This window comes from Triticum aestivum, chromosome 5D (assembly GCF_018294505.1).
Source record: "Triticum aestivum cultivar Chinese Spring chromosome 5D, IWGSC CS RefSeq v2.1, whole genome shotgun sequence".
NCBI classification, from domain to species: domain Eukaryota; kingdom Viridiplantae; phylum Streptophyta; class Magnoliopsida; order Poales; family Poaceae; genus Triticum; species Triticum aestivum.
The window spans coordinates 170,517,818-170,589,906 of record NC_057808.1 but is presented as its reverse complement, the minus strand read 5'-3'; the positions used below and the strand labels follow the sequence as shown (position 1 = coordinate 170,589,906).

Below are 72,089 nucleotides of genomic sequence, written 5' to 3'. Positions count from 1 at the left end.
ATATGATATGGCCATCATCATCTTGTGCCTTTGATCTCCATCTTCAAAGCACCGTTATGATCACCATCGTCACCGGCTTGACACCTTGATCTCCATTGAAGCATCGTTGTCGTCTCGCCAACTATTGCTTCTACGACTATCGCTACCGCTTAGTGATAAAGTAAAGCAATTACATGGCGATTGCATTTCATACAATAAAGCAACAACCATATGGCTCCTGCCAGTTGCCGATAACTTTGTTACAAAACATGATCATCTCATCCAATAAAATTTAGCATCATGTCTTGACCATATCACATCACAACATGCCCTGCAAAAACAAGTTAGACGTCCTCTACTTTGTTGTTGCAAGTTTTACGTGGCCGCTACGGGCTGAGCAAGAACCGTTCTTACCTACGCATCAAAACCACAACGATTTTTCGTCAAGTGTGTTGTTTTAACCTTCAACAAGGACCGGGCGTAGTCACGCTCGATTCAACTAAAGTTGGAGAAACAGACACCCACTAGCCACCTGTGTGCGAAGCACGTCGGTAGAACCAGTCTCGCGTAAGCGTACGCGTAATGTTGGTCTGAGCCGCTTCATCCAACAATACCGCCGAATCAAAGTATGACATGCTGGTAAGTAGTATGACTATTATCGCCCACAACTCTTTGTGTTCTACTCGTGCATATAACATCTACGCATAGACCTGGCTCGGATGCCACTGTTGGGGAACGCAGTAATTTCAAAAAAATCCTACGCACACGCAAGATCTATCATGGTGATGCATACAACAAGAGGGGAGAGTGTAGTCCACGTACCCTCGTAGACCGTAAGCGGAAGCGTTATGACAACGCGGTTGATGTAGTCGTACGTCTTCACGATCCGACCAATCCTAGTACCGAAAGTAAGGCACCTCCATGATCTGCACACGTTCAGCTCGGTAACGTCCCACGAACTCTCGATCCAACTGAGTGTCGAGGGAGAGCTTCGTCAGCACGACGGCGTAATGACGGTGATGATGAAGTTACTGGCGCAGGGCTTCGCCTAAGCACTACGACAATATGACCGAGGTGGATTATGGTGGAGGGGGGCACCGCACACGGCTAAGACAGTTGTCTGTTGTGTGTTCTAGGATGCCCCCTGCCCCCGTATATAAAGGAGCAAAGGGGGGAGGCCGGCCGGCCCTGGGGCGCACCAAGGAGGGGAGGAATCCTCCTCCTAGTAGGAGTAGGATTCCTCCTTTCCTGGTCCTACTAGGAGGGGGAAGGAAGGAGTGGGAGAGGGGAAGGAAAGGGGGGCGCCACCCCCCTCCTAGTCCAATTCGGACTCAAGGAGGAGGGGGCGCGCGGACTGCCCTGGCAGCCCCCCTCTCTCTCCACTAAGGCCCATCTAGGCCCACTAGTTCCCCGGGGGGTTCCGGTAACCCTCCGGCACTCCGGTTTTCTCCGAAATCACCTGGAACACTTCCGGTGTCCGAATATAGCCATCCAATATATCAATATTTATGTCTCGACCATTTCGAGACTCCTCGTCATGTCCATGATCATATCCGGGACTTTGAACTATCTTCGGTACATCAAAACACATAAACTCATAATACCGATCGTCACCGAACGTTAAGCGTGCGGACCCTACGGGTTCGAGAACTATGTAGACATGACCGAGACACATCTCAGGTCAATAACCAATAGCGGAACCTGGCTTCTCATATTGGCTCCTACATATTCTACGAAGATCTTTATCGGTCAAACCGCATAACAACATACATTGTTCCCTTTGTCATCGGTATGTTACTTGCCCGAGATTCGATCGTCGGTATCATCATACCTAGTTCAATCTCGTTACCGGCAAGTCTCTTTACTCGTTTCGTAATGCATCATCCCGTAACTAACTCATTAGTCACATTGCTTGCAAGGCTTATAGTGATGAGCATTACCGAGAGGGCCCAGAGATACCTTTCCGATACACGGAGTGATAAATCCTAATCTCAATCTATGCCAACTCAACAAACACCATCGGAGACACCTGTAGAGCATATTTACAATCACCCAGTTACGTTGTGATGTTTGACAGCACACTAAGTGTTCATCTGGTATTCGGGAGTTGCATAATCTCATAGTCATAGGAACATGTATAAGTTATGAAGAAAGCATTAGCAATAAACTAAATGATCATAGTGCTAAGCTAACGGATGGGTCAAGTCAATCACATCATTCTCTAACAATGTGGTCCCGTTCATCAAATGACAACTCTTGTCCATGGCTAGGAAACTTAACCATCTTTGATTAACGAGCTAGTCAAGTAGAGGCATACTAGTGACACTCTGTTTGTCTATGTATTTACACATGTACTAAGTTTTCGATTAATACAATTCTAGCATGAATAATAAACATTTATCATGATGTAAGGAAATATATAAATAACAACTTTATTATTGCATCTAGGGCATATTTCCTTCAAATAGAGGTTGGGCAAGCATACTTATCTGAGAAGACAAGTATTTTAACTCGTCGAGAAATGGGACAAAAGAAGGGCAATATGATTGGAACCATGATTGCAGAAGACCAAATCCCAGATATAAGATGAACTTATACCCAGGGGCCAATTAATTTTAAGAGAAGCTTCCATGATAAGATCTACATCGTGTCCATGGGCATGAGCGTAAAGTTCAAGGTCGACTCCCACTTCTCCAATGCATAACCTTTCATTCACTTCTCATTTACGAAGAAGCTGTAGTGTTGAAATTTTATCTGGCAAAATACGAGAAGAGTATGACTCGTGAAAACTTTCGAGTTCACACATATTAAGGAAGGCATAGGTTCAACCCATCGGGGCATCTTAGGAACATATACCACAAACTTCGGAGTAAATAATACAATCTCGAAAGTAGAGTATGGTTATCAAAGCAGAGGATACAAATTACCAAAGGCATTATATACCCATGGAAAAGGCTCACAAGGTTATTGAATATGAAGGACACTGTCGGATAATAATCCAACAAGGGGTTTGTGGTCTACAACGGAGTTGTTGCGGGTATCGGTACTCTATCAGAGGAAGAAGGAACGAAAGGGCATCGGATTATAGAAACAACTGACTAATTCAAAGATCAAGTGCAAAGGAATTATCATTTCCAAATCAAGGGATCAGAAGCCAACGATCTGATTAAGAGTGGATAAGTTGAATAGACTTAGGGGTACAATCGATGGCAATTTGATGGGTCGATAACCAGCTCATGTTCAAAATGACATCTGAGATGGAAAGATAATTTAAAAGGATCAACCGATCATTGCGTGCATTCGCACTCATGTTGAATCAATAGGATCAAAATTAAGGTGTCAAAGGAGACTAATGAATATTGCCAGCCATATGGGAAGCATCCATAATGCAAGCAGACAAGTATTTGCAGAGCAATAAGCTGCTAAGGATTTTCGAAGGATCGAATAGTATTTCGAAGACTTTTGTGAAACACCTGAACAGCTGGGGGTGAGCGGATACCCGGTGAGTGTGAGAAATTATCCGTAGTGGTATTCATGTGGCAAACAACTACAAGGCAGTAGGCACAAAGTATTCTCGTAACAATAGAGAGAATTTTGGGGTATCTTGTAATAACAAGATCAACGAGGATGATTGTATGAATGGCAAGTGTGCGTGGTTATACATAGAGGTTTATCGATGGAAGGGAATTGCAAAAGCGATGGCATAAATTCTCGAGAGAACAACATAGAGTATCTTCCGAATCTTCTGGTGCAGCAGGCGATCATATGTAACAAGGGGTTCTCCGGGTGGATGTGATCACGAGACCCTAATGTTAGAGTTAGTAATTTCATTTAAACCCGAATAGAAGAGAGATCAGAGTCCCAGAGTATAGATGAGGAGTAAAACATCCTAATACCACCCAATGGCGACGTGGGCCCGTAAGACACACAGCCATGTTAGTAAAAGTTTTGTAATGACTAGACTCGACTTCGGACAAGGAGTTTCGAAGGGGGATTCCTACAGGCAGTCAGCTCTGATACCAACTTGTGACGCCCCCGATTCAATCATACACTAATCATACACGCAAACGTGTACGATCAAGATCATGGACTCACGGGAAGATATCACAACACAACTCTAAAATAAAATAAGTCATACAAGCCAGAGGGCTCGAATACAAGTGCTCGAGCATAGACGAGTCAGCGGAAACAACAATATCTGAGTACAGACATAAGTTAAACAAGTTTGCCTTAAGAAGGCTAGCACAAACTAGGATACAGATCGAAAGAGGCGCAGGCCTCCTGCCTGGGATCCTCCTAAACTACTCTCGGTTGTCGTCGGCCTGAACGTAGTAGTAGGCACCCTCGGTGTAGTAGGGGTCGTCGTTGACGATGGCGTCTGGCTCCTGGGCTCCAGCATCTGGTTGCGACAACCGAGAAGAATGGAAAGGGGGAAAGAGGGAGAAAAGCAACCGTGAGTACTCATCCAAAGTACTCGCAAGCAAGGATCTACACTACATATGCATGTGTATCTGTGTAAAGGGGCAATATCGGTGGACTGAACTGCAGAATGCCAGAATAAGAGGGGGATAGCTAGTCCTGTCAAAGACTACGCTTCTGGCAGCCTCCATCTTGTAGCATGTAGAAGAGAGTAGATGGTAAGTTCACCAAGTATCATCACATAGCATAATCCTACCCGGCGATCCTCTCCTTGTCGCCCTGTTAGAGAGCGATCACCGGGTTGTATCTGGCACTTGAAAGGGTGTGTTTTATTAAGTATCCGATTCTAGTTGTCATAAGGTCAAGGTACAACTCCGGGTCGTCCTGTTACCGAGGATCACGGCTATTCGAATAGATAAACTTCCCTGCAGGGGTGCACCACATTTCCCAACACGCTCGATCCCTCTGGCCGGACACACTTTCCTAGGTCATGCCCGGCCTCGGAAGATCAACACGTCGCAGCCCCACCTAGGCACAACACAGAGGTCAGCACGGCGGTCTAAATCCTATGTGCGCAGGGGTCTGGGCCCATCGTCCATTGCACACCTGCATGTTGCGTGGGCGGCCGGTGAGCAGACCTAGCAACCTCCATTACAAAGGAAGTTGTGTTACGCGGTCCAACCCGGCGCGTGCCGCTCAGTCGCTGATGTCAAGAAGGCTTTGGCTGATACCATGACGTCGAGTGCCCATAACTGTTCCCGCGTAGTTGGTTAGTGCATATAGGCCAGTGGCCAGACTCAGATCAAATACCAAGATCTCATTAAGCGTGTTAATTGAGGTAACCGCGGACGCCGACTAGGGCCAGGCCCACCTCTCTCCTAGGGGGTCTCAACCTGCCCTGTCGCTCCGCCACAAAGTAACAGTCAGGGGACGTCGGGAACTCGGGCCCACCACTACCTGGATGGAGCCACCCGTCCTTTCAGCCCCATATCTGGATCACTTGCGGGTACTCTACAAGCCGACCCGACTTTAGTCACCATCTATATAGCATGTATGTAAGTATATATATATACCCGTGATCACCTCCCGAGTGATCACGACCCGATAGTATGGCATGGCAGACGGACAAGAATGTAGGGCCATTGATGGAATACTATCATCCTATACTAAGCATTTAGGATAGCAAGTAAAGGTATCAACAATTGTAGCAACAATGACAGGCTATGCAGCAGAATAGGATTAACCGAAAGCAGTAACATGCTACACTGCTCTAATGCAAGCAATAGAGAGAAGGAATAGGCGATATCGGGTTGATCAAGGGGGGGCTTGCCTGGTTGCTCTGGCAAGAAGGAGGGGTCGTCAACACCGTAGTCGATCGGGGCAGCAGCGGCGTCGGTCTCGTAGTCTACCGGAGAGAAGAGGGGGAAGAAACAATGAATACAATGCAAACAAATGCATATCGATGCATGACATGACAAGTAACGGTGCCAGGTGTGCCCTACCGTAGTAGGAGGTGATACCGGCGAAGGGGGGAAACATCCGCGAAAGTATCCCCGGTGTTTCGCGTTTTCGGGCAGATGAACCGGAGGGGGAAAGTTGTGTGTTCGCTATACTAGGGATGTGTGGCGGGCGAACGGGCTATGTATTCGGATTCATCTCATCGTTCTGAGCAACTTTCATGTACAAAGTTTTTCCATCCGAGCTACGGTTTATTTTATATTAATTTAAAAAGGATTTTATCTTTTTCTAGAATTAACAGAATTAATTTAATTAGAAAAGGTAATTATGACGTCAGCATGATGTCAGCATGACGTCAGCTGTCAACGTTGCCCGTTGACCTGGTCAACCTGACAAGTGGGTCCCACTGTCATTGACTGTTTAGGTAATTAACAGTAGTTCATTAGGTTAATTAAACATAATTAATTAAGTTATTTAATTTAGTTAACTAATTAATTAATTAATTAAATTTTAATTTCATTATTGTTTCTTTTGTTTTCCTTTTTCGTTTTAATAAAAGGGGCGTGGGGCCCGTCAGGCAGTGGCCCAAAGGGGTTAGCGGGCATGCGGGCGTTGGGCACGGAGCGCGGGCGCCGCCCGAATGCAGGGGCGGGGCGGGGCGCCGAAGTGCGGGCGGCCGACGTCGGCGACGGCCGGTGACGACGGAAGGAGGCGGGGCCGGGGGGGCACTAGGCGAGGTCGTGGCCTGTGGGGGCGCCGGCGCGCGGCAGCAGAGGCCGGTGCGGTGCGGCCTGGTGCGAGGCACCGCGGCGCGAGGCGGGGACCGACGAGGTGCGCGTGCGGCGAGGCAGCAGGCAACGAAACGGGGCGGCGGCAGCGCGAGCGGAGGGCAGGAAACAGCAGCGGCGGCGGTTGCGGGCCGCGGCGAGCAAGAGTGGGGAGCGCGGCTGGCGGCGCTCACAGCCGTAGGGAGGCGCAGGCGCGACCGGCGAGCGGGGCAGCTGCAGCAGCATCTGTAGTTGCAGGCTAGGGTAGGCGGGGGAAGTGGCCACAGGCTGCTGGGCACGACACGGTCGCAGCCGTGGGCGCAGGAGGGCAGACGCATCCGCGACGACCGAACGGGGGCATGGCATCGTAGTGCGTGCGGGACGACGGGGACGAGGACAGTCGAGAGAGAGGGGAGGTGGAGGCCGGGGCTCACGGCAATTCGTAGGGGACTAGCAGCGGGCCCGGGGAGGAGGACGGGGACGACGAGGTCGGGGTCGGGTCGGCGACGGAGATGAGGACGACGGGGCGGCGTCGCGGCGTCGGGGAGGCGGGCGCAGTCCGGTGGGGAGGAAGGGGACGCGACGATGGCGGGGCAGCGTCAGGCGGCTTCGGGTCCTCGTGCTGCGACGGTGGTCGACGACGGCGGGTGGCGATGGTGACGGCGAATGGGGCCGGGATCGCTCCCCTTCCCGATCCAGATCGGGATCGAGAGGACGGGGAGAGGCGTGCGAGTGGGGGTGGGTGTTGGGTGTCGGTTAGGATTTGGGCAGGGGGTGTATAAGGGAGTGAGGTGGGTCGGCCTGGTGGCCAGCTCGGCCGGTTGGCCTAGTGGGGGGGCTTTTCCTTTTATGTTAATTTTTGTTTGTTCTTTTCCTTTTTCTTATTTTTCTTTTCTATTTTAATTTTATTTCCCAAATTGTTTTAATTTTGTAAAATATTCAATTAGCACCTAAAATAGTAACATTAATTATAGCACTGCCACAATAACTTTGGCACCTAGCTAAAATAGTTTAGTATTTTATAAAATATAATAGGGGTATAATTAATTATTTTTGCTGCTGTTTAATCACCTTAGGGTATTTAATTATTTTATAAAGATTTTGTTTCTCCACCAATATTATCCATGATTTATTTGTCACATTAACAACATATTAGTTTTGACTTTTGAAAACTTTAATTGTTTACTTGATTTTGAATTTGAATTTTGAATCGTTTTTGAACTAACACGAGATTAGCAACAGTAATCGAGGTGACATGGCATCATTAGCAGAGGTTCACTGTAGCTTAAATATCCGGGCGTCACATAGGAGTAGCAAGCACATGCATATTATATCTATCAAAATCATCATGTGTAATGATAAAACGCAACCCATCAATATAATCCTTAATAAGCGCAAACTTCTCTGATATAGTGTAGTTGGAAGAATTCAAAGAGATAATAGGATTATCGTGTGTGGGTGCAATAGCAACAATTTCATGTTTAACATAAGTAACAATAGCAAGTTCATCTCCATAAGCATAATTCGTATTGTCATGATGGCCACAAGCATAGCAAGCATCAATTTCATCAAAAAGGGATATTTCAAACGAATCCAAGGGATCATAGCAATTATCATAGCATTCATCCTTCGGTAAGCATGAAGGGAGGTTAAACAATGTATGAGTTGAAGAGTTACTCTCATTTGAAGGTGGGCACGGGTAGCTAATCCGCTCTTCCTCCTTTTGTTCTTCGCTCTCCTTGTCATCTCTTTCATCTAATGAGCTCACAGTGTCATCAATTTCTTCTTCCATAGATTCCTGCAAAATATTAATCTCTTCTTGGACAGCGGAGACTTTCTCAATAAACTCATTTATCGGCATTATATTCATAATTCTCATAGCAATATTTAAGTATAGCATAATTTTCAGGTCTGTAAACAGCATCATCATAATCTTCACACTTTTCAAACAAAGATTTAATTTCATAAGCACCCTTAAAAGCAACAAATTCTTCTATTTGTTCCGCATCATAGTAATCATATATACCATTAGCATAAGAAGCCAAGGTTTCATTATCATTAAATTCACATGAAAAGGGAAGGTGTGGAGCCTTCATCCTAGAGAAACAACTATAATCATATCTCAAGCATAAACTCCAAGCATACCATTGAAACATTTCAATTTGATCCCATAAGAGTTTCCCTTTTTGAGTCAAGCGATAATACCTAAAGTATTCACGTTGATCCAACATGTTTCCCATTATCAAGTTGAATGGGGTTTTCTCAGGATTATCAAAGTAGCATTTGATATTTTCCAGATAACGAGCATCGAGGGTTTTAGGAGGTTCCCCATCTCCATGAGTAGCAAGTACACCTAATTATTTTGGTATTTCGTATTCCACATTCATAACTAAAGATGGAGAATAACTTAGAATAGAAAATAAAATATACATAGTGATAAAGCAAGCAAGCACGGCGAGAATTTTCACCCCACGCTATTGCTCCCCCGCAACGACGCAAGAAAAAGGTCTTGATAACCCACAAGTATAGGGGATCAATTGTAGCCTTTCCCGATAAGTAAGAGTGTCAAACCCAACGAGGAGCTAAAGGTAGAACAAATATTCACTCAAGTTCTATCGACCACCGATACAACTCTACGCACAGTTAACGTTTGCTTTACCTAGAACAAGTATAACACTAGAAGTACTTTGTAGGTGTAGGATAAGTTTGCAAGATAATAAAGAGCATGTAAATAAAATCTAGGGGTTTTTTAGATAAAGAAACAATTAAGTTAGTTTAAGTAGAGAGCTTTTTGTCACACAAGAAAGTTATTTGTCCCCAGGCAATCGATAACTAGACCGGTAATCATCATTGCAACTCTATACGAGGGAGAGGCATGAGCTAACATACTTACTCTACTTGGATGATATGCACTTATAATTGGAACTCTAGCAAGCAACCGCAACTACAAAAGATTATTAAGGTAAAACCCAACCATAGCATTAAGTATCAAGTCCTCCTTACTCCCATACGCAACAACCCACTTACTCGGGTATGTGCTTCTGTCACTCACGCTACCCACCATAAGCGAATCATGAACATATTGCAACACCCTACAACGGGGATCCCTCACGCTTGCGCGACACGTAGAGCACCATAGGACAGCACCAATAATAAAACATACAACTCAAACCAATCATGATCATCAATCAACCCATAGGACAAAACGGATCTACTCAAACATCATAGGATTGAAGGAAATATGCCCTAGAGGCAATAATAAAGTTATTATTTATTTCCTTATTTCATGATAAATGTTTATTATTCATGCTCGAATTGTATTAACCGGAAACATAATACTTGTGTGAATACATAGACAAACAGAGTGTCACTAGTATGCCTCTACTTGACTAGCTCGTTGATCAAAGATGGTTATGTTTCCTAGCCATAGACATGAGTTGTCATTTGATTAACGGGATCACATCATTAGGAGAATGATGTGATTGACTTGACCCATTCCGTTAGCTTAGCACTCGATCGTTTAGTATGTTGCTATTGCTTTCTTCATGAATTATACATGTTCCTACGACTATGAGATTATGCAACTCACCTTTACCGGAGGAACACTTTGCGTGCTACCAAACGTCACAACGTAACTGAGTGATTATAAAGGTCCTCTACAGGTGTCTCCAAAGGTACTTGTTGGGTTGGCGTATTTCGAGATTAGGATTTGTCACTCCGATTGTCGGAGAGGTATCTCTGGGCCCACTCGGTAATGCACATCACTTAAGCCTTGCAAGCATTGCAACTAATGAGTTAGTTGCGAGATGATGTATTACGGAACGAGTAAAGATACTTGCCGGTAACGAGATTGAACTAGGTATTGAGATACTGACGATCGAATCTCAGGCAAGTAACATACCGATGACAAAGGGAACAACGTATGTTGTTATGCGGTTTGACCGATAAAGATCTTCGTAGAATATGTGGGAGCCAATATGAGCATCCAGGTTCCGCTATTGGTTATTGACCGGAGACGTGTCTCGGTCATGTCTACATAGTTCTCGAACCCGTAGGGTCCGCACGCTTAAAGTTTCGATGACAGTTATATTATGAGTTTATATGTTTTGTTGTACCAAAGGTAGTTCGGAGTCCCGGATGTGATCACGGAAATGACGAGGAGTCTCGAAATGGTTGAGACATGAAGATTGATATATTGGACGACTATATTCGGACACCAGAATGGTTCTGGGGGTTATCGGATATATACCGGAGTACCGGGGGTTACCGGAACCCCCCGAGGGTTTAATGGGCCTACATGGGCCTTAGTGGAGAAGAGGAGGGGCGGCCAGGTCAGGCCGCGCGCCCCCTCCCCCTTTAGTCCGAATTGGATAAGGAGGGGGCGGCGCCCCCCTTTCCTTCCTCTCTCCCCCTCCTTCCCCCTTCTCCTAATCCAACAAGGAAGGGAGGGAGTCCTACTCCCGGTGGGAGTAGGACTCCTCCTGGCGCGCCTCCTCCTGGCCGGCCGCCTCTCCCCCCTTGCTCCTTTATATACGGGGGCAGGGGGGCACCCCATAGACACAACAATTGATCATTGATCTTTTAGCCGTGTGCGGTGCCCCTCTCCACCATAGTCCACCTCGATAATATCATAGCGGTGCTTAGGCGAAGCCCTGAGTCGGTAGAACATCATCATTGTCACCACGCCGTCGTGTTGACGAAACTCTCCCTCAACACTCGGCTGGATCGAAGTTCGAGGGACGTCATCGAGCTGAACGTGTGCTGAACTCGGAGGTGTTGTACGTTCAGTACTTGATCGATCGGATCATGAAGACGTACGACTACATCAACCGCGTTGTGCTAATGCTTCCGCTTTCGGTCTACGATGGTACATGGACACACTCTCCCCTCTCGTTGCTATGCATCACCATGATCCTGTGTGTGCGTAGGAAATTTTTTGAAAGTACTACGTTCCCCAACAGTGGTATCAGAGCCTGGTTTTATGCGTAGATGTTATATGCACGAGTAGAACACAAGTGAGTTGTGGGCGATACAAGTCATACTGCTTACCAGCATGTCATACTTTGGTTCGGCGGTATTATTGGATGAAGCGGCTCGGACCGACATTACGCGTATGCTTACGCGAGACTGGTTCTACCGACGTGCTTTGCACACACTCCAACTTTAGTTGAACCGAGTGTGGCTACGCCCGGTCCTTGAGAAGGTTAAAACAGCACTAACTTGACGAACTATCGTTGTGGTTTTGATGCGTAGGTAAGAACGGTTCTTGCCCAGCCCGTAGCAGCCACGTAAAACTTGCAACAACAAAGTAGAGGACGTCTAACTTGTTTTTGCAGGGCATGTTGTGATTTGATATGGTCAAGGCATGATGCTAAATTTTATTGTATGAGATGATCATGTTTTGTAACCGAGTTATCGACAACTGGCAGGAGCCATATGGTTGTCGCTTTATTGTATGCAATGCAAACGCCCTGGAATGCTTTACTTTATCACTAAGCAGTAGCGATAGTCGTAGAAGCATAAGATGGCGAGACGACAACGATGCTACGATGGAGATCAAGGTGTCGCGCAGGTGACGATGGTGATCATGACGGTGCTTTGGAGATGGAGATCACAAGCACAAGATGACGATGGCCATATCATATCACTTATATTGATTGCATGTGATGTTTATCTTTTATGCATCTTATCTTGCTTTGATTGACGGTAGCATTATAAGATGATCTCTCACTAAATTATCAAGGTATAAGTGTTCTCCCTGAGTATGCACCCTGTTGTGAAAGTTCTTCGTGCTGAGACACCACGTGACGATCGGGTGTGATAGGCTCTACGTTCAAATACAACGGGTGCAAAACAATTGCACACGCGGAATACTCAGGTTAAACTTGACGAGCCTAGCATATAACAGATATGACCTCGGAACACTGAGACCGAAAGGTCGAGCGTGAATCATATAGTAGATATGATCAACATAGTGATGTTCACCATTGAAACTACTCCATCTCACGTGATGATCGGACATGGTTTAGTTGATATGGATCACGTGATCACTTAGAAGATTAGAGGGATGTCTATCTAAATGGGAGTTCTTAAGTAATATGATTAATTGAGCTTAAATTTATCATGAGGTTAGTCCTGGTAGTATTAGCATATCTATGTTGTAGATCAATAGCTCGCGTTTTGCTCCCCTGTTTTATTTTGATATGTTCCTAGAGAAAACTAAGTTGAAAGATGTTAGTAGCAATGATGCGGACTTGGTCCGTGATCTGAGGATTAACCTCATTGCTGCACAGAAGTATTATGTCCTTGATGCACCGCTAGGTGACAGACCTATTGCAGGAGGAGATGCAGACGTTATGAACGTTTGACAAAAGCTCGGTATGATGACTACTTGATAGTTTAGTGCACCATGCCTTACGGCTTAGAACCGGGACTTCAAAAATGTTTTGAACGCCACAGAGCATATAAGATGTTCTAAGAGTTGAAATTGGTATTTCATACTCATGCCCGTGTCGAGAGGTATGAGACCTCTGACAGTACTTTGCCTACAAGATGGAGGAGAATTGCTCAGCTAGTGAGCATGTGCTCAGAATGTCTGAGTACTACAATCACTTGAATCAAGTGGGAGTTAATCTTCCAGATAAGATAGTGATTGACAGAGTTCTCTAGTCACTATCACCAAGTTACTAGAACTTCGTGATGAACTATAATATGCAAGGGATAACGGAAATGATTCCCAAGCTCTTCGTGATGCTGAAATCGACGAAGGTAGAAATCAAGAAAAACATCAAGTGTTGATGGTTGACAAGACCACTAGTTTCAAGAAAAGGGCAAAGGGAAGAAGGGGAACTTCAAGAAGAACGGCAAGCGAGTTGCTGCTCAAGTGAAGAAGCCCAAGTCTGGACCTAAGCCTGAGACTGAGTGCTTCTACTGCAAAGGAACTGGTCACTGGAAGCGGAACTGCCCCAAGTATTTGGCGGATAAGAAGGATGGCAAAGTGAACAAAGGTATATTTGATATACATGTTATTGATGTGTACTTTACTAGTGTTTATAGCAACCCCTCAGTATTTGATACTAGTTCAGTTGCTAAGATTAGTAACTCGAAACGGGAGTTGCAGAATAAACAGAGACTAGTTAAGGGTGAAGTGACGATGTGTGTTGGAAGTGGTTCCAAGATTGATATGATCATCATCGCAGACTCCCTATACTTTCGGGATTAGTATTGAACCTAAATAAGTGTTATTTGGTGTTTGCGTTGAGCATGAATATGATTTGATCATGTTTATTGCAATACGGTTATTCATTTAAGTTAGAGAACAATTGTTGTTCTGTTTACATGAATAAAAACCTTCTATGGTCATACACACCAACGAAAATGGTTTGTTGGATCTCGATCGTAGTGATACACATATTCATAATATTGAAGCCAAAAGATGCAAAGTTAATAATGATAGTGCAACTTATTTGTGGCACTGCCGTTTAGGTCATATTGGTGTAAAGCGCATGAAGAAACTCCATGCTGATGGGATTTTGGAATCACTTGATTATGAATCACTTGATGCTTGCGGACCATGCCTTATGGGCAAGATGACTAAAACTCCGTTCTCCGGAACAATGGAGCAAGCAACTGGCTTATTGGAAATAATACATACTGATGTATGCGATCCGATGAGTGTTGAGGCTCGCGGCGGGTATCGTTATTTTCTGACCTTCACAGATGATTTGAGCAGATATGGGTATATCTACTTGATGAAACATAAGTCTGAAACATTTGAAAAGTTCAAAGAATTTCAGAGTGAAGTGAAAATCATCGTGACAAGAAAATAAAGTTTCTACGATCTGATCGTGGAGACAAATATTTGAGTTACGAATTTGGTCTTCAATTAAAACAATGTGGAATAGTTTCACAAATTCGTGCCACCTGGAACACCACAGCATAATGGTGTGTCCGAACGTCATAACCGTACTTTATTGGATATAGTGCAATCTATGATGTCTCTTACCGATTTACCACTATCGTTCTGGGGTTATGCATTAGAGACAGCTGCATTCACATTAAATAGGGCACTGTCTAATCCGTTGAGACGACACCGTATGAACTATGGTTTGGCAAGAAACCTAAGCTGTCGTTTCTTAAAGTTTGGGGTTGCGATGCTTATGTGAAAAAGTTTCATCCTGATAAGCTCAAACCCAAATCGGAAAAGTGCGTCTTCATAGGATACCCAAAAGTTACTGTTGGGTACACCTTCTATCACAGATCCGAAGGCAAGATATTCGTTGCTAAGAATGGATCCTTTCTAGAGAAGGAGTTTCTCTCGAAAGAAGTGAGTGGGAGGAAAGTAGAACTTGATGAGGTAACTGTACCTGCTCCCTTATTGGAAAGTAGTTCATCACAGAAATCTGTTCCTGTGACTCCTACACCAATTAGTGAGGAAGCTAATGATGATGATCATGTAACTTCAGATCAAGTTACTACCGAACCTCGTAGGTCAACCAGAGTGAGATCCGCACCAGAGTGGTACGGTAATCCTGTTCTGGAGGTCATGTTACTAGACCATGACGAACCTACGAACTATGAGGAAGCGATGGTGAGCCCAGATTCCGCAAAATGGCTTGAGGCCATGAAATCTGAGATGGGATCCATGTATGAGAACAAAGTATGGACTTTGATTGACTTGCCCAAATGATCGGCGAGCCATTGAGATTAAATGGATCTTCAAGAGGAAGACGGACGCTGATAGTAGTGTTACTATCTACAAAGCTAGAATTGTCGCAAAAGGTTTTCGACAAGTTCAAGGTGTTGACTACGATGAGAGTTTCTCACTCGTATCTATGCTTAAGTCTGTCCGAATCATGTTAGCAATTGCCGCATTTTATGAAATCTGGCAAATGGATAAACAAAACTGCATTCCTTAATGGATTTATTAAAGAAGAGTTGTATATGATGCAACCAGAAGGTTTTGTCGATCCTAAAGGTGTTAACAAAATGTGCAAGCTCCAGCGATCCATCTATGGACTGGTGCAAGCATCTCGGAGTTGGAATATACGCTTTGATGAGTTGATCAAAGCATATAGTTTTATACAGACTTGCGGTGAAGCCTGTATTTACAAGAAAGTGAGTGGGAGCACTACAACATTTCTGATAAGTATATGTGAATGACATATTGTTGATCGGAAATAATGTAGAATTATTCTGCAAAGCATAAAGGAGTGTTTGAAAGGAGTTTTTCAAAGAAAGACCTCGGTGAAGCTGCTTACATATTGAGCATCAAGATCTATAGAGATAGATCAAAACGCTTGATAAGTTTTTTCAATGAGTACATACCTTGACAAGATTTTGAAGTAGTTCAAAATGGAACAGTCAAAGAAAGAGTTCTTGCCTGTGTTACAAGGTGTGAAATTGAGTAAGACTCAAAGCCCGACCACGGCAGAAGATAGAAAGAGAATGAAAGTCATTCCCTATGCCTCAGCCATAGGTTCTATAAAGTATGCCATGCTATGTACCAGATCTATTGTATACCCTACACTGATTTTGGCAAGGGAGTACAATAGTGATCTAGGAGTAGATCACTGGACAGCGGTCAAAATTATCCTTAGTGGAATAAGGATATGTTTCTCGATTATGGAGGTGACAAAAGGTTCGTCGTAAAAGGGTTACGTCGATACAAGTTTTGGCACTGATCCAGATGACTCTAAGTCTTCATCTGGATACATATTGAAAGTGGGAGCAATTAGCTAAAGTAGCTCCGTGCAGAGCATTGTAGACATAGAAATTTGCAAAATACATACGGATCTGAATATGGCAGACCCGTTGACTAAACTTCTCTCACAAGCAAAACATGATCACACCTTAGTACTCTTTGGGTGTTAATCACATAGCGATGTGAACTAGATTATTGACTCTAGTAAACCCTTTGGGTGTTGGTCACATGACGATGTGAACTATGGGTGTTAATCACATGGTGATGTGAACTATTGATGTTAAATCACATGGCGATGTGATCTAGATTATTGACTCTAGTGCAAGTGGGAGACTGAAGGAAATATGCCCTAGAGGCAATAATAAAGTTATTATTTATTTCCTTATTTCATGATAAATGTTTATTATTCATGCTAGAATTGTATTAACCGGAAACATAATACTTGTGTGAATACATAGACAAACAGAGTGTCACTAGTATGCCTCTACTTGACTAGCTCGTTGATCAAAGATGGTTATGTTTCCTAGCCATAGACATGAGTTGTCATTTGATTAACGGGATCACATCATTAGGAGAATGATGTGATTGACTTGACCCATTCCGTTAGCTTAGCACTCGATCGTTTAGTATGTTGCTATTGCTTTCTTCATGACTTATACATGTTCCTATGACTATGAGATTATGCAACTCCCGTTTACCGGAGGAACACTTTGTGTGCTACCAAACGTCACAACGTAACTGGGTGATTATAAAGGTGCTCTACAGGTGTCTCCAAAGGTACTTGTTGGGTTGGCGTATTTCGAGATTAGGACTTGTCACTCCGATTGTCGGAGAGGTATCTCTGGGCCCACTCGGTAATGCACATCACTTAAGCCTTGCAAGCATTGCAACTAATGAGTTAGTTGCGGGATGATGTATTACGGAACGAGTAAAGAGACTTGCCAGTAATGAGATTGAACTAGGTATTGAGATACCGACGATCAAATCTTGGGCAAGTAACATACTGATGACAAAGGGAACAACGTATGTTGTTATGCGGTTTGACCGATAAAGATCTTCGTAGAATATGTGGGAGCCAATATGAGCATCCAGGTTCCGCTATTGGTTATTTACCGGAGACGTGTCTCAGTCATGTCTACATAGTTCTCGAACCCGTAGGGTCCGCACGCTTAAAGTTTCGATGACAGTTATATTATGAGTTTATATGTTTTGATGTACCGAAGGTAGTTCGGAGTCCCGGATGTGATCATGGACATGACGAGGAGTCTCGAAATGGTCGAGACATGAAGATTGATATATTGGACGACTATATTCGGACACCAGAATGGTTCCGGGGGTTATCGGATATATACCGGAGTACCGGGGGTTACCGGAACCCCCCCCCCCCCCCGGGGGGGGGGGGTTAATGGGCCTACATGGGCCTTAGTGGAGAAGAGGAGGGGCGGCCATGGCAGGCCACGCGCCTCCTCCTCCTCTAGTCCGAATTGGACAAGGAGGGGGGCGGCGCCCCCCTTTCCTTCCTCTCTCCCTCCTCCTTCCCCCCTTCTCCTAATCCAACAAGGAAGGGAGGGAGTCCTACTCCCAGTGGGAATAGGACTCATCCTGGCGCGCCTCCTCCTGGCCGGCCGCCTCTCCCCCCTTGCTCCTTTATATACGGGGGCAGGGGGCACCCCATAGACACAACAATTGATCATTGATCTTTTAGCCGTGTGCGGTGCCCTTCTCCACCATAGTCCACCTCGATAATATCGTAGCGGTGCTTAGGCGAAGCCCTGAGTCGGTAGAACATCATCATCGTCACCACGCCGTCGTGCTGACAAAACTCTCCCTCAACACTCGGCTGGATCGGAGTTCGAGGGACGTCATCGAGCTGAACGTGTGCTGAACTCGGAGGTGCCGTACGTTCGGTACTTATTCGGTCGGATCGTGAAGACGTACGACTACATCAACCGCGTTGTGCTAACGCTTCCGCTTTCGGTCTACGAGGGTACGTGGACACACTCTCCCCTCTCGTTGCTATGCATCACCATGATCCTGTGTGTGCGTAGGAAATTTTTTGAAATTACTACGTTACCCAACAAGGATAGCCTCATATCATTGGATAATAATATATAGCGTTGAGCACCATGTTTAAGTAGAGATTATAGCAGGTAAAAGAGAGGTTACACCACTGCATATAGGGGGAGAGAGTTGGTGATGCGGGGGCAAAGTTGTTGGTGTAGATCGTCGTCACGATGATGGCTCCAGTGGTGTTCCGGCGCCACCGGGAGAGAGGGGGAGAGAGCCCCCCTCCTGCTTCTTCTTCTTCTTACTTGACCTCCCCCCTAAATGGGAGGAGGGTTTCCCCTCTGGTCCATGGCCTCCATGGCGACGGAGGGGCGGGAGCCCCTCCGAGATTGGATCTCTCTCCCTGTTTCTCTTCTGTTCCATGTTCATGTTTTCTCGCCTTTCACCCTTTCTTAAATTCCCGGAGATCCGTAACTCTGATTGGGCTGAAATTTTAACACGATTTTTATCCGGATATAAGCTTCCTTGCGGCCGATGGACACCTCGAACCGACCTACGGGGTGGCCACAAGCTTGCCAGGCGCGCCCAGGGTAGGGGCCACGCGCCTTGAGCTTGTGGGCCCCTCGGGCATCGTTTCGCGTTGATTCTGCTTCCCCAAAATCACATATATTCCAAAATAATTCTCCGTAAATTTTTATCGCGTTTGGACTTCGTTTGGCATGGATATTCTGTGAAACAAAAAACATGCAACAAACAGGGACTGGCACTGGGCACTGGATCAATATGTTAGTCCCAAAAATGATATAAAATGTTGCCAAAAGTATATGAAATTTGTAGAATATTGGCATGAAACAATCAAAAATTACAGATACGACGGAGACGTATCACGCCTTGCCGGTTGTGTCACAGCTCTGAGTAGGTTTATTTCAAGGTCTGCTGAGCGCGCCCTGCCTTTCTTCAAGATATTGAAAAAGGAGGGTCCAGTAAAATGAACTCCGAAAGTGGAGGCTGCGCTGCATGACCTGAAAAAGTACATGTCTTCTGCGTCAACTCTAGTTGCGCCTAAACCACAAGAACCATTGCTGCTATACTTGGCGACGACAAATCAAGTGGTCAGTGCTACACTTGTTGCGTAGAGGGAAGCCAACGATGAGGAAACAACAGCGGCAGAGCCATCCTTTGACAAAATAGCATCTTCCCCGGCAAGGCTAGATATCGGGAAGGAAAAGGTGGTGCAAGGGAAGATAACTGAGGGGCAAGTTACATCGAAGAAGAGAATGGTGCAGCGGCCAGTATACTTTGTTAGGTCTCTACTGCATGGGGACTAGGTCAAGGTATTCAGGCGTGCGAAACTTGCTTTTTGGCCTACTCATGGCCTCGAGAAGTTCCGCCATTATTTTCAAGCACATGAGATCATGGTGGTTACTCGCTTTCCATTGCAGCGTATCCTAAGGAATCCAGAGGCAACCAGCAAAATAGTAGAGTGGGCATTGGAAGTGTCAAGCTTTGCGCTCAAGTTTGAAAGTACATCAACTATTCAGAGTAGAGCATTGGCTGAACTCATCTCAGTATGGACGCCAACACCAGACGACGTGATCCTGGAATCAGCCCTCCCCGGCAGGGAAACCCAAGGGAATTGGATCATGTACTTTGACGGTGCTTTCTCACTGCAAGGCGCTGGTGTCGGGGTGCTACTTGTCGCACCCATCGGAGAGCACCTCAAGTACGTGGTTCAAATGCATTTCCCCCGTGAGGAAGCTACCAACAATACTGCTGAGTGTGAGGGGTTGTTTGCCGCCTCAGAATTGCGGTAGAGTTGGGGATCAAAACGTTGATCGTCCGCGAGGATTCGCAACTTATGGTAAAGCAAGTAAACAAAGATTACCAGAGCTCGTTGATGGAAGCGTACGTGAATGAAGTGAGGAAATTAGAAGAACACTTTGATGGCCTGCAAACAGAGCACGTCCCTCGTGCAGAAAACAACATTGCTGACCAGTTGTCAAAGTGTGTTTCCCAAAAGCTACCTGTGGAACCAGGGACTTTTGCACTCCACTTAACTTGACCCACGGTTACCCCATCAACGAGAGCCAAAAAGAGGAGGAAGATAAGTACCGGCAACTACTTTCCAGCAGAGCTCCCAGAAGCCGCTGGCAAAGCAGCTACCGGGAATGTTGATACGCCTGCCAGTGAGCAGCGGTCTCAAGCAAAATCCCAGATTCTTGCCAATGAGACCAGCGCTCCCGTGGCCGAAGAGATGCCTTCAGTCCTCGTCGTCGAGCCCCAAGCTCCGACATGGGCACAACAGATAGTCCAGTTTCTCCAAACAGGAGAACTTCCCGAAGAGCAAGAGCAAGCAGAGAAAGTAGCCCGTCAATAGGGTCCCAACCACCATTATATAGGCCCTAAGGGCAGAATAGTAGAGTGGGCATTGGAGAGGCAACCCGCAGAATAGTTGAGCAGCCAGTAGTCGCGGAAACCAAAACCCCCCATGGATTTGGGCTGGGTAATTTGTTCCCAAGCTTTCCAATAGGTCTTGCGCTTGCCCTTCTCCGAGCCCCACAAATAATTTCTAACCATCCTCGTAAGATCATCAAGTGTCCATATCAATCAACAATAATTCTTGCCAAATGAAAAGTTCCAACGGTTCACTCACTAATCCTAGTATTGGTTACATGCGCGCACATCTCAGTGTAATCCAACAATATCTACGCAGGGTCTGGTTTTTGTGCTAGTGACAAGTTGAGTTAGTTCCAATGGTGTAGCTGCTAAAGGAGCAGACTTGAGTTCGACGATGTAGCGATCAATTCTTTGATCCCGATAATAGTTTTTTTTTAGTTGTTGATCCCGATCACGAGAAAAGTGGATCGAGAAAACTGATCGCAATTGATGACGAGAAAACCAAAAACCGATAGGGCCTAAAAAATCAGGGATTGACATACAAGAAAAGCGGACCACACATGCGGATCTGGAGATCGGCAATGCAGTGGTAGTTTTGTCAAAATACTTTGGTGTGCCAGTTAACTTTCTCGTAATACTTAATACTATATGTGTATCTCCAACGTTATACATCAAACTGTCCGCAAATGTCCGGACCATATGGTCCGGGCGCTTTTCCCTCAACATCGTGCCTTAAATGTTCACGGATCGGTCCGCATGCCCAAATTCCCGCAAACTGAAAGCAAAGCTAGGGGAGATTTGTGGACGTCCGAGCCTCTACCACCGCCTCTGACACGTACGGACCACACAAAACCATCCCTCTTGGTCCGCTCCAGCTATCACATCGCATTCATGTTGTTCCAAAGCGGACTAACCGGTCACTGGCGCATGCCAGCTGAACAACGCGACATTCACACTGGTGCGGCTATTGAGGTGCCTGCTCCGGCCCGCCGCTCGCACCACGTGCGCTCGCTCTCCGTGTCGCGTTAATAATCGAGCACATAGCGGACGTGGTCGGACGGGGCAACGGGATGGCTTCCAACCGCATTCACCGTCCGTCCAAACTATTTGGCATGCACATCGGCGCGGAAAATGAGAAGTCGTCCCTGGCCTGCCCGGCGCATTCAAGTCGACACTTTGCCTGTCGGGGCGCCCGCTATTTTCGCCGGCCACGGCACAAACCCGCAACACCTTTGAGCCCCATCACCCTCCATCCGACCTCCATCGGCGCAACACCTCTTCCCTTCAATCTTCAGACCAATGGTCGGGACCAACCATGGGTGGTGGAAGATCCTCTCGCCGCGGCGTTGCCATGAAGTCATGAAGGTGGACATGGAGAACATGGAGGAGCAGCAGGCACCTACGTCGGCTGCAGAGTTCACCCTGCAGTAGGCAGAGGCGCACTACAATGACATCATGATGAAGGCGTAGTCGGAGGAGCAGGCGGCGACGCCGGCCTCTACGTTCCAGATGCTGCAGGAGGAGTGTTGAGGATATAACTCCGAGGTATGACCCGCCCAGGAGGGGCCGGGTCACACCATTGGCGACTTAAGGTGAGAAGGCCTAGGAAGTCTGAAGTTCCAAGACCCGGAGGTGACTCAAGGCCTGAAGGTGTGAACCGCCATATGTTGACTTGCTTTGTAAGGCAAGTTTAGTTAGAAACCGAGCCGGTCACGTTTGTGTGAGCCGATCGGGGCTCTGTAAGCCGCCGGGCATCAACCTGTATATAAAGGGGTGACCCGGCGACGGGTTAAGGCAAGAGACAACCAATCGAGAGCTAGGTCAAGCAAATTCGCTCCCTTGTACTCGAAACTCAAGCAATACAACTAGAACCAGAAAGTAGGCTTTTACCTCGTTGAGGGGGCCGAACCTGGAAAACTCCTTGTGTTCTTTTTCCCGTTCAACCCCTTTAAGCTAACATAGTTGCGATGGCTTCACACCTAAGTCCTTTCTCTTTTTTTTTGAAAGGAACACGATGCATTCCATTAAGTACAAGGGCTCGACAAGTCGCCAGCAACAGCATCATTTACAAGGTCTGGATACTGGCCGAGCCAAATCTCGCATTTGCCCACTTCTAATTTAGCACCATACGCAGCTAAACAATGTGCAACTAAATTACAAGTCCGAGGACAAGATACAACAGTTACATCACTGAAACCCACTCTCAGTTGAAACTTAATATCTTTGAAGATAGCTCCTAATGCAAAAAGGTCGTAGTCTTCATTGCTCACCGCTATCTTCAGTTGCACGGAGTCAGTTTCCACAATCACTCGGTGGCAACCCATCTGGATGGCTGTGTTAACAGCATGCAACATTGCCAACGCCTCCGAATGAAGGGCATCCGAGACTTGCTCCAAATTCCCTGCTCCAGCTGCTATTACCGTACCAAAATTGTTCCTGATAACAAAGCCCCAACCTCCAGAATTTGATTCCTTCAGGAAGGCACCATCAGTGTTGATTTTCAAGATTTCCGGTGGAGGTCTGGACCATCTTTCCTTCTGCTGATGTTCATGTATTCTCCCTTCACTCTTTACCTTCGAAAACTGCATACAAAGATAGTCAATAGAATGACAGATTTCATCAGAAGGTTTGATTTCATTTCCCGCATTTGCATTATTCCTCTCACACCACCAACACCAAAGGAGCAGGCATGATTTAATTTTTTTCTTCGTCATTGAGGTTCAAAATTTCCTCCATACAGCTCAATGCATCAGTACAGTTCAGAATTTGTAATCTGACATGCTCCAACTGAGCTTTCCTCCAGACTTCCTTAACCCTCTTACATTTAATGAAGCAATGCCCACCATCCTCATTCAAACGAGAACACATAGGGCATCGAGTATCAACATGCATACCTCTATGCTGGAGCTTCATGCGCAGCGGTAAGGTATTTGTAGCCATGCACTGGGTCGGGAAGGGCCAAATCAACAACTCCATGCCGGGTCAGAACGACCACAAGACCTGACCTTCCACCTCGATCATCGGCAGCATACTCCGATGTGGAGTAGGACGTGAGACACAGACCCATGCCCACATCCAACAAAGAGCAAGACATGAGACACGGACGTGCCAACTACCAGCCCAGATTTAGACTGGGTCGATTAAACCCTTAACTTTTGCTATCTAAAATAATCTCGATATTAATAAAAAGAAGTGATGCCCTCTTCTATTTGATGCAGCAGATAGATGGCCACCTAAATGCCGCGTCCTACTTTTATTTGATGCGCCAGGTTAGATGCAGCGGTTAGATGGTCACCTCACCTAAATTTGTCCCCGGACACTCTAGACTTGTCGGCCGACATTTGGTGTGTCCATTTTGAGATGGCCACCTCCCCAAAAGCTGTCCCCGAACAGACATGTCCACAAACATTTGATATGTCCATTTTAATGCATAGCATTGGAGATGCCTTAAGTTGACTGAACGCAAATTACCAACGGAGCACATTATCAACATGTGATAATTATAGTTATGCACATACAACATTATCCATTTCTGTCGCCACATGCCAGACACAAAAGGGCAGATAAATATAGTTTCAGAGTTTAAATAGATAATTTACCTTGCCAAACTCATTCTTGTATACAAAACACAAACGGAAAAACTAACGTCCACACGTGTGGGCGTTTGCACATCGCCCACACGCCTCCATCACCACTCATTTTGCCACGTATGAACAGATGACATCAGCAGAATTTTTTTGGTTTTCGGCTTAAAAATGGTTTATCTTCTAATTAAAAAAAGAATTAAAAATCCGTTACCATTAAATCCGTCTCGACAAGATATTCAAAACTAGACTCCATGTTGATATGTTTCGACGAAAAAAAAATTGCTCAAAAGTTGCCATGATGTTTACACTGTAGTTGCCATAGTGCTTAAACTAAAGTTGCCATATGGCAATTTTAGTTTGTAGATCATGGTAATTTTAGTTATTTTATGATGGCAATTTTAGTACTTTGACCATGAAAATATTTTTTTATATGAACCATGGCAATTTTAAGTGCATGTATCATGACAATTTTAGTTTATGATGCATGGCAAATCTAATTTCTTAATTCCCAATTTTATAATGTCAAATTTACTTTTAAATGTAGAAGAAAATAGCTGAAACATATCAATGTAATCATCATGGCAATTCATGTGCAATAGACACGGCAACTTTTAACCAAAAAAAATTCATCGAAATATATTGATATGAGATCTAGTTTCGAAGGATTTAATGGTGAAACAGATCTTCAATCGGATTTTTCATTTAAGAGATAAAACATTTTAAAAACAGAAAATCCAAAAAGATTTTCATATGCAGGCATGCAGTGACATGGCGTAGTCTGTGTGTTATAAGGTGTGTGGGCGGGTTTGAGTCCCACCACACATGTGGGCATTAGCGCTGTCCAACACAAAAAATATACCACCTACACCAAAACTGACTTTGTAAAATCAAAGACTAGAATCCTTACAAATCTGCTATAGCTGTGTTTTACAAAGAAAAACGTTGTTTCCTTTTTGTATATCCACATGCAGAAATCAATTCCTTCTTGATTTCTACCAACCAAAACATCACAACAATGAAGCAGGTCATGTCAGGTCATCTTGCTCTGGATTTGCCTGTGAACATGTACAAGGAACTCTACATAAGAAAGGCCACCGGGTGCTTTGTCCTCAACCAACAGGGAACGGAAGAAATCTCCTGCGGATACAGAAACAAGTGTCAGGAGTAATAAGAAGATATGAGGTAACAGAGGGAGAAAACAGTGAGAAGACTAACCAGATGGGTCGCCCTTTTGGCATAGTCTCAGTCTGCAAAACAGTTTGAACATGTTAAGCAGTTGAGTTAAGTAGCAAGCAATTACAGCGTAGTTGAGAAATCACAGATAGTACCTTAGGTAGGAGCATCTCTGTCGCCTTATTTCATTCACAACTTCATTTACTTTTCTGGACAATACATTATCAAATTGCTCCAATACCAACTGAAAGGAGTTAACAATTATCAACCACATCCGCATATTCTTTTACTCCCTCCGTCCCAAAATATAAGAACGTTTTTGACACTACACTTAGTGTCAAAAACGTTCTTATATTTTGGGACGGAGGGAGTAATAAACATCCAGGCTATGATTTGCATACAAAAACCCATCACATAACACAAGACAGATAATGGGTACAAGACTAACCAGATTTGGTGCACCAGCCAAAGATGAGAAACCAAATATTTGCTCGAGGGTGGCAGGGTTCACCGCATTTCTGACATGAATAAAACCATCCTCGCCATTTTCCAATAAATAAATCCCATTATCCTGTATATTCTCACTATTAAGAGTAAGGGGATTTGGAATAAGGGGATCTTCATCATCCTGTACAGAAGTTAAACATAGCTAAAATAATCGGTACCAATTCCTAGGAGTTAAATAAAGTGAAGACCAATTAGCTGCAAATACCCTTGATGTAAGATCATGGAGAGCAATCATCCTAGGGAACACCAATGGAACAGCTAATGACACAGAAACTGAAGAGACAATAGAGACCCAATAGGACCGATCGTCTAATCTCCCATCATTCCTCAGTCCTATGCTTTTAGTTAAGGCTGAGAAATCAAATAAAATCAATTAGTGAGGTTAAAGATATGCTCACAACTCATCAGTGCATTACAACAATATAATAGCAATACTAGATGGAAGAAATCATACCCAGAGTATACAAAGGCAGAAGTTTTAAAGCCTCCGGAAGAATTAACTGTCCAGAAGAACTTACAGATGCACAATATTGTCGGTAGGACTGGAGAATATTGATGCATGTACTTGTTACTTGGTCCCTAACTTGGGATAGGGAACTTGATGGAATGCCATTTGCAGCTAGGTCGGTATGACAAAGTAAGTCAGCATACTAAAGCATCTTGCATGATACTAATAATGTAAAATAACTGATTCACTCAAAAAAAAATTGCTCTCTAGCTAGGTTTATTGAGATAAAATTTATTGCAATGAGCAGCTGGCTTACCTTGCTTAACAACATACGTAAACTGTGCTTCCAGATCAGCACATCGGAAAAGGTTGCTGAGCATGCTTGTGCATGGAAGTGAAATATTTATAACTCGTATCCTTCTTTGCCCATATACCGTGGTGTAAAGAAGTGCACACTGAATATGCAACACAAGTCCCATGTCAGCAATGTTTATATAGTTTCGACGGAAAAAAAGTACAGTGTTTATATAGTACTTCACAGAACATGAGTGATAACTTGGCAAGTGATTCATAGAACACGACTCATTAGAAGGACTCGGACAGAGAAAAATAGACTTTGTTGAGTTCAAGACTGAGGAAGATTTTGCCTTTTTGGACATACATGAATTGGCATAAGAATTTACGAGTGAGCATCACTGCCACAGAACTTAAGGGCACCTCAGTGCGGACACATTTTGCCATCCAACGTGGTACTCGTACAAAAAAAAAGGGGGGGGGGGGGGGGGGCTTTGCAGTAGTCCGGACCACCGCCACATAGGACTCCGACACCCCCAGCCACTAAAGTCCCCATGCCGGTCCGCTTTTCTGCCACTCACCCCTTGCTTTGCATCTGCACCCTCCTCGCCTGCGCCGCCGCCCAAGCATCCTTGGACATCTGCAGGCCCCACCAACGCGCCTGCCCGCCTTGGACTACGCCGCCGTCCACCCAAGATCCCTTCGCCCCCCTGTCGACGACATCCATAGCGGACACCATGCCCGGCAGGTGTTCGCTCAAATGCCAGAGCTTTTTTATTTAACTTTTTGTTGATTCCTAGAGTAATTCGATGGCGGGGTACTTGGTGATCGAGGATGAGTTGTTGTGTGATACGTGGTTGGTCATATCTGCGGACTTTGTAGGCAAGAACTCAAGGGGCTCGATCTTTTGGCAGCGCGTGCATGCTTCGTTTCATGAGCAAAAGAATTTCGCGCTTACGGCATGCACGTTATCCATGAACGCAATGTTAAGTCGGTATCCCATCGATGGTACACCATCTGCAACTCCATCACGAAGTATTGTGGTGCGATTCACCAAGTAGAGACAGTGTGGCCATGGGACTTGTCAACCATGGAGATCTTAAGTTTTGCTCCTTGTTGCTCTACATGTTGGTTAATTCATTCATTAACTCAATGTTGCTCTACACATTGTATAGCCTGCACGCGCTGGCGTGATGTACTACAGGACCGAGGGCAGGCCATTCACGCACATACATTGTTGGATGAAGCTCAAGGGGCTGTATGTGTGGGACAACATATGCCGATTCTGACTCAAAAAACGTTGAATTCGGTATCAATGAATTCGAAGAACTTGTTGAACATCCGGTTATCTCAAATGTAATATTTACATTCAAACTATTATTCTACTAGAGATATTTGCATGTTATTTATGGATGAATTGTGCTATTTTCTATAATTAGGACCAGTCCGCGAACAAATAGTATGTCCGTTTCAGGGGACGATGTTGGAGATGCCCTAAGAACATACGATTTTGTTGCTAACTGCATAGCTAACTGCATAAGATGTATACTGCAATCCGTGCATGAGGGCACTAGCGGACCTCTCCAGTGGGCAGGGTATGGCAGCTGCCACACCTTACTTCTGGGCAAAAAAATTTATATACATATGCATCTATCGATTGGTACTTGAATGAATTGCTTGTCTCGTTCGACCGCACCCAGCCTGGCCTGATGGGCCGACGCGACGCATCCGGCTGTTGGGCACTTGGGCCAGTAACAACCGGTCGAGATCGATCCAACGCCCACGCACACGAGACACGATGCCCAGCCGCGACGCAACCCTAAGCAGCTAGCGCGGCGGCGGCGGCTGGCTAGGTCGTGAGGACGAGGAGGGCCGCGGGCAACCGACGACGGGGCAGCCGTCGGCCGGACGGCGGCGGCGGCTAGCTGGGGGCTTAGAGGGTGGCGGCAGCAGCAAGCGGCGGCTCCAGCGGGCGACGGCAGTTGGGGATTTTCCTGGTAATCTCCTAGGGTCCGAAACTCTGAACCACTCCTCTGCTCTGAACTATTTGCAGCCACTGCCACTTTGTCTATACAATTATATTTTTCATTCATGCTAGTGTACGCACAAGTTTTTGTTTTTAGATGATTATACGTACAAGCTAATAAGATGCCCAACGGGCGCAGTTCTGTGACTTCTCTCCATAAGATGGAAAAGAAGAGGTAAGGACCACCAAATGCAAAGGAAAGAGGAGGAAGAGGTATATTTATCATGTCCGCTTGGTAAAATTAAGGAAGATGTGTTACCTTGAGTGATAGATCTTCAAAAGTATTGCTCTTGCAAAAATTAGGGAGATTTTCATAAGGAGGGTAGGGCACTGCCATTGTCTGGGTCTTCTAGACGCCATTATAAGCTTAATTATCGGTATGTTTTAGGTTGTTTTCCTATTGAAACATGTCTACATTTTCATTGTATTTGGTTATTCGTTTGCAGTGTGCACTGTTAGTGTGTATTGACTCATTTGATTCGCATCAAAAAAATTCTTAGTGAGACTTCGCCCCACCTTAAATTTTTTCCGTGGTCCGCCTCTGCATGAGGGCCATAACCAATAAACTGTCGGGACTAAGGGCAATTCCAATGAGGTTCACCAAAACGGACACGTCCGGACGTGTCCGCGGACAGCGGATAGGGTCCATCCAACCCTATATATCAAATGTCCGCCTCTTATCCAAAAAAAAAAATAGAATACATGTCCGCCATGCAGCCTCACTTCGAATCACTGATCGATAGCAATTCAAACATACATTTCAATCCTAGTAAAAGCGCCGGATGTTCAGCAAGTTTATAAAATTCATCGATCCCAAATTTAACCATACTTTCGAAAGCGGCCTTGATCTCAAGCTTTCTGTCCTCCATCTTGAACCTCTCCATCGACACTGTTGTTCACCAAGATGTTGTGCCCCTTGAGCTTCATCCAACAATGCATCAATATGAAGGGCTTGCACTCCGTCCTTTGGTACAATGCGGTTCTACGGCAGCACGTACGGGCTATACGATAACGTGATAATCAAGTTGCAACATTGAGTGAATCAGTGAATTGACCAACACGTAGATAACAAGCAGCAACACATTGATGTGCCCCGTGGCCACCTTCTTTCACTTGTGCAATCGCACCGCAATACTTCATGACGACATTTGAAATTGTGTACCACCGTTGGAGTGGTGACTTCAGATTGCGATCATGGATCACATCAAATTGTAGGGCCGGCAGTGCTTGTGCTCATGGAACCAAGAATGCACATGTTGCCAAAATATCATGTCCTTTTGCTTCATGCCTACAAACCGCGCACTTGTGGCAACCACTCGTCACACAACAATGCATCCTCCCTCACCGAGTACCCCGCCATCGTGCTTGCTTCATTTTAAACAAGGAGAAAGTCAAAAAAAAAATCTCAATGGCATTTGGCCGAACACTTGTCGGGCATGGTGTCCGCCATGGAAGGTGTCGACAGGGGGCGGATGTTACCTGGGTTGCGGCCGGATCCAGGGTGCAACGGCGGTGAAGTACAAGGTGCCTGGGTGGAGCAGCAAAGGTCTGGCTAGAACTGGGCAGCAGCCGGAGTGGTAGAGGCGGTGGCGGTCTTAGTGGGTGCAGATACAAAGCAAGGGGGAGGGACTGGGTGGGTAAAAAGGGCTCCGGGAGAGGGTTTTGGGTGGGCCAGGTGTGTCGGGGACACGGTTGGTGTCCGGACACCCCAAACCTCCCACAAGTTTGTTTCCAGTTTGGGGGAAATCGACCGTCTAGACCGGTTCGCAGATGTTTGATGCACGGGGTTGGACGGTAAAAAGTGTCCTGACTGCATTGTCCGAACGTTTAGGGGCATTTTGATGCACGGCATTGGAGTTGCCCTAATATCACACTTAAAGAACGGATTTCACCACATATTCAAAAATAGATGAGTTTACCAAGTTTAGATACAAACCATTTGCCAGCAAAATTTCTACAGTTACTGTTAGGCTTCTATGCAGCATAGTGGGCAAGTTAGGCCACCGATGAGTGATCAGCCATAGCTGGTTCGCTCAGCAGATTTCATGATGCATGAGACTGACTTTCAGAACCCCACCAAAATTGGAGTTTGTTATGGATGATACACGTCAAAGTTTGGGCATGTGCATATTGTTGGTACTTCAAAATAAAACAAGTAGGCTCTAGTACGCTAAAGTTAAAACTGATCTCAAATACGTAATGTACATTACCTGAAAACCACATTCTGAATTCTCCTGAAACTTATCATCATGCTTAAAGGAAACCATTATGGTTTTGTCAGAGTCAATCTGCGGCAGAAAAGCCATAAATTTAATAGGTTAGATTCTGCCACAATTGACAGAAATAAGACCGTGAAACAGCAGATGAATGCAGTAGCATAAAATTTTAAAACTGTTATCAGGCATAAAATTTTGAAACAGCAGATTATTATGGTTACCTTGACCTGTTAAGCTTTTATATCTATACATTTCGAATTGTAGCAATAAATGCCATGATTCTGGTCAATATTATACACCGTTTTGGGTCAGCGATTTCTTGTAACTGGTTGGTTACCACATTGAAATGGAGAAGGCCATGGATACGCATAATCCAATGAACATAAATTTTCCCGACAAAAAACCTTGCTTTGCGTAAGATTAACCAATGTTTGATATAATTTCTGTATAAACCATGTTACACTGCAAGTAACAATATGGTACTGCATACTATGTTATATCACCAGCTGACAGTTTTAGAAGCCAAGGTGCATGTTCTACCATTAACAGGGAACAAAACTGAGTTCAACATAACAAAGCTTGTGTTGACAACAGAAATATGCAAGAGAGCTTGATGCAACCAACAATTATACAGGAAGCAATCTTAATTACTGACCGCAGGCAAATCAATATCAGTAGGGACGCGCTTGCAGAAATTGCCAGAATAGTCTTGAACTTGAAGCCCCTTGTACACATGGAAAAGGAAACAAAATAATAAGGTACTATAGGACATGGAATGAAAACGGGAGGGGGGGAAGGGGGGGGGGGGGGTGGTGGACAGAACCTCACCTGACTGCACCTGACACGCATGACAGCCTCAAGTCCCTGGGGTCTAGTGATATTCCATCTGAGATCGTTGAAGAGTTTGGCTGGGTCAGAAAGAGCAGAAAATGGGAAATAGTAGTAAACCTGCATAAGAAAAGAAAATTTTCAAATCAAACAGCAAAAGGAAAAAAAAAAAGCAGACATAACAGATAAGATGGAACTGGAAACTCTAAGAAAACTGAAGACAATCAGCTACCTCAAAGTTTAGAACCTTATGCATTCAGTGAGTAAAACGATAAAGGGAACTAGATGCTTAGTGTTTATTATTTATGTAATAATATGGTGGAAACTGCTGCAGGCCAATGGTGTGTGTTTCCAATCTGTAAGCATATTACAGTGATTTAAAAAGAAACAAACATCACAAGCGCAAATACTAAACTGATACTGGAACTTGAAATGTTGACAAGTGTTTGTCAAAACAGTAGTGTGCATGAAGACAATAAAAAGCTGATCACAATTCTATAATAGATTAGTTATGCCTGCACTGCAATGAATTTAATAAAACATTTTTTTCTATCTGGCAATAATCTTATCCAAAACTAGTTTTAGCTCCTAGCAGTAAAATCCTACGAATTACAAATATCAAATGATAAATATTCTTTCAGCCATCTAACCTAACTATTGAAGAGAGGCATACCCGGCCACCAGTGGTACTGGGAACAACTGATATCGAAGCAACATCTGTGTATGACTGTGTGGTAAGGAACACATCTACACAAACCTGAAAAAATTAAGAGCAAAATATCATCATGGTTAGTCTTATTAGAATAATGAAAATAAAAAATACTGAAAGAAGCAGAAACAAATGTTGCTCACTTGATACTCAGCAAATTCTAGTGCCATTGTTTTGAGTGTCTTATCAACAGGCTGCAGGAGCTTATGTGCTTCCTGGAAATCGCACATAAAATATTACAACGCATCAACTACAGAAAAGAAGAACAACAAGACACAATACTCATGTGAAATGGATTGGCAAATGTAACTTTGTGTTTCATGTAGGTATGCAAAATAACAAGGAAATAAATCATACCTTATCTCCACTCGAAATATTTGATCTACCTTCAGTTTCCCTTGCAGATAATGAACCAGTCCCAACTGATGGCAGCACTGCAAGTGCAAGCAATGCACTGTTATGACCTTTTTTTTCTCTGATGAGACAGTGATGCTGATGACTTCTAATCTAAAGCACTAAAAATAACTAATATATTATGTCATTGTTAAAGACGGGTTCATCACTCACTCAGCTACAAGCAGACAAGCAGTTCTCCAGAATAGGAATGCTACTTCCAGATTTTATACAACAGAAATTTACCAACCCAGTACAATTATAAATGCAATAATGTACTCCCTCAAAAAGAATATGAACGATAATTTGGGAGATCATGTCTAATGATAAGACTTGCATGCAGCAATGTACTCAAATCTAAGTATTATAATTTGGGAGATCATGTATGATGATATTTTAAGACTTGCATGCAAAGTTTATTACATTTTCTCTTCAGCATTTATGACTAAACAAACACTGCCATCAATTTATCTCTCATTTATTCCCAACACATTAATGCCATGGATGGCATGGTCATTTCCCTCTAGATTCTTGGTTTCAAGACTTCCAAATTAGTGGACGCGGTAATAGAGAAGGACAAAATACCCGACTGAAACACAAGCAACTTTCCACCAGTGGGCTTCATTGCTAGGAAACCTGCCTGCAAACAACATAAAAAAGAGTATCAACACAAACAAAAATATGGAAATATGTAAACATCTGTGATATGGCTCGATCCAAATTAACAAGGGGCTGTAGATTAAGGATTTGCAATGTAACTGTATAAATTGAAGTACTGCAGACAGTAGAGAAGCATCTAATTCATTCATATGTTGCAACAGAAGGATAATGCAGAAGGACAAAAATATTATGAAAACAAGTACCTTCATAGCTGCTCCAAACGCTGAATCAGCAACCCTATTGTTTTCAAACATGCTCGGGATGCTCTCCAGTAGTTGCTCCAAACTATCACGGCACTGAAGCCTCGAAAAAGAAGGTATTTAGAGGTTTTTCGTGTACAGAGAGATTTCTTATTTCTATTGAAGCTTCTACAACTAGTAATCTACTAACAAAAAGCAACTGCCATTCGTGCCAATATAAACCTCGGAAACTGGAAGAATTAAGTCCATCTGAAGTGGAGTATACACATCTTGGATGTCAGGAACAATGAGCATCAAAGGCTGCAAAGGACAAAAATGTCAAAGGTACAATTTTAGAACATTTAACATCTACCCACCAGCCAACACTCAACAATATTGTCAAAATACGTTCGTCAGAAGCAGCAACGACTGTTGAGCAGAAGTGAATACTAAAGTAGTAACGTCTTATCCACCGCACTCTACTCAATTTAAAGCAATAATATTCTAAAATTTTCAAGTTTTTTTGTTTCTTCTGTCACTGATTGATTAAAAAAATTGGAGGTGGGGTGTGGACTGCATTGACAAAATTCTTTTGAATCTTTTTCTCATTGTTTTGACATCTGAACTTAAGTGATTCGCATGATTGACATTGGCTGTTGGTAGGCAACCCTACGACTGGGCCAAATTTGAAGAGATTCAATACTCAAAAGTCGAAATATTAGCAGGAAACTTAAGAAATATGATAGAAGGCGTGATATTGCAAAAAAAAATATTACGTAAGATGGGGATGTTTATATCAAATGCAGATTATAGACAATTCTGCTTCTTCCTTTGCCAGGTCATAAAGATCAGCTGCTATGATATTTTGAGCTTTTACTAGTTGAAATACCAAAGGGGCAATGCATAAAATGCTTAGCATTGCTAGCAAACTTTTCCAGAACATACCTGTTGTTGAGCACGTTTCAGACTATAGAAGTGAATAGTAGAATCGAATGTCGCAATCCCAACCATCGTTCGGGGACCTTCCTAGAAAAGAGAATGAAATGTCAGGGGACTAAGTGTGGGGACTCCAAGTAGTCCGATATCATTATGTTCTATTCTTTTGCATCAGCAAAATAAAGAAAACTAACCAGGAACAAAACACCAAGTTTGTCAAACATAGTGATTCAGCTAAAAATAGTTTTGCCGCGTGCACTCTGGTTTCAAATCTTTTATGGAGTAACTATATATATCATGGTTAGATCCCGTTCTGGTACCCGGCCAAAATCCCACTCTCTCTATACTAGCGGCACCTTTGCCCTTGCTCTGTTCTATGGTGTGTCCTTGGTTTTGTGGCCACCAAATTAGCTGCTTGCTAGGCTTTCTCATATGCATGTGTGTAGGGTTGTAGCTGATGCTTAGGCTGCTGATCCTTAGGGCATGGGGTACTGCCTGGAGTTTGAGGGTTAACATTGTGGGGCCAGCTGAACTATCTCCCTTGCTACTTTCCCTAGGTTGGTAGTTTATACATTGTAAGTACGTGAAACTATGATCCTTTCCTCGCAACTATTCACAAAATAATGTCATTTTAAAGAAACCGGGCCGACACATGTATTGAGCCAGTAACGAACATCCCAATCCAAATAGCAAACCAGAGTGCAATTGATAAATATGATATATGTGGCTTGCATAAAATGCCTAATATCAGCATTAAACGTTTCCAAGACCTCATGACTGTGCGAGAAGTGATGTCTAGAACAGGGTTGAAAGAACCAGATAGGGTTGGAGCTAATCTTGTTATGACTTGGAAAAGGAAGAAGATGCAAGACATCTCTAGTATGACGGTGGGAGTAGTCAAAAGAAATTTGACTGCCAGTTGTCTTAGTAAGGAAGAGCCGCAGCAAGTAGTAGTAACAGCAAAGTTGGGATTGACCTTTAACTGCATTCATAGTAGTACTCTTAAGAGGGCTAGGTCGGTCTTAAAAGGGGCTCAGTCAGTTTGAGTTAGTCCTATAAAAGGACGTGTACCCCATGTATGTAAAATAAGCATCGGTTGCTAAGAAAGGGAAAAGGGCATCGGTTGCCCAGAACAAGAAGTCTCTTGTGTGTGTGTCCACCAAGAGAGAAGAGAGGTTCAGGCCAATATTTAGCATCAGAGCTTTGGTTATTGCAGGCCATGGGTAAAACTGAACCGTCCTGGTGAGGGCAAGAGCCGTTCCTGTCCAGTATCCAAGGCTGACTGACACCAACTACACTTTTGGTCCATGAAGATAAAGTTCACCATGCACTCACATTGTGTGTGGACGGTGATTGAGGGCAATGCACCGGTCGACGAGGACACAAATCAGGGCACCCTCACCGCAGCCTCTCAATGCTTGCCGGATGCCATGATGATGGCAATTGCAGAGAAGGAGGCTGCAAAGGAAGCCTGGGAGGCAATCAAGCAAATGCGCATTTGTGAGGACCACGTAAAGAAGGTGACAAACAAACGGTGAAGCGGCAGTTTGACCGCATGATTGTGGAGGACTCGGAGAGCATCGTGGGGTTCTCCCACAAACTCACCTCCATGGTGGGGGAGATACGCTCCCTAGGCACCGAGTTGAAGGGCAATATAGTGGTGGAGAAGCTGTTTAGCCGCCGTGCCAGACAGATTCCAGATGATCGGCATGATAGAGCAGTGGGGAGATGTCTCAGTGATGTCTTCGTTCGAGGTCAAGGTGATGGGGCGCTTGAGGGAGTTCCGAGGAGAGCACCAAGAGGAGGCACCATGATCATGGACTCATGGTGATGGTGAGCGAATGGTAACAATTACTCGTTCCTTATTGGATTCACTCGTGATGAAGCACACGGAGCACAAACAGCCCCAAAACAAAGGCACTAGGAAGGGTGATCGTGGTGCTGTCCATGGTCATGCCGGTGGCCTAATGACAAAGAGACTCCGACACCAGTGTGCACAGTGAGCGCAAGGCTAGTGTCATCCAAGGCCACTTGTCACAGCCCTAGTGTAATTAGGAGTTATAATGTGCATCATAATCATTTTGCATGATTTGTTTAATTGTGAAAATGAGGATAATTCAAAACCCCATAGAAATGCTATAAAATGCATCGAGAAAATAAATGCACTTAGAGAGGTCGGGGTAGACCAAACTTGACATGGGAGGAGTCCGTTAAGAGAGATCTGAAGGACTGGAATATCACCAAAGAACTAGCCATGGGCAGGGGTGTGTCGAAGTTAGCTATCCGCATGATAGAACCATGAGTTGGTTTCAACATTTTTGGGTTTCAACTCTAGCCTACCCCAACTTGTTTGGACTAAAAGGCTTTATTGTTGTTTGTTTGTTATATATGTCCTTCAGAAATCCTAGAAAATTTATCAAAGTTGCCTCTATATATGTGAAGTCTCCCTATAAATTTTCAAGAATATTGGAAAGATAAATGACACACTTGTAGTTCAAACCTCCATTTGAGTTTAAATTGGATTTATATTTTTAGAAATAAAACTATAAGCTTAAAAGTCCCAGAAATAAAATTATGTGGACTCGGAATAATCTAGTGAAGCCACATAAAAAGTCCATAGGATTTGGATCGAATTTGAGCCTTCAAACAATTTAAAAGTTGTTTCAAAGTTTGAAAAACAGGAATAATCTCTTGGGCCCAGCTCAGTAGCACAACTCACACCCAAGTAGATGACAACTCATATATAATTAGGGATAACTACAAGTGATGACATATGTCATGACATATTCTATTGGATAAGGTGACATGATGTTCCTCGACTCCAACTCAATTTGACTTCTTCCTTCTCATGCATGCATCTCTTTGGTATATGAGAAGATTAGGTCTAACAAGATCGTGGCGAGTGAGTGTCGTGAGGGAGGGCGGCAGCTCTGCCCAATACCCGATGCATACCCGCACTAACTGTGCCAACTGGGCCATGATCATGTGTGTTCAGCTGCAGGCACAATGGCTATGGGAGGTTGTCGAGTTTGGCGATGATGAGCGCGACGATCGCACTGCACTGGCGGCGCTGACGCAAGCGGTTCCGCCGCAGCTGGTGCGCACACTGAAAGACAAGGACAACACCAAGGCTGGCCAGGACACACTCAAGACCCTTCACATGGGGTGTGAGTGTGTGCGGGAGGTGAGGGCGCAGACCCACTGCCACTAGTTCGAGGAGCTCCATTCCCACGACGGTGAGTCCATCGAGGATTTCATGCTTCGCCTGACTGCCATCGTCAATGACTTGCACCTATTGAACGACCCCATCACCAAGCACCAAGCCATGCAAGTTTCTGCGTGTGGTGCCACACAAGTACCGGCAGATGGGAATGGCCATCAAATCCTTCATCGACCTCAAGACGTTGACAATTGAAGAGCTCTGAGGCCGCCTGCTGCCCGTGGAAGAGAACTACGAGCTCGACGAAGTGGGCAGCAGCGTCGAGAAGCTCCTCGAGGAATGGACATCTCGCCAACACCAACGCATGCAAGGCGCATCATCTGGTGGCGAGAAGGGCAAAAAGACGGCATGGAAGCCGAAGTAGAGCGAAGCAGCCCATGGACATCACCATGCAAACACCAGCTACACAACAAGCTCCAAATGGACCCATGACAAGGGCTCGCGCACGTGCCATAGAAATCGAGCTGAACTCTTTCCTGCTTGACCTCCGTATGCACTTAGATAATACTTAGGCTACTACCTCACAAAGGGACCCTATGTGTGATTAAGTACAACGACGATCAACAGGGAGAAGTGAGGAAGGAACACCGGCTCCATGAAGAGCAACAAGAAGGAAGCACGGAAGAAGGTGGCCAACAGCTTAAGACAAACAGGAAGAAGGTCCCAGCAGCCGAAGACAGGAGAAAGCTTTGTGGTCACTGGAGAAGAAGGTGCCGAACAGCTTAAGATAATAAAAAGCTCTCTGGACACCCCATGCACATGGGGCCATGTACCCCGTGCGCACGGGATACCCCAAAAACTCTTTGGACACCCTACACACACGGGCTCCTGGACCCCATGGGCACAGGACCCCTCCAAAACCTTCTGGGCACCCCGTGCACTGAGCCAATTTACCCAGTACACACAGGCCTACGAGCAGTGACTGGGAATTACCCTTGTACCCTCACTTCCTCTTCCACCTCAAGCACCTATATAATTCGTACCTCCCCCATTTTCTAGGATCTTGGCGTATGTGTGTGGACAATAGAGCCATCAACAAGATCGCTGTAAGGTAAAGATTCCCTATTCCCCGTCTGGACGATATGTTGGATCAGCTTAGTGGAGCAATAGTGTTCACAAAGCTAGATTTAAGAAGCGGGTATCATCAAATTTGCATCAGACCTAGGGATGAATGGAGAGCAGCCTTCAAGACAAAGGAATGGTTGTTTCAATGGCTAGTCATGCCAATTGGACTCTCAAATGGACCAAGTACCTCTATGCACTTGATGAACCAAGTCCTTCGGCCCGTCTTATCCCACTTTGTTGTGGTTTATTTTGATGACATCTTGATCTATAGCAAGGATGAGGATGAACACTTTGATCACATTCGGAAAGTGCTAGGAGTACTAAAGGAAAATGAGCTCTACGTCAACTTGAGGAAATATGTTTTCCTGCAAACACAACTTCTTTTCCAAGGATTTGTCATAACATGCAACGGTATTCGTGTTGATGATTCTAAGGTTGAAGCAATCCGAGAATGGCCAACTCCGGATACCATTTCTGATGTAAGAAGTTTTCATGGCCTTGCAACTTTCTATTGGCGATTTGTGAAGAATGTCATGGCACCAATTACCGAGTGCTTGAAAAAAGGGAAGTTCCAGTGGACAGAAACGGCTAAAGCTAGTTTCAATGAGATCAAGCAAAAACTATCACAAGACTTTTGAGTTGGGAGTGTGATGCAAGTGGAGTAGGCATTGGAGTTGTTCTATCTCAAGAAAGGATGCACATTGCTTTCTTTAGTGAGAACTGAGAAGTTCAGCAAAGCTAGATAGAAATGGAGTACTTATCAGTAAGAATTATATGCAGTTTTCCGAGCTTTAAAAACTTGGGAAGTCTATTTGCCGCCTAAAGAGTTTATCGTTTACACTGACAATCAATCCTTGAAGTATTTTAGAAATCAAAAACATGTTGATCGCATGCTACCAAGATGGGTGGCATATTTGGAGAGATTTAACTATCTCACTGTGCATAAATCTGGAGCAACCAAACAAGTGATCGATGCTTTGAGTCATCGTGCATGTCTCTTGACTTATTTTGAGGGTGAACTTCCTGGCATGGATCAAATAAAGGAGTTGTATGAGGATGACGAAGACTTTGGCCATGTTTGGGTAAGAATCGTGCTATACGGATGACAACAGTTGAACGATTCCTGCACGGCGGTGGAAATCCAGCCGCCCATGCATGCGACTTAAAAGGAAACAGCCGCTCGATTCCATGGTCGTGCGGGAATCGGGTTGCACTTGTCGTCTGTGGAGCAATTTCGTTTGGGTAAAGCACAATAGGGGCCAACCATTAGGTGATGACTATTTGGTGCAGAATGGCTATCTCTTCAAAAATGATCGTTTGTGCATCCCAAGAAGCTCTCTACGTGATAAACTGATCAGAGCGCTCCATTCAGGCGATCTTAGTGGCCATGTTGGACGGGACACGACTATCGCTAACCTAGAAGCTCGTTACTTTTGGCCAAAACTAAAGAGGGATACTGGAAAGTTTGTTGCGGTGCCCCATAAGAATCGTGCTATACGGATGACAACAGTTGAACGATTCCTGCACGACGGTGGAAATCCAGCGGCCCATGCATGCGACTTAAAAAGGAAACAGCCGCTCGATTCCATGGTCGTGCGGGAATCGGGTTGCACTTGTCGTCTGTGGAGCAATTTCGTTTGGGTGAAGCACAATAGGGGCCAACCATTAGGTGATGACTATTTGGTGCAGAATGGCTATCTCTTCAAAAATGATCGTTTGTGCATCCCAAGAAGCTCTCTACGTGACAAACTGATCAGAGCGCTCCATTCAGGCGATCTTAGTGGCCATGTTGGACGGGACACGACTATCGCTAACCTAGAAGCTCGTTACTTTTGGCCAAAACTAAAGAGGGATACTGGAAAGTTTGTTGCGGTGCCCCATATGTCAAACCTAGAAACTCGTTACTTTTGGCCAAAACTGAAGAGGATTACTGGAAAGTTTGTTGCGGTGCCCCATATGTCAAACCTGCAAAGGCCAGGTTCAAAACACAACAAGGTTACACATGCCTTTGCCTGTTCCTGTTGCTCCATGGGAGGATATCTCTATGGACGTAGTCTTGGGTTTGCCAAGAATAAGGCGAGGGAGTGATGATGTGTTTGTGGTCGTGGACAAATTCTCTAAATGGTGACTTTATTCCATGTCGCAAGACAACAGACTCTCATCATGTGGCAAACCTATTCTTTAGAGAAGTGGTCAGACTTCATGGCGTTTCAAGGTCCATCGTCTCAAGCCGTGGTAGCAAGTTTCTTGCTGCAATTTGGCTCACTTTGTGAAGCAATTCAACATTGAATTAAAAAAAAATAGCACTGCCCATCCACAAACAGATGGACAAACCAAAGTGGTGAACAATTTTTGGGTAATCTGATCCATTGATTTTTTATTATTTTTTTGAGCTGATTGATCCATTGAATTTGTGGAGAAAAAAAGTGACAATTGAATTTGGCTTTATCTTTTGGAGAGTTCTCTTGCAATAACTCCAAACATAGATCCATAGGAAAGAGTCCTTTTTCAATTGGCTACACTAAAGTTCCAACACATGTGGTGGACCTGATGAAGCTACCATCAAAGAGAAACTCAAAATCAGCATTGTCCTTTGCTCATAATTACACCGAGTTATTTGAAGAAATCTGTTGTGTTCTGGAAGCACAAAATCAGTTATATGAAACAACTTGTTGACCGCAAAAGGAGGCTGAAATCATTCCAAGTTGGTGATAAGGTGATGGTCTACCTCCGAAAAGGGAGGCTGCCTTTAGTTGTTGAAGGGAAGCTTAGGCAATGAAGGTATGTGCCCTTCTCTATTATGAGGAAGATAAATGATAATGCTTATGTGATAGATCTTCCAAACGACATGGGTATATCCAACACTTTCAATGGTGCAGACTTGACTCTACCACCCAGAAGAGGCGCTCTATGAAGATAACTCGAGGTCGAGTTCCAAACAACCAGGGGAGACTGATGAGGAACAATAGATGAGAATAATAAAAATAAAATCATATGTCAATACTGTTTGGCTACTTCTAGATACTTCTACTCTAGTCTAGTATTTCTTTTCTTTTCTCAACCCTATCTACTGTTTTCTAGTCTTCTAGCTATGAGTAGCTATGAGTGGAATGGTGAATCTTAGGTAGTGTTTTCTATAGTGTTCTAGCCATTAGTAGAAGTGAGATGCGAAGGCTTCCAAAAGCCCTATAAACAAAGGTCCCCACCTCTATTTGTAACCAGACTATGTACCCCCACTACCTATAATAGAACTTGGTGTTCTTGTCTAAGATCTTGGAGTAGATCTTGTTGTCAGGTACTAGTGGTAGAAGATAAGAGAGAAGATTCGAGGGCTAGGATGAGAAGAAGACCTGATCTATGGCTATCTCTGTTTCCCCTTTTTGCTGCTTTTTTCTTTATTTTACTTTCAAGTTAAGCCACTGTAATTCCCTAGCCTATATAAGGCCTTGTAACCTAAGAGAGGGGTATCAATCAACTATTCAGCCAAATATTGGTTATTATCAATACAGCAATACCTTTACATACATACACCATATACACAAGTTCCTCACTGTTCTTGGTGATTTCATACTTTTCCCCATTTTCTTGTTCTTGATCCACCTCAAATCCATGGCTGATCCATCCGGGATCTGACACTTGTGCCCTAGGAGTTTTGGATTGTAACTCCTGCTGCCACATTGGCCTATTTCTGCCTCTAGAGCGATATCTAGCCCCGCACGTTTAAGTAGTTCCTTCAGCACTTGTGTTGTACACTTCGTACAGCAAGGTGGAGTTGTTCCTCCACAACCTTGTGCTGCTTCATGTTAACTGTCAAGTCATGTGTTAGCCACATGATTTGGCTAGTTTTACATGCTGATCCATCCTTGGAATTAATTCTAGTCTAGCAATTGCATGAACGCAACGTTCATGGATTGCAGCATGTGTGTTAGCTGGAGGGTACTAATTTGTCGGTGGTTGCATGTGGCTAGAAACACGGTGTGTCCATGTTGAGGCTATTAAGTAGTGCATGCCCCATGCTTGAGTTGGTCACCGTCAGGTAGATGGTGCAATGTCGTCATGCGAGGACCTAAAGATGTGGGTGATCTGCATCGGTGATTCTAAGGGAACAAGATTAAGTGGGTGATTATGTTAGACTTGGGAAAGGAAGAAGGTACATGACACCTCTAGTATGACGGTGAGAGTAGTCAAAAGAAATCTGGCCGCCAGTTGCCTTAGTTAGTAAGAAAGGGATGCAGCAAGTAGTAGCCACAGCAAAGTTAGAATTTACCTTGGCTATATTCAGAGTAGTACTCTTAAGAGGGCTAGGTCAGTTTGAGCAAGTCCTATAAAAGGATGTGTACCCCATGGATGTAAAATAAGCATCTGTTGCCCAGAACAAGAAATCTCCTGTGCGCGTGCGTCTCCACCGTGAGAGGAGAGTTCAGGCTAACAGATGGGACATTGAGGATTTGCAACTGCAGGGAGGCGGGGGGTCACTTGAGGATTTGCTACTGCATTGTTCCAGGACCAACAAATCAGTGAGATAATCGGCAGCACATCCTCAGAAGCCGGCGCTTGAAGTTGCAAAACATCAATCCCCCATAACCAGAAAGTTTACTGCCAGTTTCTGGTCAGATCTATATGACTATCTGAATTTCTTGAGTTTGCAACTGATATACATATAATCATCCAAAACAGTAACTAATTCACACAGCTAATCGTCTAATGTGATTTATAGGTTTAGCTAAAAAATAAGGAAATTGTGTGGCAAAATGTCACGCCTGGCCACTTGTCCGCCACTTGTCCAGCATGACGTGGCAAGGATCGGGCCCCACTTGTAAGTGTGAGCTAGAGGGTGAGAGGAGAGGAGAGGAGAGGGAGTGTTTAAAAGGAGCCAGCCGGCTGTGGCATTGGCATGTGATGTGACTAGCTGTAAACCTCATCCCCAATCATTCCTCCTTAAGCAACTTCTTCTTCCTCTCCAAGTCTCTCTCTCGCTCTCCCTCACCTAACCGATCCCCCTCCCCTTTCGGTGCGTTACAGTTGGTACTCAGAGCCAAAATCGCCCCAAAAAATTTTCTCCCAGTCGAGCTGGTTGCAGATCGGTAACATCCACCGCGCCGGTGTGTGCTGCTCCGGCAAGCACAACCAAAATCCGTCGCGGGGTTCGATCTCTCCCAAGCAAGGCAACGGCGCCCTCCAAAGCTTCGGCGGCGACGCGTCAGGTGCTGGCCGCCATGGACGAGGGCAACAGCAGCATCACCAAGACGCTCGAGTCCCTCCTCGCCAAGATGGACGAGCAGAAGGCGGTCCACGACAAGCAGATCGAGATTCAGGCCGCCTTCAACGCGCAGATCTCGCAGGACGTGCGCGGACTCGCCCGGCAGATCGATCTGACCCAAGCTGACGTCGACACCACCCGCAAGACGGTGGAGGGCTCGGCATCGCCATCGGGCTCGGTCACGACCGTGCTTCACCAGCCCGCCGCTCCGCAACAACCCCCACCATCGCCCCCGCCGCCTCCACACTCGCCGCGCGTGGCCGCCGACCCAGGCCGCCCTGCGTCCGCCCACGCGCGCCTCGGAGACCATCGTCCCCCGCTGATTCCAATGGCTCCTCAGGGCGGATTCGCCGCTCCGGCTGCCGTTCCCTCTCCGACATCGGGCTACTACAGCAACGACTACCACAAGCCACCGAAGCATGATTTTCCTCGGTTCGATGGCTCCGCTCCATACTTATGGCTGGATCGCTGTCTGGCGTACTTCGAGCTCTACAAGGTCGCGCCACACAACTGGGTGGCCACTGCAGCGCTGTACATCGAAGGCCAGGCCACGCACTGGCTGCAGGCATTTCGTCAAACACATCGCGGCATCACCTGGGAAGTGTTCACATCAGCCGTACTGGAGGAGTTCGGCGCCGACGAGTTCGAAGTGGTCATGCACAAGCTGCTGCAGCTTCGTCAGACTACCTCTGTCGCCGAGTACCGCACGGCGTTCGACGGGCAAATGTATCACCTGCTCGCGCTCGACCTGTCCATAAACACCAAGTTCTTCGTCACCCATTTCATCCTGGGCTTGAAGGACGAGTTGCGCGCCCTGGTTCGGCTCCAAGCACCCTCGAGCATCACCAGGGCGTCCGTGTTAGGCGCGCATTCAAGAGGAGGAACTGGGCGCAACGCGCGCGCGCCCACGCATCACGCCAGCGGGCCGGCCCCCACCGGCAACGACTCCACCACAGCCGCGCGCGGCCGCGCCCAACCGCGCCCCAACGGACGACTACGCGCGCGAGCGGCAACTTCGCGACTACCGCCGCGCCAACAACTTATGCTTCAAGTGCGGCGACCGCTACTCACGAGAGCATCGATGCGCACAACCTGCTCAGCTGCTCACCATCAGCATCGGCAATCACGGGGAGGTGCTCTCGAACGACACCATCCACGCCCTGCAACTGCTCGACGACCCAGGGCCAGCAGCGCAGCCGCCTGCTCCAGCTGCGGACGCGCCCGAATGCTGCCTCCTCTCGTCGCACGCACTGGACGGCACGTACTCGGCGACCACGATCCGCCTGCGTGCGCTGGTAGGCAACCAAGTCATGTTGCTTCTGCTCGATTCGGGCAGCTCGCACAGCTTCATCAACAAATCGTTCGTCGACCGCCTCGGCTTGGCGACTGAAGAGATGCCGCCGGTGGACGTGCGCGTTGCCAACGGTGACCGTCTCACCTGCAACCGTACCGTGCCCGAGCTCAAGTGGTGGATGCAGGGGCACACGTTCGCTACACCCATGCGCGAGCTGGACATTGGCGCATACGATGGCATCCTGGGCATGGACTGGCTCGCCCAGCACAGTCCCATGACGTGCCACTGGCAGGACAAGTGGGTCAAGTTCACCCACGACGGTGAAGAGGTCACGCTCCGCGGCGTGCCGACCAAGGCGTCCACCACCCTCAAGGCGATCAAGCCCGACGAGCTACGCAAGATGATCGCGGGCAACGACGTCTGGGCCATGGCCATGGTGGATACGTGCGGGCGCGTGCCGCCACCACGACGCAAGTGCGCCAGCCAGACGCCCCTCGCGGATCTCCTGGAGGAATTCGCCGACGTCTTCGCCGCCCCACAGGGCCTGCCGCCACATCGCCGGTACGACCACGCAGTCACCCTGGTGGAAGGCGCAGTCCCCGCGAATACTCGGCCGTACCGCTACTCGCCGCTTCAGAAGGACGAAATCGAGCGGCAGGTCAAGGAAATGCTCGACGCCGGCGAGATCACACACAGCGTCAGTCCGTACGCGGCGCCGGTCCTCTTGGTCAAGAAGAAGGACGGGACGTGGAGGTTCTGCATCGACTACCGTCGTCTGAATGATGCAACGATCAAAAACAAGTTTCCGCTACCGATCGTCGACGAGCTCCTCGATGAACTCGCGGGCGCGGCAGCCTTCTCCAAGCTGGATCTCCACGCCGGGTACCATCAAATTCGTATGCGGGAAGAAGACGAAGCCAAGACCGCGTTCAAGACGCACCACGGGCATTTCCAGTTCAGGGTCATGCCGTTCGGCCTGACGAACGATCCGTCGACATTCCAATGCCTCATGAACGCGATCTTCAGTAAGTACTTGCGCAAATGTGTGATTATCTTTCTCGATGACTGCAAGCGCACCAACTGTTCGTCAAAGAAAGCAAGTGCAGCTTCGCCTGCGACCACATCGACTACCTCGGGCAAGTCATCTCCAAGGACGGTGTCGCTACGGATAAGGAAAAAACCCAGGCCATGGAGCAATGGCCAACGCCGACGAACGCCACCGAGCTGCGTGGCTTCCTGGGGCTCACCGGCTACTACAGGAAATTTGTGCCGCACTACGGCATCATCGCCAAGCCGCTCACACAGCTCCTCACGAAGAAGGGCTTTGCCTGGAACGAGCAAGCGCAGGCCGCGTTCAAAACGCTCAAGACGGCGATGACGACGACGCCCATGCTCGCCCTGCCCAACTTTGACAAGCCCTTCTCCATCGAGACTGACGCGTGCGACATGGGCGTGGGCGTCGTGCTCGTCCAGGAGGGCCACCCCGTCGCGTTCTTCAGCAAGGCTCTCGGCGTGCGCAACCAGAAGCTTTCGACGTACGAGAAGGAGTTCTTGGCGGTGATGATGGCGATCGACAAGTGGCGCCCTTACTTGCAGCGCGGCCCCTTCGACATCCTCACCGACCACAAGTCGCTCTGCAACCTGGGGGAGCAAATTGGAGACGGAGCTGCAGCGCAAGGCATGGCGAAGCTGGTCGGGCTCCAATTCCGCTTCCAGTACAAGCGCGGCCTCGACAACGGCGCCGCCGACGCCTTGTCTCGTGTGGGCAAGCAGCTCGACCTGGCCGCGCTCTCGGCATGCCAGCCGGCCTGGATACAAGAGGTTCTCAACTCCTACTCCACTGACCCGGACGCACATGAGCGACTACAAAAGCTCGCCATCACCAGCCCGGACGACGACGGCTACGAGCTGCACCACGGTGTCATCCGTCGCGGCGGCCGGCTCTGGATTGGTGCCAATGTCGTGCTCCGCACCAAGCTCATTGCCGCGCTCCACAACAGCGCGGTCGGCGGCCACTCTGGCGCTACCGCAACGTACCAGCGGGTGCGCAAGCACTTCGAGTGGCGCGGCCTCAAGCGCGACACGGAGGAATTCGTGCAGCAATGCGCCACCTGCCAGCAAGCCAAGCACGAGCTCTCCAAGCCGGCCGGGCTGCTGGCACCCCTGCCCGTTCCTACGGCGCCCTAGGAGGATCTCACGATGGATTTCGTCGAAGGGCTGCCGCCATCCGAGGGCTTCGACACGATCATAGTCGTGGTCGATCGCTTCACCAAGTTCGCCCACTTCATCCCGTTGCGCCACCCCTTCCACGCGTCGCAGGTGGCGCGCGCATTCTGGGACAACATGGTCAAGCTCCACGGCGTGCCGGCATCGATCGTCTCCGACCGCGACAAGGTGTTCACCAGCAATCTTTGGCGGGAGCTGCTCGCCGGCGCCGGCACGAAGTTGCTCTACTCCACCGCCTACCACCCGCAGACGGATGGGCAGAGCGAGCGCGTGAACCAGTGCATGGAGATGTATCTCCGATGCGTCGTGCACGACACTCCCAGCAAATGGCGTCGCTGGCTGCCCATGGCGGAGTTCTGGTACAACTCCACCTTCCACTCGTCGCTCAACTGCACTCCATTCAAGGCGTTGTATGGCAAGGAGGCCAACTTGGGGGCGACCACGGCATGGCCTGGCGATGCCACGACCGGCGACGACATGGACTGGGCTGCGCACACGGCGCACATCCGCGCCCAACTAGAGCGCGCCCAGCATCGCTTCAAGAAGCAGGCCGACCGCAACTGCACCGAGCGCCAGTTCCAGGTGGGCAAGCAGGTTCTTCTGAAGCTTCAACCGTACATGCAGCAGTCCGTCGTCAGCCGCCCATGCGCCAAGCTCGCCTACAAGTTCTTCGGACCGTACACCATCGTCGAGAAAATCAGGCTCATGGCGTACAAGCTCGACCTCCCCGCGTCCAGCCGCGTGCACCCAGTCTTCCACGTCTCCCAGCTGAAGCCGTTCACGCCAGACTACACACCAGTGTACGCCGAGCTGCCGCGGGTGCCTGACCTGTCCGTGTCAAGCGCAGCCCCGACGCGCATTCTGGAGCGACGCATGATTAAGAGGGGCAATGCACCAGTCGTTCAGATCAAGGTACAATGGGGCGACAGTTCACCGCATGCAGTCACCTGGGAAGACTTCGACGTCTTGCGCCAACGCTTTCCTGAAGCGACCATTTGGGAGGACGACGACGCAAGCTCACAAGAGGAGGCTCAGTCTCAAGGAGGGGAGAATGTTACGCCTGGCCACTTGTCCGCCACTTGTCCAGCGTGACGTGGCAAGGATCGGGCCCCACTTGTAAGTGTGAGCTAGAGGGTGAGAGGAGAGGAGAGGGAGTGTTTAAAAGGAGCCAGCCGGCTGTGGCATTGGCATGTGATGTGACTAGCTGTAAACCTCATCCCCAATCATTCCTCCTTAAGCAACTTCTTCCTCTCCAAGTCTCTCTCTCGCTCTCCCTCACCTACCCGATCCCCCTCCCCTTCCGGTGCGTTACACAAAACTGTAACCATGACAAATTCAGTTTGGCGAGGATGATAGGTGCCAGAAGAAGACTTGTGCTAAATGATAAACCAGCAGCAACTTGATATTATGGAATCTAAGCAGAAGTTAATGCATTGAGCTCATATTATGTGTATATGCTAAATGTGTAGAAAATAACATGTAAACTTACAGGAAGATCAGAAAGAGACTGGGATATTGCACTGCAAGCCGCAGCAGTTGCACCAGTCTGTATGGCATTCATGGAGACATCAACAAGGAAGAAATAGACAGCTGGCATTGGTTCCCGAACCTGAAATGAATGAAGTAATTATTGTTACCATGGTACCAAATGGCAAAACTAAAATATGAAGAAAAAAGAGCAGATATGGTGCAAAATACAATACAAGTTATCCTGGTTACATGCTGATCAATCAAATAAAACCAAATCGTTAATACAAACGGTAAGGCCACAAGATATAACTACCAGTCCTCTAAAAACACGGATACGTGCTGGATACAGTGCATCCATATTGGATACCGCATCTGACAAGGATTCGTCTCCGATGTGTGGCCAATAGCCCGATACATGATTGATACCTCCCCTGATACGGCCCAGCCCAGTAAGACTCAACCTTAATACGATGTGGTGCTCCCTCTCCTCTTCCTCTGCAGTAGAGTAGCTCCCTATGGTCCTGTAGATCTCTCGGCCAATATTGAACTTTTATGTTTGCTAACTTGCTGTTGCTGTTTGGCTATTTGTTCTTGGCTTTTGTTGGAATAATGGACAAGATAGAAGAGAATGGACTGCACTGACTAAATACATGCTAAATGGCTCGATGACTAATTGATAACATATTTTATTATTATTATTGTTATCAAAATAGTCAAATGTATCCCCGTCTCGGCGCTTTTCAAAAGTGACGTATTTATGTATCCGTATCCCCCCTATACTGAGAGTGCAATTTAGCTAGTACTACGCTACAGTTGACAAATCTTGCTAAGATGAAGTTACAAAAAGGCTCAACAAGGCATGGGCATACCAGAAATTCCTTGGTGGCAATGAATTCAACTGTTCCTCTACATAACTCAGGCCTGTCATCAGCATCACGTCGCCTACCATCAGGCCCTAAGTTGCACAAGTACTCCCTTGGAGTATCATTGCTAAATCCTGCAAAATCAGTGTGCATTGTTTAATGGGAAGTAGCTTTAGTTGCATAATTTAACAACATTTTATGAAAATAGTATAGAGCTATGAGACAAAAAAGAGGGAAAACCCTGACACAGAAGAAGTGAACTTTAATAGTGCCGTCTTCTCAAGGAAGAGAATGAGATAGCATCAGACTTTTAATGATAATTTAATTTCATATGAACATGGTTTACTGCAAAGGATGAAAATATTTCTAGTGGCAGCTTGAAATGATAGGGAAGCTGAACTGCGCGTTCAACTAGCAAGCCTTAGTCCCTTACCACATAAGTTACAGATGAAAATTTTCCCTTGATCAACGAATCTCATGAATGGATTTATGTACGCTTTGCAGCGAGAACACCTGATAGGGCCCATCTCCCCAAAATCCACGAGCTACAATAAGAAGCTGGGTCAAGTTCAATGCAAAATGAACAAGATTTCCTAATCAAAACAGATTTATCATTAGGTGCTTTGGAGTTGTCTGTCCAGGCAATCAGGAAATGAAAGGGAGCAAAACTATTGCTACAGACAAAATCTGTATACAGTGCTTTCTGCTATCGCTACAGCGTTCCTACTAGGTATGTGCCCAGAATTTAAATCATCCAAGTTGTTCATTGGGGGGGGGGGGGGGGTCTTATTTGGACGGTGAGAGACTGGGTGTACACAGTTTATGTTGGAGAAACAGCTTCTAGGGGCTCGGACTGGTTTACATGTATGATGCACCTTTGCTCACAAAAAAAGGCATCTAGGGCGGGTTGCTTCCTATCAAACTGCAGGTCTGGCCCTTTTTTTGCAGGTAGGGGTGTGACACCGTCTATTCTCACCAAAGCTTCACCAGGGAAGTGGGAGAGCAGGCCTAGGCAGAGAAAGGTGTTGTCTAGAGATGATGGAGGGAACAAGACAAGTTGAGACTGAGGAATCAAGTGGACAATTAGCCCGGATGGTTGATCAAGCAAGAACCCTTTATGCCTGTGGTAGGAGCTAGGACCCTACCAGGTCTAGGGCGTAGGTTGTAGGGGAAGGAGGGGGTTGGACGTGGCGAAGCTCGCGGTCGCCGGCGGCAGGGCACCATCTTGCCCGAGGGAGGAGGCGGCGGCGCAGGAGCAAGAGGCGGCTAGGGTTAGGGTCTGGCTCCTCTGGGAGCCGGGCAATAGATTTATTCTTATTGCTTCCTTATCAAAGAGTCTTACAACTAGTATATATAACCACGATGGAAAATAAAATAGATAACTTGCGGGCTAAGCCCCTAACTAAACCTGCCCAGTGGGCCTCCTACGGGCATAAGTCTGCCCGGTCATAACATCTCTCCCCGCCTGCGCAAACAGCTCGTCCTCGAGCTGAAAGTCGGGGTAGTGCTAGCGGAACTCGTCGCGCTGCTCCCAAGTAGCGTCCTCCTCTGGAAGTCCAGCCCACCCAATGAACACATACCACACCCCGCGACGAAGTTGCGCCTTCAAGACCTTCTCCGGCTCCGGAAGGAGGCGTCCGTCGAAGGTCGGAGGAAGCGCTGGAGGGGCCGCAGGTGGCTCCCCACGGAAGGGCTTCAGCAGCCCCACATGGAAGACGTCGTGGATGCGGGCACCTGCCGGAAGCTGAAGACGGTAGGCCACCTTCCCGATGCGCTCCAAAACAGCAAAGGGCCCGGCGTAGCGAGGGCCCAGCTTACGCTTCGCGCGTGGGTCCAGCGACTGCGTAAAGCGATGAAGGAGATGCAGTCAAACCCAATCACCCGCCGCGACTCCGCCTCGCGATGGTGGTCGTCGTAGTAGTGCTTGGCCAGCTGCTGGGCCTGAAGGAGGCGTTGCCGGACCTCGGCCAGCATCTCGTCACGGCGCCGCATAAGATCACCGGCCACCTCTGTCCGAGCCCTCGCCGGATCAACCGGCAGTATGGGCGGGGGCGGCCGGCCGTAGACCACCTCAAATGGAGTGGCGCGCAGGGCGGAGTGATAGGAGGTGTTGTAGCAGTACTCCGCCCACGAGAGCCAATCCACCCAAGCGCGAGGACGATCACCTGTGACACAACGCAAATACATGGCAATCACCTTGTTGACAACATCAGATTGGCCGTCCGTCTGAGGATGGAAGGCCGTGCTCAGGCGGTCGGCGCGGAGACGATGGAGGGTTTTCTGCACACCCTCGTGACCCGCCGAGTGGGCCAGCAGCAGCACCTGGTGACGGTGATCGTCGTGCGCCGGCACGAAGACCCGGCGCCCATGAAGGAGCAATCCGTCGGCAAGGCGCCACGGCTCCTCTAGCTCACCCGCAGCCAGTTGCTGCTGAAGGAGGAGGGCGTCTGGCGCGGCCGGTCGCCCGGCGGATGTCGGTGAAGAGAGCGAAAGTAGGCCCTGAGCGGATGCAGAGTGCCGCCCCTTCGGAGTCGCCCCTGGTGGTGTCGTGGTCGACGTCGCGGCGAGACAGGGCGTCGGCCACGGTGTTAAGGCGGCCCGGGCGGTACTCGATGGTGAAGTCAAAGCCGAAGAGCTTGCTGATCCACTGGTGCTGTGGCACGGTCGAGAGCCTCTGGTCCAACAAGAACTTGAGGCTGTAGTGGTCCGTGCGAATCCGGAAAGACCGAGCCCACAGATAGGGCCGCCAGTGGCGCACCGCCTGCACCAATCCAATGAGCGCCGCGAGCTTAAGATGGCGCGCGGCGAAGGGCCTGCTGAAGAAGGCGAGGGGTCCATCGCCCTGATGAAGGACGGCGCCGAACCCTGCACCGGAAGCGTCGCAGTTCACGATGAATGGCCGGTCGAAGTCCGGCATCTGAAGGACGGGCCCTGTCGTGAGGGCCCCCTTGAGGGCCTCGAACGCCATGGTCGCCTCCTCATCCCAGGCAAAGGCGTCGCGACGGAGCAGGCGCGTGGGTGGGGACGCGATGAGGCCGAACTCCCAGATAAATTTCCGGTAGTAGCCCGCGAGGCCCAGAAACCCGCGAAGAGCCCGCAGTGAATGCGGGGTCGGCCAGGCGGCGACGGCCGCCACCTTGTCGGCGTCCATGGCCACCCCCTCGGCCGAGATGACGTGGCCGAGGCAGGCGACGGAAGGCGTCCCGAACGAGCACTTCGAGCGCTTAAGGTGAAGATGATGCGCTCGAAGCTCGTTGAAGACGATAGCGACATGCTGAAGGTGCTCCGCCCACGAGGCGCTGTAGATAAGAATATCATCAAAGAAAACGAGCACAAACAGGCGCAAGTAGGGGCGGAGGACGTCGTTCATCAAAGCCTGAAAAGTCGCCGGGGCGGCCGCGGGTGCGGCCTCGGCAGCCACGGCGTCGAGCCCATCGACCGGGGCGTCCTCCCCAATGTAGTCGGCCGTCTCCAAGTAGAAGAGGTGCGGGCAGACATGGCCCGGCGCGTAGGGCTCATCGCAATTAAAGCAAAGCCCCAGGCGCCGACGCTCCAGCTGCTCCGCCTGAGAGAGACAACGAAAAGGCCGCGTCGCAGCCTGGGTGGTAGTCACCGGAGCGGCCGGGGGTGGCCGGACCGGTGCCGGGGACGGCCGGGCGGCCCGCCGGCCTCCTCGAGCTGGGGCTGCCTGCTGCACGGCCTGGGCGCGACACTCGAAGGCGCGGGTGTAATACATGGCCGTCTGAAGATCCTGGGGTCCCCGAAGCTCCACGTCCACGCGTATGTGATCCGGAAGTCCACCGACGAAGAGGTCGGCCCACTGTTGTGTCGTCGCGCCCGCCGCGTGGCAAGCCAAGGCCTGGAAACGGTCGGCGAAGTCCTGCACCGTGGAGGTGAACGGAAGGCGGCCTAGCTCTGCCAGGCGGCTCCCGCGGATCGGTGGCCCAAAACGAAGGAGGCAGAGCTCGCGGAAGCGCTCCCAAGGGGGCATACTGCCCTCGTCCTGCTCGAGGGCGTAGTACCAGGTCTGTGCCGCGCCGCGGAGGTGGTAAGAGGCGAGCCAGGTACGCTCCGAGGCGAGGGTGCGCTGCCCGCGAAAGAACTGCTCGCACTGGTTGAGCCAGTTGAGAGGGTCCTCCGTGCCGTCATAAATGGCGAAGTCCAGTTTGGCAAACCGCGGCGGTGTCTGTGGCGGAGCGCCGTGGCCGACTGCCTCGGAGGTGCGGAGCAGCGAGGACTGAGGCACCCGGTCAGCATGGCCGCGGCCCGTGTAGTTCCCCGCCGAGCCGGAGGGATCGCCGTACTGCAGAGTGGGCGCCGGCGAGTCTCCAGCCGACGTGTAGACGGGTGGCGGCGATGATCCGGTCAGCCAGGCCGGTATTGGGGACGGCGACGGCGGAAAGCGCACTTGCTGGATCGGTACGCCTCCTTGCATGGTGGACCCAGGCCCCGTGCTGGGTGGTGGCGGGGCCGGCAGCTGCGGCTGCGTCGGCACGGTCCCGGGTGGCGTGGGGGCGCGGCGAGGGCTGGGGCCAGCCACTGCAGCCATTGGGGCGCGACAGCGGGCGGCGGCGGGCCCGGCAGCTGCGGCCACTGGGGCGCAACGGCGGGCGGCGGCTGATGCGGCCAGTGGTGATGTAGAGGCCCGATCGGCGCCGCAGTTGCCGAGTACCAGGGCAGGGCGGCTGGCCCGGTCGCGGCGGCCGGCGGCAAGGGCGGCGGCTGCCCGTAGGGTCCAGCCAGGTAGAGGCGTATGCCCTGGACGGCGGCGACGAGATCATTAAGGACCCCGGTGATTTCCGCCGGGGTGTAGACGGCGGCAGGCGGCGCAGTGAGGGGCGGCGACTGGCCGGTGGAGGTCCCCGCGGAGGAGCCGAGCGGCGCGGTGGGAAGCGCCAGCGGCGCGGTGGAGTGGTCGACAGCGGCGGTGGGAAGCGCCAGCGACGCGGTGGAGAGGGCGGCGGTGGTGGACAGCGGCGAGGTGGGCAACGGCGGGGTGGGTGGTGGAGCAGACATGATCGGACCCAAGCTACCTGATACCAAATTGGTAGGAGCTAGGACCCTACCAGGTCTAGGGCGTAGGTTGTAGGGGAAGGAGGGGGTTGGACGTGGCAAAGCTCGCGGTCGCCGGCGGCAGGGCACCGTCATGCGCGAGGGAGGAGGCGGCGGCGCAGGAGCAGGAGGCGGCTAGGGTTAGGGTCCGGCTCCTCTGGGAGCCGGGCAATAGATTTATTCTTATTGCTTCCTTATCAGCCTGCCTTATGCCACCCCAGGAACGGTTTAGGTGGTTAGGAAATAATGTGTTGTGAGCTCCCTTAAAATTGGCCACTGGAAGGAAGCCATCTTCCCTCAAAGACATCGACTGCGATAAGATTCAAGACCAAGATTTTGTGGAGAGTGAAAAGAATCAAGGGAGAGGAACTGAGGAAGTCAATATAGCGAGGCATGAATGGGCAGCAGTTGACATAAGGGCCACCTTACAGCGCGGTGATTGCAGGTGGGAGAGGAATGGGGGCGGGCGCAAACATTTATAGTAGAGAACATTAAGCTAGTTTAAAGCATTCCACACAGTGTTCGTCGTATCAAAGTGATATGCTGTTCCCAGAAGACAAGTGCAGTAGCAGAATCCTAGAGTCAATCACTTGGGCAGGGTATACAGACAATCACATGGAGAGCGCGCAAAATCCTGCTAATTGCAATTACCTGCTCACTTTTTGGTAACTGTGCCAACATATAGAATAAATGATGACTGAAGAATCGGCACATCAGCAAGGTGTGGTATTTAGAACCAAAAGATTCCATTGAAGTCAAACTTTTAGGTACTACACAATTAGATGGTTGTGAGCATCTAAAAGTTCATGACAGTAAATAATTTCACACAACATAATTCCAAACCTAGCATATTTCCTAATGCGTAACAGCATAGATCAGTATAACTGTCACCAGTGGAGATTAATTGCTCTTTGGGTTACTTTAAGCGCCAAAACTGAGAAACACCTGGATAGCCTCCTCAGAAGGATGGGGAAGAGCAAAAGGTTGCACCATTATAGCCAATGGCATTCCTGATGTTGTCAAGAGATCACCCGTACATGGTATCTAACAGGATAGGGAAACGGAGCAGTTTAGAAAGGAAACTTATGATGACCAAAGAAGAAAACAGAATATTGAACAAATCGAACCTGATTCATGGTGCACCGCATCAAACGGGGACTGCAATTGCCGGTGTCCTTCACAATAAATTCACTTGATGCAGCCTACAATCAGCAGCAATGCTGTTAGATGAAATTAACAAGTATAGTCTAGTGAGAAACGTCTGGATTCAGCGTTGTCAGAGTAGACGCATATATTTCTAATTACAGATACGCATACCGGCGGAACAGCTGCTTGGCCAGCTTGCCGAGTCTCAAAAATGACAACTGACGTCTCGGTAATAGGACGTGGAATCTGATTAGGGTCAATTTTGGATGGGGTAGAGACCTGGGCTTCAGCATGGGGAGAGTATGGCATGGTGGGTGTGGATGGCATCCCTTGGCCTAGTGCATTAGGCGGCATGGCACCAGGCATGCCAGGCATTCTCACGGTTCCCTAGAAGTTGAAGATCAGCTTAAGGCCATAAATTTCAAGCTCTGACAATATAAAATTCAAGCATAGCATCCACAAAACAAATATAAAAGAAAGACAATGTATCTCTTACCATCACACCAGTAAGGATCGATCATGTAAACATCTAAAGGGCACAAATTAGGCTCCATGCATCATAATAACTTAATTATGTAAGGTCTGAGGTATTCCATCAAAAAACTCCAATAGAAGAGAAATACATTTTCTTCATGAAAATTGTGATAATCAATCATCTAGGTGAATAATCAGCTACCTCCTAAAATATCCAAACATGAGAAAACCCTGACTTACACATGCCATCTTAGTCAATACTTCACTGGGAATAGTCTAGAACAATTCATGCGCATGTATGTTTCAATTGTTTCCAAACAAAGTTGAACCATAAACCATTACTTTCCAGAGGACACTTTTTGAGAAAACAAACTATAACATCCTTAGAACATGTCACCTTGATAGAACAATCATTACGATTCAATATTGAACCCAACAATCTATAAAGGTATATGTGAAACACTAAAAATAACAATCCTTCACCAAGGCATGCCAAATCACACACAGGACAAGAATAGTGAGCTTCTTATCAGCCTCTAGACCATAGTTCTGCAGACATATCATAGATAAGGGGGAAAAGGAAGCATCCTTGCTACCAAGGTCAAGCTCAATTCTGATAATTTTGGACATTAGTTATTTTGAATCGTGTGCAACAAACAGTTCAGGTGATACAACTGCCCAGTCTTAGTTCCAAATTTATTTACTCGCTAAAATCTCTTCCATCTCAAACACTTTTTGAAACTTAATAAGAACACTCACTGGTCGTGTCTGCCCTTGCCACCCTGGAGGCCCAAATGCTGGTGCATTTGCCCCACGAACCCCCATGAACGGTGGTGGCTGAGATGCAGGTGCGGTCTGAGCCCCAAATAGCGGAGTCTGCAATCCTGGTCTCTCCCCGCCAAACTGGGGAGGCCCACCATAAGGACCCTGCTGCGAGGGTGCCCGTGCAGCCCCAAACGGGGGGATCGACCCACCAGAGTAGGAAGGTCGAGACACTGCCCCAGACAGCCCGCTAAACTGTGGTGGCTGAGCTGCTGAATACCGGGGGGCACCCAATGGAGCAGATTGGGCTGCTGCTACAGGAGAGACACCGAAAGGGGCAAGCTGCGACACCGCAGCAGGTGGCCCACCGTACGGAAGAGGCTGGGATGCCGCGGGCGGACCTCCAAATGGCGCTCGTTGCACCTGCGCCGGCAGCACGGGCGGCGGGCCATTGAAGGGAGGCCTCTGCTGCTGTAACGACTGCGCCGCGGGTGGAGCGCCAAAGGGAGGAGACTGCTGGACAGACGGCGCTGGGCAGGCGAAGAGCGAACCCGGCGGCGACGGACTGCCAGGGAACGGGCGGGCGCCAGGAGGGGGTGCCTGCGGACCTCGGATCGACGACGGCACGGGGCCATCCCCTTGCGGCGGCCCGACGGAAGCAAATGGCGGGGGAGCGCGGGAGATCTGGAGGTTAGAGAAGGAAGCCGGAAGAGTGGAGGAGGGAGATTGACCGCCCGGTCTGGGAGCCGGGGTAGGGTTTTGCGGCGTGAAAGGGGGCGGCGGCCTCGACATGGAGGCGGCGACGACAGGAATCGATGGGAAGATCGGGATCTGACGTGAACAGGCGGGGCAGGAGAGAGCAGAAAGGACCGTTTTATGTCGAAGTGATCGAGGAAGCGCTTCCCGAGCGTACGTATCGCATCACCTGCCTATATCCACGTAATTCCCCGACAGAAATGATTATCGAAAAATTACCGACAGAAATCTTACGCGCCCTTTCACGTACGGTGAAATCTTCTTTACCGGCTATAAAAAAAAATCTTCTTTACCGTCCTACTATCACAACGCTACATGCAGCGAAGAAATTGTGGAAGCGCCGCGCCGACACATGGATGAGTAAAGCGAACGGTGGAATTCGCATCGTGGATCGTGTGAAATGCATAAGATCACCGCAATTGCATGCAAAAATCAACACAATACAAATCGTGATATTTGTCCAAAAAGGAATCGTGACAACGACGAAAAACACAGACGAACGAAACTAATTTCATGACTTTTCTAATTGGTCGGGTCCGCACGTCATAGCTAATTTTTTTATATAATATATTTTTTATTAATTTATACAGAAATAATACACAGTTGGCGTCGGCTTGGGGTAAGCCGACTGTAATTAATCGTCTTACACGTAACCGATTAGGGTCCAGTCGACTTACACCAGGCTGACTGACCAGTCGGCTGAAGCACTGCCTCTAATCGACCTCGTGTAAGCTGATTACCCTCTAGTCGGCCTCCCGTAAGAAGATTGGAACTTATCGTCTTATCCGTGGACAATTAGTTTCAATCGGCGACGACAGTTGCATGGTACCAAATTTATGAGCTAATAATGAAACTATATTTCGGACCATAATTTTATCCCACCACCCTCACTCGAGCCTGGCCTAATTTTTCGCAACACTTTTTCATAATATGTTCCGGCAACCCATTCCTGACATCTTCTTTCCCGCCAACCCTTTCCCGCCATCTTCTTTCCCGTCAACCCTTCCTTTTCAGTCAACTTCTTTCCCGACAACCTTTTCCGCCATCTTTCTCTTCTCGACCTATAACCCCCCCTCCCATACACAAAGGTTGGTAAGGAGTGCACTGTAGTCTCGTCAAGATATTTGATTATCCTTTCAATCATAGTTTCCACCCGAGTATGTCAAAATGTCTTCTGAGGTTGGCCAGCAATTTCAAGATAGACAATAAGATAGTTCCATAGGACGAACTCATCAGTAGCGACACGGTATTGAATGAGTAGGATCTCGCATTAAGTAGGTGCGGGTGGCCTGCAAGGACCTTTGAGGTATCTTCCATGCTAAACGAGTTATTCTCATAATGAGTGTTTATTCACTCGTCCTTGCAGAAGAGATGTTGGTAACAGGGATGCCCAGTCCCGAAATCAAAAATTGCAAATAATTAAACAAGACTCCCCCAAGACTGTTGTTGGTATGGAAGGCACCCGTGGATTCGGTTAGCCATGGCTTGTGTTTGTTGATGGATGAAAGTGCGTTCTATCGACTAGAGGGGGGGTGAATAGGCGATTTTTATAAATTCTTCACTGAGGAATTTGTGGGTGAGGAAATTCCTTAACGAAGAACTACTTGCAGCGGAATAAGTACTCAAAAGTATGCATAGCAGAACACAAGCATAGTCATCATGATGAAATGAAAACAAGCACAGAGTACAGAAAGCGTAAACACAGGATAACACAGGATGAAGACAAATAGACTGAGGAAATTGAGGAAGTCTTCAGTCAAAGTCTTCAAACACAGATATGAACAAGCATACAACACAGTAATGAGGAAATGGAAGAGTTGAGGAAATAGAACCAGTAAGCTTGGTGAAGACAATGATTTGGTAGACCAGTTCCAACTGCTGTCTCAGTTGTACGTCTGGTTAGAGCGGCTAGGTATTTAAACCTGAGGACACACAGTCCCGGACACACAGTCCTCACCGTATTCTCCTTGAGCTAAGGTCACACAGACCTCGTCCAATCACTCGTGGTAAGTCTTTAGGTGACTTCCAAACCTTCACAAACTCGGTCACTCGGCGATCCACAATTTTCTCTTGGATGCTCTAGACCATGACGCCTAACCGTCTGGAAGAAGCATAGTCTTCAAAGGTAACAAGCGTCGGGTCCACGCAGGATCAATATCTTCAGTGATGCTCAATCACTTTGGGTTTATAGGTGTTTGGTTTGGGGTTTTCCTCACTTGATGATTTTCGCTCAAAGTCCTCGGAGGATGGGATGCTCTCAAATGACAAGTGTCAGTTTCTCTCGGAGCAGCCAACCAGCTAGTGGTTGTAGGGGGCGGCTATTTATAGCCTAGGGAGCAGCCCGACATGATAAGACATAAATGCCCTTCAATGATATGATCGTTAGGTGGATAGATATTTTGGGACAGCTGGCGCATAGCACAGCAACGGTCGGAAATTTGAGTATCAAATTCCTCAGGGCTATCATGTTCCTCACTGTGTAGGCAATCCGCACTGGCGAATTCCTAACTCCTCAGTCAGAACAAATTCCTCAGAGACCAGAAGAACTTCGTCTCTGTCACTGAAGAATATGACTGAACTGTATGAGATTTCCAATGGCTTCACTCGAAGGGATTGGTAGGTGTAGGATTTTGAGTTGAACATCACATGGAAATTTTTCCTTAGTATTTCTTCGACCCCCTTTAACAGTACGGTGTTTTCTATGACTCAAGAAAGAGAAAATGAAACTACGAAAACAAGAGTCTTCACGCTTCATGTTCCTCAAATGAATACCAAGTCTTCAAGGTTACACCAATTTCTTCACTTTCAAAGTCTTCAGAAAGTCTTCAGAAATCCAAAGTCTTCAGTAGAAGAACTTCATTTTTAGGGGTCGACTTTCTCTGTAAATATCAAACTCCTCATAGACTTATAGACCTGTGTACACTCATAAGCACATTAGTCCCTTAACCTATAAGTCTTCAATACACCAAAATCACTAAGGGGCACTAGATGCACTTACAATCTCCCCCTTTTTGGTGATTGATGACAATATAGGTTAAGTTTTCAACGGGGATAAACATATGAAGTGTAAATACTGATATTGAGGAATTTAATTGCAAGATATAGAAGAACTCCCCCTGAAGATGTGCATAGTGAGGAATTTGCTTTTGAAGCAATGCACACTTGAAGAGTTGAATCATGGAGGTCTCCCCCTATATCTTGTAATTCATACACGCATTTGACATAATATATGAAGAATTTGAAATGCATGATGAAATATGGTGACTGATGTAATTTAGCATGTGTGCAATAATATTAACGAGGAATAAGCATGCAGAAGAAACAGCAAAAGTATCAGGCCACCATAGAGTTTAAGTTTACAACTCGATCCAACAAAGTCATCAGAAGAATGAGAGTTGTAACTTTAGAAAAAAATGCTCATATAAGATAGACCCGCTTGAAGACTAACTCAAATTTCTCCCCCTTTGTCATCGAATTACCAAAAGGGTCGAAAATGAGGACTAACGCCCCTGAAGAATATCAAGGTGATGAAGGAGTGTCAGCGTTGTTGGGGTCGTTTGTTGTAGTAGGGCATGCTGCAGTGTCGTCCAAGTCTTCATGTTCATCAGTGTCACGTGATGAAGAATAGGAGATGGCCACCAAGAACCTTGACCTTCTTGTACTTCTTCGGAGGAGGTGCAGCCCAGTTAAGATCTTCCTTGAGACCCATTTTCTTCAAATCTTCTTCACCATATATGTGCGACAGAACAGCCCAGGTGCGGTTGAGGGTTTCATGAAGGTAGTAGTGGTTTTTCTTCACTGCATTGTGGGTAGCAGTCATGTTGTGAAGAATTGAACCAAACTGACGCTTGACCCATTTATGATTGCGATCAACCTTCTGGTGAAGACTGAGGAGAAGCTCACGGTCAGTCATCACCCTGGGTGCTGTGCCTTGAGGATTTTGCTTGGGTGCGTTTATGGCAGAGTCATGGGTGGCAGAGTCATCATTGGTGGAGTAGGATGCAGCCTTGCGAAATTGTCCATCCAATGGATGAATGCCTTCATCAATTACAGCAGTAGCCTTGCCCTCTTCATCAGCTGAAGAAAATGTTCGTTTGAGGACTTCGATCGGGGGCAAGTAGCTGCAATGGTTCAGTGTATCAGCTTTGTAGTTGAGTGACGACCTTATTCTGATGAATCTCATAATCCATGGTGCATAAGGCTTCAGCTCAAATGGTGACATTGCGACATTGGCCAGAGTCCTCATGAAGAAATCATGGAAGTTAACGGGAACGCCATGAATGATATTGAAAAGCAGATTCTTCATGATGCCAATGACTTCTTCTTCATTTGAGTCGTGGCCCTTGATAGGACTCAATGTCTTCGTCAGAATGCGATAGACAGTCCGAGGCACATACAACAATTCCTTCATAAGGAATTTTGTTCTTGGGGCCTAACCTGGCTTCAAAGGCTTCATCAGCACTTGCATGTAGTGATCTGTAAGCTCAGGTTCATTGTAGACGCAACAAGCACCTTCAAGGGGCGGACTGAGAGGCAAAGCACAAAGCAATTCAGTAGCTGGTGCTTTGTAGTGAGTGTTTTCAGACATCCAGTCTAGCGCCCATGAATTCACATCTTCAGAGTTGCCGGTGATGTGCAGTGTTGCATAAAATTGAAGAATTAGCTCTTCATTCCAATCACATATGTCAGTGCAGAAATTTAACAGTCCAGCGTCGTAAAGAACACTGAGGACTGGCACCAAGCACGGCAGAGATTCCATATCCACGTGAGGAATGTGCTCATGACCGAAGACTTTGTCTTTGTTGAACAGCACTGAGGAATAGAAATTTGCCTGGCTGGCAGTCCAGAAATGCCTCTTCCTTATGCGAGCAGAGTCATAAGGGTTGTACTCGGTGAAGAATACGTGCTCGCCGAAGAAATCATCAGCCTTGAATTTTTGCTTCCTTGAGAATTGATCCTTTGGCTTGGGCAGAGGAGTGTCAGTCAGTTGCATGATGACCTCAGGAATGGCAATCTCGGGTTTTTCAGGCTGAGGAATTTCTGGTTCCTCTTCAGTGGCAGCCTGGTTCTTGAATTCTTCATTTTCATTTTCTTCAGCACTAGCGGCTGGAATGTCTTCATGAGCTTCATCAGATCCCATTTGAACTGTAGTGCTGGGGACTGAGGAATTTGCTGCAGTGGAGTGAAGAGTGGAGAATTGGGGTGCTGACTTTCCCAAAAGTCATCATTCATCACTGGTGTGGTACAGCCAATGCCACATCTTCTTCTTCAATTTCTTCAACGCCAGCCTCTTCAGCAGTAAACTGAGGCATAGGCGAGGAGACTGTGGGGGTTGAAGGGATTCTATCAACTTCAATTTCTTCATCCATCTGCTCTGACGAAGTAGCAGAAGGATTTTCTTCATCAGATCCGCTAGGGATCTCATATTCTTCATCAAAGGGATGATTTCCTTTGATGGCATGGAGGAGACTGGAACAACATCAATTGGATTAGCAAATGAACTTGTCAATTTCTTCATCTTCTTCGGTGCTGAAGAATCTGAAGGAGTTGATGCTTTCCTTTTCTTTACTGCTGCACGCTCTACAGCCTTGGTCTTCTTCACATCTGATGCAGATGGAAGGATTGGAGTCGGAGTTGGCGCAGGAGGAGCAGAGGAATGTGGTTGATTTTCTTCAGGCACAACTGATGCAGTTGCCCTGACCTCTTCATTTTCTTCAGGCGCACCACTAGTGGGTGCCCTGGCAATTTCTTCAGTGGCTGGAATGCAGTCATTAGCCTTGGAACTCACATTTTCTTCAGCAGCCTGATTGTCATCAGCGGTGCTGGCATGTTCTTCAGTTGGCTGAGCAGATGCTTCAGCCTGAGGAATTTCTTGTTGCGATGGGGCTGCAACATTTGAGGTGAATAGTTTGGTCAGTTTGACAAACCTGACCTTGGCTCCTTTCCAATCAGCGTAGTAAGCGTTGAAATCATTGCTGAGGACTTTGATTTCAGACTGGATCTTTACAAGTTCATCAGTTGTCATAGAGAAAACGTTGTTCTTCAGGAACTTCTCCTTCCTGTACTGTGCTTTCTTGAGCTGCCTGGCCTTCTCAAATTTCCATTTTTCTTCTTGGATGAAGGCAGTCAGCATATGACTTTGACCAGGAGTCAGCTTGAAGTCAGGCATTGGAGTGTTTGGGTCCTTGTGCCAGAGATAAATATAGTCGAGGATCAACTTTGGATCCAAAAGCAGTGGCACATTTGTGCCCTTGGCTCTAGTGGCCCTGACTTGCCTATCTCTGATGATCTCAGCAAGTTCTTCATCATCAGCTTCGTCTTCTTCAAACGGCACTTGGAAGGCGACCTGCTTCTTGTGAGGACTTGGGCGAGAGCCTCGTCCAGCAGTGGTCTTTGTCTTTAGCAGAGATGGTCCTGTTGAAGAATTTGGTGCAGCTGAGGAACTAGCTGAAGCTCATGAGGCAATGGATATGCATGTAGTCCTTTGGCATGTGGCAAGATGCACAGGTGCTGAGGATTTTATTGGAGCAGCTGAGGACTTTGGAGGAGCAGGAGCGGCTTGAGGAATTGGCCGTGAGGGCTGAGCTGAGGAAATTGGCCGTGAGGGCATTGAAGAAGAGGCACTTGGCTTGTGCGCAGGCTTCTTTGTCATGGATTTCTTCGGCCTTACACAAGCCTCAGCAGCAGCAGCAGTGGAATCTTCGTTGAATTTCTTCACTGCATCTTTTGCCTGTTTGGCCAACTTGGCCTGGCGCTTGGCCCATTCTTCAGGAAAATCCTCACCGTGCTTGATGCTAGTGGGATCTGCCTCTTGGCCAGGTGCCAATGGTGGTCTTGAGCATGGAGGAGTAACAACGAATTTCTTCATGTATTTTGGAGTCACATACCTGTACTCCCTCCACTCTTTTGCCCATCTCCTTTCTATCCTCTGAATGCGCACCTTGCGCTGATTTTTATCTTCCTCAGGGGGTGTGCAGTACCCAGCATAAATGTCCTCAGGGATTTCAAAGGCAGTATTGATTTCAGGCCTCTTTCCTCCTTTCTGTGGCTTCTTTCCATTAGCCATTTTCTTGAGTTGAGGGATTTGAACAATTGAACTTTCTGAAGAAGTATGCAACTTTTCTTCGAGAAACGCTGCAAATGAGTTAAGTTGATGAGAACCTAGTGATTCAGCAGCGGACATGAGTACCTGTGAACAGAGTATAGTTGCGCGGAATTTGGAGAGATCACATGCGTTCTTAGAAGGTTTTTCAAAAAGAACAAGTTTGAGGAATTTGACCAGATGAGTCTTGAAGAATTTCACTAAGCGTTCTTTGTCTTAGGTTCCGGAGTTGTATAGATCGAAGATCCACACAATTGAGGAATCTTGAAGAAAAATGATGCTTAGAGAAACGAATCAAGAACAGATGACAAGTGAGGTGTTCAGTGTGTGAAAAATTTGAGGGATAAACACCTTTGAAGATTTTGTAGAAGTCATTTGAATCAAAGAGGGCAGTAAAAGTAACTTTTAATTACCCTGAATGAAGAACACGACGAACTGGGATGTGGAGAAGTGAAGCTCGTCTGTGCAGATCTTCCACGCCCTAACTTGGCGGAGGAAGATGGCTAGCGGCGGCGGAGTGAAGATTTCCGCGGCCGGCGCGAGTACGGCGACGACGAGGTCGAGGCAGTGAAGCTCTTCCTCACCGGCGACGATGATGTAGCGGCGGTGCTAGGGTTTGAGAAGCTTGAGCTAGAGAGAGGTCGAGCGGAGTAAAAGAAGTGAGGAAGGGGAGAGGGGGTATTTATAGCCACGGTGAAAAACTGTTCACCCGAAGAAATTGGACGAACGTGCCCCTGACCCTTCTCATTCGCTTGACATGTGTCACCCACGTACTGAGAAGTGGAGATCATGTTAGATGATGGGTGAATAGATAAGTATATCGTGGGAAGTGGAACGGTTTGAGCGGCAAAGCCGAAAATTTGGATAAGATAAGTTAAAAGTTTCGTTCGCAAATTCTTCAGCTGACAAGGACACAGTGAAGATTTTGAACGAGTTTCAAATGGAACGCACATGAAGAATTTGTGAATAGATTGGGTTGAGTATAGCATAGAGGGGGAAGGGTCCGATCACATTCACTTAGCAGAAAAACCAACTTGAAGAATTAGCCATAAGTGAATGCTGTAGAGGACATAAACTTATATATATATATATATATAGCCAATGAAGAAAAACGTCGGAAATAGTGAAGATTTTGCAAAGTTGAAGAATATGAACAACTGAGGAATTTCAAAAACTGAGGAAAAACTCAAATTGAAGATTTTCAACTTTTGTGGTGCCGTGACCCACCATATAAGAATGATGATTTCAGACACCGCGTACAATTGTCGTAGGGTTCTGAGAATCAAATTCTTCATTAATTTCTTCATACTTAGAGTGTTATTCTTCATTGATTGAAGAAAAACGTTTCTTCATGTGTTGCACATCTAAGTCATCAATTTTGCATAAGTGTTAGGATGAGTGTCCTCTTCAAAGAACATTCGAAGATTCTAAAATATTTAGCTCACACCGCAACTTGCTAAATCTCTTCTCATCCAAGGGCCTTGTGAAGATATCGGCTAGCTGTTCTTCAGTCTTCACATGCTCAATAGAAACATCGCCCTTCAACACATGATCGCGAAGAAAATGATGACGAATCTGAATGTGCTTTGTCTTCGAGTGCTGAATTGGGTTGTGAGCAATCTTGATGGCACTCTCATTGTCACAGAAGAGAGGCACATTCTTCACGTTGACGCCGTAGTCCTTGAGAGTTTGCTTCATCCACAACAATTGAGCACAGCAAGAACCAGCAGCAATGTACTCAGCTTCAGCAGTAGACAGTGATACGCAGTTCTGTTTCTTCGAGGACCAACAGACCAAAAATCGTCCGAGGAAATGACATGTACCAGATGTTGACTTGCAGTCCACACGATCACCAGCATAGTCAGAGTCAGAATATCCAATGAGATCAAAAGCCGAGCCCTTGGGGTACCATAATCCTAGTGTTGGTGTGTGAGCTAGATATCGAAGAATATGTTTCACAACCTTATGGTGTGATTCCTTCTGTGTAGCTTGAAATCGGGCACACATGCAAACACTAAGCATAATATCTGGCCTAGATGCACATAAATACAATAAAGAACCAATCATGGAGCGGTATACCTTTTGATCGAAGTCAATACCATTTTCATCAGTGCACAGATGGCCATTTGTGGGCATCGGAATTTTGACGCCTTTGCAATCTTGCATGCCGAATTTCCTCAGTACATCCTTGAGGTATTTCTCCTGAGATATGAATATGCCATTGCGCTGTTGACGAATTTGAAGACCTAAGAAGAATTTCAACTCTCCCATCATAGACATTTGATATTCTTCACTCATCATATAAGCAAATTCATCACTATAACGTTGGTCAGTACAGCCAAAGATGATATCATCAACATATATTTGGCATACAAACAATTCATCATCATATGATTTAGTGAAAAGAGTAGGGTCGAGTGAACCGGTTTGAAGCCTTTCTTCATGAGGAATTCCTTCAAAGTATCATACCACGCCCGAGGGGCCTGCTTGAGGCCATAGAGGGCCTTATTTAGTCTGAAGACTTTGTCAGGATGCTTAGGATCTTCAAAACCTAGGGGTTGAGCAACATATACTTCTTCCTCAAGCTTACCATTGAGGAATGCACTTTTCACATCCATTTGATATAAAGTGATATCATGATGGTTAGCATAAGCAAGTAATATGCGAATAGCTTCAAGTCTAGCAACAAGTGCAAAAGTTTCATCGAAATCAATTCCTTCAACCTGTGTGTAGCCTTGAGCTACTAGCCATGCCTTATTCCTCACCACAAGGCCATTTCCATCTTGCTTTTTGCGGTAGATCCACTTTGTGCCAATGATATTGTGTTTGCGAGGATCTGGACGATTGACCAGTTCCCAAACGTTGTTGAGCTCGAACTGATGTAATTCTTCTTGCATGGCCTGAATCCACTCAGGATCCAGAAATGCTTCATCTACCTTAGTGGGCTCTGTGATAGAGACAAAAGCATAGTGCCCACAAAAGTTAGATAAATGTGAAGCTTTTGAGCGTGTGAGAGGACCTGGTGCTTCAATGTCATCGATGATCTTCTCAACTTGCACTTCTTTTGCAACGCGAGGATGAGTAGGTTGTCGTCGAGGAAGTTGATCAGCATTTTCTTCAGCACCATTTTCTTCAGCAATTTCTTCAGGTGCATTAGCTCGACGTTCTTCATGTTCTGGAATGAATTCTTCAGCAGATTCTTCGGTAGGAATGACATCCTTAGTAGCCTTGAACTTGATAGTTTCCTCAGGTGCTGGTTCATCTATCACAGAGGGTAGGTGCTCTCTTTGCGAGCCATTAGTTTCATCGAACCGCACATCTACAGTTTCAACAACCTTGTGAAGAACGGTGTTGAAGACTCTGTAGGTGTGCGAGTCCTTTTCGTAACCAAGCATAAAACCTTCGTGTGCTTTCGGTGCAAATTTAGCATTGTGATGAGGATCTCTAATCCAACATTTAGCACCGAAGACTTTGAAATAACTCACATTGGGTTTCTTGTCAGTGAGGAGTTCATAGGCAGTCTTCTTGAAGAATTTGTGAAGATATACCCTGTTGATGATGTGGCACACAGTATAAATTGCCTCAATCCAGAAGTGACGAGGCGTCTTGTACTCATCAAGCATAGTGCGAGCCATCTCAACAAGAGTTCTGTTCTTGCGCTCCACAACGCCATTCTGCTGAGGAGTATAAGGAGAAGATAACTCATGAGTAATACCAAGTTCATCAAGATAGTCATCAAGACCAGAATTCTTGAACTCAGTTCCATTGTCACTTCTGATGTGCTTGATCTTCACACCAAAGTTGGTTGAAGCCCTCGAGGAAAATCGTTTGAAGACTTCCTGCACTTCATGTTTGTAAGTAACAATGTGTACCCATGTGTAGCGAGAGCAATCATCAACAATAACAAGCCCATAGAGAGATGCGTCATTTGTGACAGCTGAGTAATGGTTAGGACCAAAGAGGTCCATGTGAAGCAATTCGAATGGTCGAGTAGTGGTCATGATAGTCTTCGCTGGATGCTTAGCCTTGGTCATCTTTCCAGCTTCACAAGCTCCACACAAGTGATCCTTGAGGAATTTGACATTCTCAATGCCAATGACATGCTTCTTCTTTGCAAGCGTGTGCAAATTCCTCATGCCTGCATGACCAAGTCGTCGATGCCATAGCCAACCTTCTGAAGCTTTTGCGAGTAGGCACACGGCCGGTTGCGGTCCTGTAGAGAAATCAACAATATACAAGTCTCCTCTCCTAAAGCCTTCGAAGACTTTGGAATTGTCAGCTTCCATAACCACAACACAACGATACTTGCCAAAGACAACTACCATATCAAGATCACAAAGCATTGAGACAGACATGAGGTTGTATCCTAAGGACTCGACAAGCATGACTTTGTCCATGTGTCGATCCTTTGTGATCGCAACCTTACCTAGACCCAATACCTGACTTTTGCCTTTGTCAGCGAAGATGATATGCTTCAGATGCGATGGTGATAAGGGAGCATCAATCAATAGATTCTTGTCACCAGTCATGTGATTTGTACATCCACTATCGAGGACCCACTCAGTGGCTTTGGGTTGATCATCCTACAGATGAATTAGTGCAGCTTACGAACTTCATATACTTCATCAGTGAAGAATATGACATCACAATTCATCAGACCAATTTCATCAAGCAATGCAACAGTTAAAAAAAGTATGAGGACGTGAGAAATGAAAGTTCATTTCTTCATGATTAGCCTGCGTCCTTTCAGGCACTCTTCAGGTGTCCAGCAAATTCTTCAGACGTTCAAGCACGTCTGGAGACCTGACCCTGCAGAAGAGATTAGTTCTTTTTCTTCACCACCCACATCTGAAGGGGTGGCAAAGAGTTCATCACTCTGTGAGCTCCGTATGAGAAAGGTGGCATAGAAGCCAATCCGTTTCGTTTCACATAAGAGAAGTTAGGGTAAGCATATGAATAAGTAGAGAAATTCTTTGAGGACTTATGAACATAATGATTAGAAGAATAATGCTCATATTCATAGCCCTTGGCTCTTCCCTGCGAAACAGAGTTGTTAGCACGACGATGTTCATATGAGGACTTTGATCCTCTTGAGGAATATGATCCATGTGAGGAATTTGGTCCGTATGAGGACTTGGATCCATATGAAGAATTTGATCTGGGGTTCCTAATCTTCACAGGTGGTGTCATGAGGACATTCACCTGAAGACTTTCAAGGCACCTTTTGGGAACCCAGATTTTCTTCATAGGGGAACCGTTCCTGCAGTTAGTGCCAACATATCTAGCAAATACTTCACCATTCTGAGTTTTAAACAGTTTGTAGTTGGAGTCAAATGACTCATCAGAAGAATGAGAAGATTCACATGTAAAGCCAGATAAATTAGATGGATCAACTGGAGGTCCCTTTGCAGCAACCCATGAGGTTTTGGGGTACTGCTCAGGCTTCCAATATGTACCATCAGCATTGAGTTTCCTCTCAAAGGCAATACCCTCTTTCCTAGGGTTCCTGTCGAGGATCTGCTTTTTAAGCACATCACAAAGAGTCTGATGCCCTTTGAGGCTTTTGTACATGCCTGTCATGTACAATTCCTTCAGCCCTGCATTGTTAGTGATAGTAGCAATGTCCTCAGATGAGGAATTAATGATAGCAGAGACAGTTGAGGAATTTGTAGCATTAGAAGCATTTGAACATTCAGGTGAAGAATTAGCAGATTCACGTTCAATGCATTTCAAACACGGAGGAACAAATTCTTCCTGAGCAGCGCTGATTTGTTGAGCAAGTAATGAATCGCGCTCCTTCTGAAGATCTTCATAACTCACTTTTAGCTTCTCAAGATCTTGCTTTCTTTGAAGAAATTCATAAGAAAGCTTCTCATGATCAGATAAGAGAGTGTTATGTTGATCTTGAAGGGTGTCATACTTAGTATGAAGTCTCTGAAGACTTCCAACCAAAGCTTTTGACTGATCCATTTCTTCACCCAACATATCATCGCTCTTACTAAGCATGTTTTGAACCTTTTCCAAAGCTCTTTGTTGTTTAGCGGCAAGGGAAACAAGTTTGACATAACTGGGTCCTAATTCATCATCAGATTCATCATCACTAGATTCAGACAGATAGCATTCAGTTACCTTTTCACCATCTGCCATAAGGCATGGTGAGGATGATGATGATTCTGGTTCGAATGTCATTGATTTGAGAGATTCCTTGAAGTCCTCAAACCAAGGATCATGACAGGTTCGATGACCTTCATAGACATCAGAGAGACGGTCCCAGATAAGCTTCGCATGATCAAGATGCATAACGTTCCTGAACTGATGTTGAGACAGACAGGAGCAGATGACGCCCTTCGCCGTGAGGTTGAGAAGAGTGTACTTGCGAATGTCATCAGCTTCCGCCGTCTTGCACAGATCGGTAAGACCAATCTCAGTGACGGTCCACAGTTCGCTATTCATCGCCATGAGGCGCTTCTTCATCATGGCCTTCCACTTGGGATAATCATGACCGTCAAAGATGGGACATGTCACTTTGTTCGTACCTGCGGTTGACATAACTAAAACTCCAGGCGGTTAAACCAAAATCACACAGAACAAGGGAGTACCTTGCTCTGATACCAATTGAAAGTGCGTTATATCGACTAGAGGGGGGTGAATAGGCTATTTTTATAAATTCTTCACTGAGGAATTTGTGGGTGAGGAAATTCCTTAGCGAAGAA

The 72,089-nt window shown here is 46.9% G+C and overlaps 1 protein-coding gene across 2 annotated transcripts; it reads right to left on the bottom strand.

Annotated features, from left to right (window-relative positions):
• Window positions 1–25,173: 25,173 nt before the first annotated feature.
• On the bottom strand, window positions 25,174–58,407 carry LOC123119970 (protein transport protein Sec24-like CEF). Of its 2 annotated transcripts, XM_044539957.1 has the most exons (24): window positions 57,516–58,405; window positions 56,454–56,669; window positions 56,264–56,338; window positions 56,082–56,180; window positions 50,518–50,629; window positions 50,091–50,218; window positions 49,241–49,360; window positions 34,696–34,776; window positions 33,994–34,071; window positions 33,775–33,867; window positions 33,497–33,551; window positions 32,876–32,952; window positions 32,662–32,733; window positions 32,483–32,566; window positions 31,810–31,929; window positions 31,637–31,705; window positions 30,976–31,053; window positions 26,762–26,900; window positions 26,452–26,616; window positions 26,203–26,348; window positions 25,939–26,118; window positions 25,646–25,734; window positions 25,533–25,564; window positions 25,174–25,454 (listed from the first exon to the last, which is right to left on the bottom strand). In XM_044539957.1, exons 1-24 carry the CDS (start codon window positions 58,308–58,310, stop codon window positions 25,348–25,350), a joined length of 3,210 nt encoding a protein of 1,069 aa, XP_044395892.1. In that variant the 5' UTR covers window positions 58,311–58,405; the 3' UTR covers window positions 25,174–25,347. The 2 variants fall into 2 exon arrangements, with proteins under 2 accessions (XP_044395892.1, XP_044395893.1); XM_044539958.1 differs by lacking the exon at window positions 56,454–56,669 and having other exon boundaries at window positions 57,516–58,407.
• Window positions 58,408–72,089: the final 13,682 nt, after the last annotated feature.

Excerpts from the sequence above, each read along its gene's own strand:
- LOC123119970 (XM_044539957.1), bottom strand. The coding sequence starts at position 58,310 with ATGTCGAGGCCGCCGCCCCCTTTCACGCCGCAAAACCCTACCCCGGCT. Across the intron at positions 31,706-31,809 it reads TGCGTGTCAGGTGCAGTCAG|GGGCTTCAAGTTCAAGACTA; the intron begins GTGAGGTTCTGT and ends CATGTGTACAAG. Across the intron at positions 26,617-26,761 it reads TACGTATGTTGTTAAGCAAG|CTGCAAATGGCATTCCATCA; the intron begins GTAAGCCAGCTG and ends ATACCGACCTAG.